Source organism: Cajanus cajan, chromosome 6 (genome assembly GCF_000230855.2).
Source record: "Cajanus cajan strain Asha chromosome 6, NIPB_CcT2T_4, whole genome shotgun sequence".
Classification (NCBI taxonomy): domain Eukaryota; kingdom Viridiplantae; phylum Streptophyta; class Magnoliopsida; order Fabales; family Fabaceae; genus Cajanus; species Cajanus cajan.
In genome coordinates, this window is record NC_138522.1 from 53829626 (window position 1) to 53901714 (window position 72089).

Here is a 72089-nt window from a genome sequence, read left to right on the forward strand (position 1 = left end):
TGTGTTGACTTCAAAATTTAGCACCATAACTCTTCCCCATACCGCCCAAAGATGAACGGGGTAGTTGAAGCAGCAAACAAGAACATCGAGAAGATCATTCAGAAAATGGTGGTGACATACAAAGATTGGGATGAGATGCTTCCATTTGCTTTACATGAGCAGCAAACAAGAATATCAAGAGGATCATCAACTGGGGCAACCCCATTTTCCTTAGTTTATGGAATGGAAGCAATCATTCCAATCGAGGTTGAAATTCCATCTTTAAGAGTATTGACGGAAGCCAAATTAGAAGAAGCAGAATGGGTCTAAACCCGTTTGGATCAACTAAATCTCATTGAGGAGAAAGGTTGAATGCAATTTTTCATGGCCATTTATACAAAAGAAAAAATGCTCGCTAGATTGAAAACCCGAAAGGGCAATCTAGGCAAAAGTTAGAGCGGCCCGCTATATTGAAAACTTGAAAGAGCAATCTAGGCAAAAATTAGGGTCAACAAAAAAAGGGGGAAGCTCGCTAGATTGAAAACCCGAAAGGGCGATCTAGGCAAAAATTAGGGTAAAAAAAAAACACAAAAAAAGAGCTGGTTAGATTGAAAACCTGAAAAGGCGATCTAAGCAAATTGAAAGCGATATGCTAGGTTGAAAACTCGAAAAAGCAATCTAGCAAATAAGCATCATGCCAAATTTCAAGGTATCAATTGGGGCCAGACACGGTAGAGCAAAACAAACTGGGGCAAATACGTTGAATTATCCTTTCAAGTTTATTAGCGAGCAATCAAGGTTATTGAAGTGTAGTACTAGCATTGTTCATCTGGAAAATGTCACACATAAAAGTTACCTCTTATTGCTACCATTGTACTTATTTTCCATTCTTGTCATACAATGACTTCCTTTATAAACACATTCTTACTCTCTTAAATAAGATTATCCTACTTCTTTGTTGTCAATTCTTTTTGCACTTTATGATAATATACTGAAAGGAAATGCATGTTACATCTAAAAAAAGGAAAATTCAAGGCATTACAAATTATTTTTATGAGTTTTAAAAGTCACAGTATGCTTGATAATTTCTTGATAAATGTTACAGAGCGCAACCAACAAAATAACTTTGTTTCAACCCATAAGTTCTTACAACAGCTTAAGGGTAACCCAAGGGAATAACCAACTGTCATTCAAGTCAAAGAACGTTCAAAGGCCTCACTCATCCATGATACTTGGCTGTGTGTCACGATGAGGAATTTCTGAAAAATAAAGCAAAAGCAAAAACAAAAAGGGAAATAAACAAAAGTTTAAGTCTTGAAAGTTGTGTCTCATAACATTTTGCATCATATCACATTTCATTTGCATCTCTTGCTTCCTAGAACTTATGACGTAGAGTATTTAGGCTAAGCACCTACTTCACATTTGACTTTCTTTTTAAGCCCAGTATCTGCCTGGCACCAGTTATATTTTTCTTTTAAAGCCCAGTATCTACCTGGCACCAATTACATTTTTCTTTTAAAGTCCAGTATGTGTCTGGCACCAAATTACATTTTTCTTTTAAAGCACAGTATCTACCTGGCACAAGTTGCATTTTTCTTTTGTATAAATCCAGTACTTAACTGACATAAGTTATATTTTTCTTTTTAAGCCCAGTATCTGTCTGGCACCAATTATATTTTTCTTTTTAAATATTTTTCTTTTTAAAGCCCAGTATCTGCTTGGCACCAGTTATATTTTTCTTTTAAAGCCTAGTATCTGCCTGGCACCAGTTACATTTTTCTTTTAAAGCCCAGTATCTGCCTGGTACCAGCTATGTTTTTCTTTTGTATAAGCCCAGTATTTACCTGGCACAAGTTTCATTTTTCTTTTGTATAAACCCAGTATTTACGTGGCGCGACCAATCGACTAATCCAGCACAAGCATTTGGTCGATCCAATATCAACATTCAATCAACCCAGCACCAACATTTGATTGAATTGGCACCAACAATCGGTCGATACAACACAAGCATTCGACCACTCCTGCACTAGCACTTGATGATTCCAACACAACATTCTAGCATTGGACTAACTTCAAGCAAAAGCATTGAATCTTTCAAGAACTTACTTCATCAACAATAGCTGGATAAAATTAATTCACATCTTTATTTCTTTCTTATCATAAATGATCTAAATTACCTTATTTAGATTATTTAATAAGAAATAAATAAAGAGGAGCAACTGTGAATACTCAATTTTATCTGGACTGGCAAACACAAAAAAAAAAAAGAGTGTTGTAACCTAGAACGGGCCGTTCCAAATTCGGAACGGGCCGTTACATGTTAGGAAAAAAACACAACAACCCTAATTTAGAACGGCCGTTCCAATATGGGAACGAGCCGTTCAAATATGGGAACGAGCCGTTCCAATATGGGAACGGGCCGTTCCAATATTGGAACGGGCCGTTCTAAGTGACAAAAAGGACCAAAAATCCTTGTCTAGAACGGGCCGTTCCAAATTTCAGAACGGGACGTTGCGCATTTAGAACGGGCCGTTCTGTTGTTAGAATGGGCCGTTCCAGAGTCACATTTTGCTTGTAACGGTATGATCCAGAACGGGACGTTCCGATTTCGGAACGGGCCGTTCTGGTCAGGTCTGACATCTATAAATTGACGCGTTGGGCACAGTTTTCAGCCCCGGGAAAAATTTCGTCCAGTACTCTTCAAAGCTCGAAATTTTTTTTCTCTTTCTTCCCCCTCTCTTTTGTATTTCTTAAAATCTGTGAGACACCTCTGTAGTGTGAAAGGTAGCCAAAAAGCACCTTCTTGATCATCATATTCAAAGATTCAACTCATTTGCTATCGTTTCTTCTCTTTGTTTATTTATTTATTATTTATTATTATTTTATTTTTGTTTGTTTGTTTATTTATTTTTGCTCATTGTTTGTACATAGTGAATACGATTTGTTGCTTTTAAGATTATTATTTAAAAAAATATTTAATATACGACCAATAATAATGTTAATTGAATAACATTTTTATCTTTAACATTATTAGGTCCTGGAGTTTAATGACTAGTCATTTGCTAGCTTAAACTCTCATGTATGAAATTTCTTTCTAAAGAGTAAAGATCTGTTGCAACCAATAACGTTAATTAAATAGCATTTCTATTTTTATCGTTATTGGAGGGATTTGTTGATTAGCCATTTGCTAACTTGGATCCTTGTGCAAAATCTATTTCTTTAAATAAAAATATAAACATAATTTTTCTTATATACATTTATTTTTATGGTTAATGATATTAATTGAGTAGCACTTCTACCTTTTAATATCATATAAATCATAAAAGTTAATATAATACTTATTCATTGTCCTACACTTTAAGCATATTTTAGTATCAACAAATAAAAGTCAATAACATGGATTGAATAGCAATCTATCTTTCATGTTATTGGAAGGGTTTATTGATTAGCCATTTGCTAATCCAAATCCCTATAATTTTCTAATAAAAAAATAAAAAAAAAGGGGGCATCTTAGATTAAAGAAAATATATCTCACATACGTTTTTTAGGGATAAATTAAATATTTATAAATTCATATAATTTTGCGCAATTAATTAAAGGTACTGTTTTTACGGGCGTTGTAGGGTGCTAATACCTTCCCTACACGTAATCGACTCCCGAACCCAACTTTAATTTTAAAGATTATCTTTTAAAGGGTTTTCCAATGTTTTTACCTTGAAATAAAATATTGGTGGCGGCTCAATTGAATATAAAAATGTTAGCGTCATCCCGTCGTGATCCCAGTTACGACACCAAGGTTCAACTAACAGCTTTCAAAGACCAATCAAAATTTCGGAGCATCATTTGTTCGATAACAACGGATAACTGAAACGTTGTTCTGAAGCAAAGTAACACAGAAACTTCTTTTTGTTTAAAATCAAGTTGCATCCGAAAATTATTTGTCTTGAAAAATTGCATTATTTTAAACACTCTTGTAGCTTGTACAATTGACTAAATAGTCATATTCTCATTTTTTTATATAAAAAATTTGCTTATGAAGAAACCCTATTATGTAGTTTGAACAAATCATCTAATGTAAAACCCTTGATCTAAATTTGGGGCAACTTGCCTAAGAATGGAATCAACGTATTAAAGGCACTATTCGGCAAAGCCTCCCCCATTTGAAAATGATAGCTATATAGCGCTGATGGCATTAACATTAAGACGTTGTCAACGTCATGGTCTATGAAAATTCATTGTACATTGCATTAAAAGATCTAGTTCTAGCACAATCTAATGCACCTCTTGTGCCAACTCTTGTATCAATGCTACACACATAGTTGAGACCTACAAGAAGATCAACTATTGCAGCCTCAGCTTTAGCTTGATTTGCAAAGTAAAGAGTTTGGACAAGTAACACCTTTGCGTTCAAAATTGAGTGCTCCTTCTCAAAATTTCTATCAGAATACCAACTTATCATGTTATGTGCCAGTGGAGCCAACCATTCCAATATCTGTGCAAGCACCGGACTCCATTCAGCAGCAAGGTTTGCATCATGACGAACAGAAGATTTACTTTTTGCATGGCACTTAAGCTTAGCCCTCAGAGCAGTTTTTATAGTAGTTGGAAGCATATTGTACAGATCATCTCTTGTTGCAAGATCAACCAGGTGAGGTGATGACACCATCCTTTCAATCAATACAATCATATTTGCATAATGCAGGGCTAGAGCCGCATCACCAAGGGTAAGTGTAGCTGGTTTTAGCTTGTTCTTGATGGATAATCTAGAATATATTCTAATTCTGTTGGAGAGAGAAAAGTTATCCACTGTTTTCATTTTATCAATGGACTTCAAATGACAATCAGTCAACCGCATGGAACCACCATTTGTCTGCATGCAGCTCTGTATGACAGGAGAATTGTTTGCAGAAGACATACAACCTTTGAAGGCCACAATATGTCCTAACTGCTTGCTTTCTGAATGTGGATTCTTTCTGCTTAAAGCTGGTTCATGAACGGTATGCTGCTGTTTCTTCTTTCTCTTGCCCTTGTCAACTAAAAAGCCCGAGTTGGACACTGGCCTCCCCCCAACAGGTCCTGAATTGAAGCCATAGAAATCATGCTCTGAAGGATGAACAGAAGAATGCATAACAGAAAAGGAATGACTTCGATTAAGATTGTTAGCATTCATATGCAGGGATTCATTCTGTTGTTGTACAGTTGGTGGGTGACAGTTTGCAAAGACAAGTATGATCCTCTCCAGTATTGTAAATAGTGATCTCGCCAACAACCGGACAACATAATCGTAACTTCTATTCCATGGAGACATGTCCTTGAGACTCCTCACTTCCTGGCGCTGTAACATGACCTTTTTCTGAAACTCAAGCAATTTCACCAGATGCAATTCTGGATTCGCCTGCATTCTCCTGAAAGTCTGTTCAACCTCTGCTAGCACCTCGAGCTCTTGGGAAAACTGTGTCATAGCGGCAACAAATTTTTCCATTTTCTTCACTTTCCTCTCCATCTTTTTCCATCTATACTCCCACCCAGACCATTGAAAGTGATTTTGAGCTGGGTTATGAACAAAATATTCAAAACGATGATAAACTGGGTCCACACACTTCTTACCCAACCTAGCCACAGACCGTGCCAGAGATTGAAAATTATCAAGTATCTCATTCAACGCAAGCTCCATCAAGTAATCATCATTGTCAGACACCAGCATTTTGACTCCAACTGAGTTCACTATCCCTTCCCTCAGACTCAACATCTCCCCATCACTCAAAGACTGCCATAAATTAACCACCTTCAACATCAGCCCCGCAACTTCTAATGCCAAAACTCCAACTACTACCTTGTTATCTGATGCACTCTTGCGAGAAACTGGCCACAAAGTACTGAACCATGACCCGTTCACCTTTTCACCCCCCATTGACACTTAATAACCCAATCCAATGGACTCACCTGTCCTAATCAACAATCCTAATGCTAATGAACACTCATTTTCCTGTATGCAATCAAATCCACTGACACAAATTAGAAAGTCAAAACCCAGAGGGTCATGAACACACCAGATATATCAAAGCATGGATTGACAGTAATAATTGCACACTTATGAGAATGAAATTAAAAAGTTAAAAAAACCCTAACCCCAAATTGTCGTCTTGGTCATGAATAAGCCAAAACAATGAGGTCAATATAGACTCATTCAAGCTCAGTTGAGAGAAGACATGTGGCTTCGGCTTGAAGGGCCCAAAACCCACTTTTCAAAATTCAAAAATTTTGTCTCTTTTGCTGTCATTCATTTCTAACCAACCAAAACCAAAGACAGCATCTACCAAAGGAAGTAAGACATGAAATAAAACATGAGAGAGAGAGGGAGAGAAGAGCGCAAAAACATACCGTGGAGTGGCATTGAGTTGAAGGAGAATAAAGTGATGGGTGTAGAGAAAGGAGAAGAATTGAGGGATTGAGAAGGCTGAAACAATAACGAAAGAGTGAGTTATGGGAACAGAAGAGAATAAAGAGGAGAAAGCGAAAGAAAAAGAGAATTCGGTCAAAACGAGGTCTGTGGGGTTTTTGGGGAACGTGGATATTACGTTGACAGTTAAAGGGTGATTGGGTTTGGTAATTGCTCCTTCATTGGAGTATGCGGAGATGTCACTGTTGTTCTTTGGCCCTTTTAGCTCACTTCCTCATCTTAGTATGAATTCATTAAGAAAAATTTACTTCCAACAAATTCATGTTCAATATAACTAATTTAATCTACCAACCTCTCTTTCAACATTTTTATTTTAATATCATTAGTATTTTAGACATTTTAAATTTCATTAATTATTCATTTTAATTTATATCTCTATTTAAAAATATATATATTTAATCTTTATGAACAACAGTGTATTTATAATTTATTTTTAAAAAAACTTCAACAAACAACAATATATTAATAAGTGTATTTTAAATTAAATATATTAATATTTATTAAATTTTCCTTAATATGTATATTAATTATAAAGTTAATAGTTTTGAAACGAAATATTTAACAGTAGTATAAGTTGAAATCAAAGGCATCTAAATGTCTATAAATTCATAGTGGTTAGGTGTGGAGAATCAAATGATCATAATGATTGGAAGTAATTTGAAGTGTCGTACAAGAGTAAAATATAAGGATGGAAGCATTGATTTTTGAAAGTTTGAAGTATTGTGTTGGAAATCAAACTTAAAGATAAATTTCTAATTATCTCCTATGTAAAACACTTACTATAGACTAAATTAAACTTTTTTTTAATCTTTTATCTTATCTTATAAATTTATTTTAGTCTTTAATTGGTTAACATTTTAGTTTTTATATTTAAATTAATTTGATCTTTTTTAAATAAAAATTAATTTAAATTTTCTAACAATTTTAAATCATTTTTTTATTAATTTAAGACGTGATACTTATAATATTAGATTTATTTATATAAAAATTATAAAATTTAATTTATGTCCCTATTCAAAATGATTATTAACACAGTAAAAATTATATGAAAATTATATTTCATAAATATGTAAAAAAATAGTATAAAATTATTTTTTTAATATTTATTTTTTAACTTATTTTTATGTGATTTTTACTATATTGATAATATTTTTTGGTTATTCAATAAATTTTTATACTAGTAAATATAATGAATTAGTTAAAAAAATTTAAAATTATGTCTCAAAATTAAAATAATCATTGTTTAAAAAATAATCAAATCCACCCAAATTTAATAATAAAATATCAAAATGGATATTTTAAAAATAAAAGATCAAAATGAATCTAAACAAAATTATCATTAAGTCTATACTAAAATAATAATATAATTTACCAACAAATTCTTGTACTAAGTAGAAATGAGTTTTATTCTTACTTTTTAAACAAAATTTTGAATTCAAGTATATTATGAATATAAAAAAAACATGATTGAGAAAATATATCCATTTTAGTATTCAATTTGGTTCTCCACAAAGATAAATTATTGATAAAATTGGTGATATTCCACATTAATAACATAATTATAAATAAAATAAAATAAATTTAAAAATTCTAACAAACAATGTTAGTTTAATGTAAAAATCTTTATTTTAGTTGAAAAGGTGATTATTTTGAGCGGTCAAAAACCTAACCGAACAAACCCCGTATTTGATTCCGCGTTTGAGAAGCGCGGTGGGACCAAATAGGTTGTGTTTTGTTGGGTTGGGTTGCTGGGGTAGTTGGCATGCGACCTGAGTGCGTTTTTTCTTTGTTTCTTTCTTTAACTTCTCCGTCGTCTCACTCTGTCGGACACATTTGGGGTATTTTAAGGAGTATATATATGCTTGTAATGTACACACTTGCTGAATGGATGAGAACAAAAAATCTTGTTCGCATTGGGAACACTGTTGGCTGGTTCATGGTAATGGTTTGTTTTTGCCTGTTGGTTGTTACAACCTCGCAAGGCATTGGACATTGGAGTATGCTTCATGGACAATTCATCCGTCAATACATTAAAAATGTAAAAGGGTTTAATACTTTGGACTTACTCTTGTTATAATAAGTTTGTACCGTTGTGTTAAGTTGTAAGAGAATTAGTGTTAGTTTAATTATTTTAAACATTACTTACAAAATTTTATATGAACCATGCAAAGGGACGCGAAAATGGTATTTACGTCTCCCTCACACCATAGAATCTTATTAAGAAAGTAGGAAAAATAACAAGAAGGTCAACTTGACAATAAGATCTCGAACAAAGGGACAGATTACAGAAGATGACATTGATACTTTCAAAGATGGTTCCAGCTCTACAGCCAAACCAATCAGGTAGATTAATGAAGGAATAAATTCAATGGACAAGTTTTCGAATTCGTGGCCTATACTAGAAAATATAACATGGTTGTTACGTTAAAAAATTTACTCGTTTATTCATATATTATACTAAGAATCAACAATTTAGAAAGCGAGATGGTCACTTTTTCTAACTCTTAATTACTTGGTGTAAAAAAAAACTCTTAATTAATTAGTGAAAAATTATTTCGGGCGTTATATGTATTTTGGTTTCTAAGTTTAAATTCAAAGATGAGACTTTTTACTTTTTGATTTTAACAAATATATTTTTATGTGAGACTTTTTAGAATCAAAGATCCAACTGTAGGTATTTTGTCAAATTAGAGGTGTATATGTTTAGCTTTCAACTTAAAGACAAAGTGAAGTTAAAAACCCAATAAAATATTTTTTATCAGAGACTTTAGTTAGCGAATGAGATTTAGTATTAGATTATATAAAATTGAATTTGACAATGATCTTAACTTGTGATTTTAGATATAGTATTTAATTTGAACTTAATTAAAATAAAGAATTTGATTCTTAATTAGATTAGGTATAAAAATACTAAGTGTAACTTGATTTAAGTTCTATGAAGAAAATTCAAATTAAATGGGATTGTAATGTTGGAACTAAACACTTATGAATTAATAGAAAAAAAAATGGCATTAGTTGAAGACTATAAATGTTTAGAAAAATGTAACTGTAATTCAGAAAAGAACTTGAATCTTAAAGAAAACAAGAAAATACTTTGAAATGTAAAAGAACAACCAAATGTAAATTTTCAAGAAACTTAAATAAACCATTGTAAATAAATAAAGATGCAAACCCCAAGCGTGTGGTTCAGCGGTAGGGGTTGATCCATCCTTAAGCAAGGTCAGGGGTTCGAATCCTGTCTTGTGTATGCAGCCGCGTTAGATCTTGGGGCCAGCTATCCCACCCTTTGAGGTGCATCCAACGTAGCGAGGAGATTAGTCACTGGTATCGGCCCTGGATACTCCAGGGACGAACCCATAGTTATAATTTTATTAAGTAAAAATTATAATAATGATAATAAAATTTAAATATAAAATTATTGCTTAGACATACACATATTATATCAATTTCAGTATTAAGCTGAATCTAATAGAACCCTAAATTAAAACATGATATACACATTAAATCTTAAACCAATAACAATTATTTGTATAATAAAAACATACACATTATTCATTAGACTTATGAATCAGAGAGAGAGAGATAAGTCTTGTTTGTTACTATTTCAAGAAACCAGTTTGCATCTTAGCATATATATTTTTTTTAATCAGAGTGTGATAAAATATGAAAATGGAAGTAACAACTTATAAGAGTAACTAATAACCAATTGATTTTTATCATTTTGGATTTAATTGATGAACGTCAAATGAAATCAACTAGGGTTTGAATCTCTAATTTTTATTTTTAAATAAGACAAGTATATAAAATATTTAATAATTACAAAATGAAAAGTATTACAAATAAAATAATAATAATAATAATAATAATTAATATTATTTTAAACTTTTAAATAGATAGATAAATATAATTATTTTTTAGAGTTATCATATTCATAAAAGAAAAAAGATAGACAACATAAAAAATTCGATAATTAAGATGACTATTATTTTATCTATAAAAATTGAACTCAGTAATCAATATTAAGAAATTTACAATAAGTTAGCGTATGATTCAATAATATACGTTAGACTCCTTTAACATTGAGATCACTCTTATGCAGTTCTTACAATTTTATTTATTTTTGACTCTGGCTTGGTTATTTATTATTCCATCATGAGTTAGATCCCTTTCATATTAAGATCACTCTTATGCGGGTAATCACAATTTTTCTTGATTATTATTTCTTGGGCCCTGGCTTGGTTGTTTATTATTTCATTAGTGCCAGATAATAAACACACCTCCACTCTCTTATAAACACACCCTATTTTTAAAAAAAATATATAAAATATCTAAATTACCCTTAAAAAAATAAAATTTCTAAATTTACACCCTCCTTCCTCGCACTCCCTTCCCCGCACTCCCTTCCCCGCACCCCCCTTCCCCTCACCCCACAGCCCCCTTCCCCGCAAGCAGAACGGGCCGTACTGCAAGCAGAACAGCCCGTATTGCAAGCAGAACGGCCCGTTCTGCTTGCAATGCGGCCCGGCCGTACTGCAAGCAGTACAGACCGTTCTGCTTGCAGCAAGGGTCGTTCTGTTGCAATACAAGCCACCGCGTCACTTTTAAAATGGCTACCTTATGACTGATTTTAAAACCCCAATTTTAAAAGTCATTTTTGTACTAGTGTTTCTTTCCATAGAACAAGTAAGAGTCTTTCTCTTACAAGACCACTTGCTGACATTGCGCACCTCTCTTCTTTCTCTTTTTGGCACTCCTCTTCTTCTTCTTTTTTCCCGCACCTTGCACACCCCTCTTCTTTTTCTTTCTGACACTCCTCTTCTTCTTCTTCTTACTGTTACGGAAAGTTCTTTCCGGAATTATATAAAAATTTTCCGGAAAATACTTTCTATACTATCTGTACTGCGAAGCCGAGCTCCGAGCTCGGCACCACAACACAAGCCGACCTCGGACGTGCACCGCGTGGCATCAGCTCGGCATTTAAGCGAATCATAACTGATTCCCGAGGATCTCGCCCCAGACGAGGTCCGTTATCTAATCATATTATATCTTATCTCAGGCCCAAGGCCCAAGACAACCCTAAATCACACCAAGGTACGTGCATTACATATACGAGACTAATACTCACACAAACACTAACTTTAGCATCAGAGTCTCTTTTGCAGGTACCACCCTCATCTTGGAGCATCAACGTACCCGTGAAGGAGAATCACCAATCTTACTTGGAGAATCATCCATACGGCAGATCTCTGGTAAGAACACTTTCCATAATATTAAATTCTTATTCCGGAAAGTATTTTCCGGAAATGTTTTGTTACATAATTCCGGAAAGTACTTTTCATAATATTAAAGTTACTATTACGGAAAGTTCTTTCCGGAATTATATGAACAATAATTTTACTATTCCGGAAAGTACTTTCCAGAATGCTAACGACTGTAAAAGTACTTTCCGGAATGCTAATGACTGTAAAAGAGCCTTTCTTATGCTGGTTATGGTGGGACTAATCCTTTTTTTCTATTCAGAATGACTGTAAAAATATATTGCTTAATAACATTGAACGGAAAGAGACTTTGGAAGAAGAGGGGTGTGGAGTATGGGGTGCGGGGAAGGGAGGTATAAATTTAAGAATTTCATTTTTTTTAAAAGGGTAATTTAGACATTTTATATATATATTTTTTAAAAGGGGGTGTATTTATACGAGAGTGGAAGTGTGTTTATCACCGACCTTCATTAGTTGAAGCTATTGGACCTTGTTAACAGATTATGAGCGACACACGGCCCATTCAACTGATCCACAAAACCTATTAGAATAATCATAAAATTATATACTAGAGACATCATTAATTTCCTAACACATGGAAGGATCCATTCACCGTGCGAGTTTGAAGCAACCATTGCCAGTACTTTCTAGTGTCTTCATTACAGAATAGCCAACACACCATGGGACAGAATCAATTGCATGTTTTAATCTAAGTATGAAATAACTTGCAAATTTTCATAAGAAAATAGAATCCTAATCCTAATCCTAAATAAGTCGGCGCAATGAAAGTCTAGAAGGCAGGTATAGATATAAATAAAGTGACAATTTTTATTATATTTTTTTTTTTTTTGCAGATATTAACCTCATATGAAGCTTAATAGTGACACGTGGCAACATGAAAGAGCAATGCGACACGTGGCAGATACCATAGCATAACCGCGAAAGGTCGAAGCCTAGAACATACCCTCGAGTTCCAGCACATTCTAGTGAGCGAAACTCTTATAAAAAGCACTCAACGTTGGCACCATGGATTGAAGAAAGCAACAACGATGAAGCCGATCGACGATAAACAAGAGACGGTGACGATAAGAGCGGTGAGCCACGACGAGGAAGGGAGAAAGAGGGTGGAGAAGACGGAGCTGAACACGCACAATATCGACACCGTCAAGTACGTCGAGAAGAAGCTGATCAACAAGGGCGTCCAGCGACAGGAGCGCCACCCCGCCGACGGCATCGGCATCGGGAGGCCGCCGCCGAAGTCCGGCCACGGCGGGAAGTTCACCTGGGAGGGCCACGCCAACGAGGCCGAGAGCCACCTGATGGCGGCGCCGGCGGCCATCGACGAGGGTGATCCCAACTACGTGGATGAGGAAGAAGAGAAGGCGTCGTCGGAGTTGGTTGTTGGAGAGGTTGAAGTGGCTAAGGCTGCTGAGGAACACGAAGGGGTTGCAAGAATTGACGTTGACCCTCGATTGCAAGTCAACTAACCAAGCATGCATGCTCTCGTCTATCACTTTCATTTCCTATGTTAATCTTCGGAGCTATGGGTTTTTTCTTCTACGAAATGTAAATTTCTATTTTGTCATACTAGATCAAACTACTGAGTCACTTGTAATACTTGTTTTCCTTTCAAAATAAATTAATCTTGTCTTCTATCTCATTTTTAATTCCATAAACAATCTCCAAAATATTACTAGTGTATTAAATATTAATTTATTTCAGATTTAAGAATTTTTCTTAGATTTTTTTAAGATTTCCATTTGGTTCCATAATTAATAGATACAATTTATGAAAATATAAAATTTTGGATCATGACTTAAGTATTATATACACTAGGTTTTTCTTGCTTTCTAATTATCGGATACAATTTATTGATATATATATATTTTTGTATAATCACTTAAATAAGAAAATATTCGATCACTATTTTTTTTTTTTACTTATTTAATCTCAATCGTTGCTTAAATTGGAATTGCAATAAATTCACTTGTGTTCTAATTATTAAATACTAATTTATGATTTACACAGTGTATGCAGCCTTTTAAACCTAAGGACTAATATATTTTGATGTTGATAAAATTATCTATATAGGACTAATATATACTTAAAATAGATAATTAAAAATTAATATTTGGTTAAAGATTAATGTGTTGATTGATGTAATTTTACCTGATTAAATACTACATTAATTAAGGTATTCAGAAATTGATAATCAATAAATAATCTATATTATTAATTAAAAATAAATATGTAATTAAATATTAATAATAATTATTAAAAATTAATATGTAATTAAATAATATTACGTATATTCATTGGGTGTAATTTTTGCCATTAGATATTTATTTATGAGATTAATATTTTGATAGGTTAACTTTAATCTAATCAGATTTCTAATATCTTGGTAACTTAATTTTGTTAACATAAAATTCAATAATAATTGAAAAAATTCGACGCCAATATAAAAATTTAAGTATTATATAATTTACATTAAAAATTAAACAAACATATGCTTACTTTAAAATAAATATATTTAAAATTATGTATCTTTACTATGCATAAGATAAATATTATCCAACATAAATATTAAATTACACATCAAATTAGCTATATATTCTAATACGAGAATAAACTTAACCCTCTATATAACATTAAATTAAGTTAAGGCGTTCGAACACATCTTCAAAATACAGATGAAATTTTTAAATTTTAACCCACATTATGCCGTTTTATTATACAGAATTAAACATCTTAAATACAAATCTATTGTTAGATTGGATCGAGAGTCGTGAACACCTACACATTTAACTAAAATGCTTTTACTATTTACAAAATGTTTTTCGTGGAAAAATATGATTTTAATCATAACAAATGATAATATAATACAAAGTAAACATTGATATTAAGAAATAAGTAAAAAAAAAAAAAAAAAAAACTTAATATATTAAAAAAAACATTAAATTTTTTTATTATATCGACTAAAATAAACGAAGTAAAACCAAAACAAGTGAATTTAACTTAAAATTGATGTAAATTGATTTTATTTTTCTTTACTATTTATTCATATTAAAAAATAGTTTTATTCTTTTTAATATTTTTAAAAAAAATAAAAATATACATTTACCAAAACAATATAAATAAAAGCTAATTATATAATATATAACAAAGAAATTAATCTTAAATAAAATCTTCCTAGAGAAATCTAAATATTATCCTAACAAGCAATAAACTCATGCGAAAGTATATTTAAAAGAAAGTTAACAAAATAATGTATTAATAACATTTATCAACATATTTCACCAACTAACCTAACCATCAACCATATAATAAAAGATCGTTAGAACTTCAAAATTTTAATATAAAAAAATACAAAATCTTTTTTTTTATTTTCGATATACAATTTCCTTTTATAAATAGAACATCCATGAAACGTAAAAAGTGTTCTATTAATCATATACTTTTATAAATACATTCTTTTCACAATATATAAAAAATATTTACAAACTTTATTTTTATAATATCCATTGAATGGAAATCAAAACCACGTAAGCGATTCAACAAGCTTACTTGCCTTTCACAGAGTTACAGACAACAGAAATTATAAAAAAAAATTACTTAAAACAATCGCGTCTCTATGTTTAAAAATAAAACTATTCAACATAATAAAGTACAAAGAACGCAAATCAGATAAAATCGTTAATACTGAAAATAATACTAAATACATATATAAAACCATTAAAAGGAAGATACTCATTTCATTCGCATAAACTAAATAAACGGTTTAAACTTTAAACCTTCAAAACAAAAAATTATAACAAACTGCAAAAAACATACATTAATATCTGAGAAATAAAGTAGGTAATACAAAAAAAAAAAAGAAAAAAAAAGTAGTCCAGTTCCAAATTATATATAATATAAATCATATCAATATCCACGCTTTTGGCAAAGAGACTGTTTCACTGTGGAGTAAAATTCCCAATCAGGATGACCAGATGTAATAGGAGCTTGACCAAAAGGATGATCCTTCAAATAGGACTGAACATCAGCCTCCTCAGCAACACGACTCAGAAACAAACATAGCTCCCCCTTTGGATCTACAAACACAATAACAAAATCTATCAAAAAAACATGAAGAAAATAAATTAAAAACTGAGAATCAAAAGAATGAATCATGTCACCTAATGCTCTGTCAGCATCATTATGGGGATCATATGACTCAGGAAAAATCCCTGTATTAGGCTGCCAGTTAGAGCAATTAAATTTGTTAAACATAAGTTCAAATCATAAAAACAAAATAAATGATAAATAACATGTACATACAGGATTTAAAAAAGCCTTGTAGGGATTGTCATCAATCAACAGAGTATTTGAAGCAGAAAATGGACCACCTTTCTTTACATCTTCAAATACTTTCCTTAACTCCTTGAAAAATATAGGCTTTCGAGCATTCCCCTTACATTTGAACCCAGAATTAGTACATTGATCTTGATCCTACACAAGTTTTTTATCAACCGATCAATTCAAAAATAAAGCAACACATATCATATAATCAATTATACAAAAATTGCTACTTGCTTACCCAAATAAATAACATCCTCTTTCTAGATGCACCAATGGCATAATTTAAGGCATCATCTATATTGTGTCTGTTTACATATAAAAATTGTATAATATTTAACACGGTTAAACAATGGAATTAAAGAAATAAATAAATTCCAAGAAGCATACTACTTACTCCATCGCCGAAGACCAAATACCCACTTCAAATCTCTCCAAGCAGAATTTCATGAATTCTTCACTAAATGGCCTCTTAAAAACTACGAATATCACAATAATTTTAAAAAGTATCACAAATTAATCAGTAAATATAAAACAAGTACATGCTCATCAAATGTATATACCTAGATAGCTTCTATATCTCCCATCAGCTTCACGAGACTCTGGAATTTCACTTTTTTTAGAAAGATGAACTCTGTGCAACAATAGCCCATTCAAGTTCATAACAAGCAATTTCTTTTTGGGCCCAAGATTCAGCTTTTCTAAATAAAGATCCAGTTCTGTTTCCGAGTCACTTGTTTCGTACTTAAACTCATCCTCAGAGTCACTAAACTTAACGCTATCGTAAATGGGTTTCTTGTTCTTTCCTGCCATACTCAGAAAAAATATTCAAGTGTTGATACTTGGTGAACCAAATATTAGTAGGTGATTTATATATAGCTAGCGGTGGAACTACTCTTCTATTCAATTGAATGGTGAATATTAAGCCCATTGAATTAATTAACATTGGAAATCTCAAACGTTACCCGTCTTATCAATATTATGAAGTGTTGTTTTTTGTGAAGAATTTGACTTAATTGTAAATTTGTAATATTAATTTAAGGAAATAGATCCCTTGACTTTGGAGGGGGAAAGTTAGGGTAATTTTACACATTTAAATCATTAGATTTGTAATAGTAGATCAGATTGTGACACGTGTACATTTAAGTTAAAATATATTTTGTACACGTGTCACAATCTGATCTATTATTATAAATCTAACGATTGAGATGTGTTAAGTTACTATAACTTTGATATCTCAAAGTCAAAGGATCCGGATCCTTAATTTAATATTAAGTGAACTAGTAAGGTCGATCTAATAGTTACGAATTGAGAAGGATATATATATATAACTTCTACAAAACTTATGTGAAATGTGAGTAACACTACTTAAGTAATTACTTAGTGACATTGATTTTCGTGTAAAAAACAACATTATTTTTTTTACTACATATATTTAAAAATTAAAAATTATAATATCTTAAAACAAAATTATTTTTAAATTTTATTATTATTATTTTCCTACACGGATAACTAATGGTGTAGATGTATCACTCATGGTCTATAACAACATTTTCTATTAATTATGAATGACATGAAAAATTAACTAACATTATTTAATTTAAAAAATTAGATAATTAAATTAGTACTAAAATTTTGAGAGATCAAAATAACGTTATAAAGATTAAAAGGGAATTTAAACAATAAAATACTACTAAATAAAACCGTCTTTCTTTCCAAAATAAATTGCAAATAAGTTGATATGTTTCTTTTCTTTATTTTTTTTTCGGTAAGAAATATTACAGTAAGACAATGATGATCTAACTTAAATATTAATGTACATGCTTTATGTTTACCAAAAAAAAGTGTAGGAGCTTTATATAGAGGTAGCGGTGGAAACAGGGCGTATCGTATTCCAATATTCTCCTATTAAATGATGAATATTTAACACATTCAATGTACCCCGTTGATATTGGAAATCTCAAATGTTACTCCTCTTAGCCTTATTATTACTCTTTAAAATACTATTCATGTATTAAAAGATGAGTTAAATTAAACCCGTCGTGTCTTCCAAAGAGTCCTTTAGTTGGAAATCTTAGAATACCAGGAGTTGCAACTACAAGCCTTTACCACTTCCTATTGAAAATTAGCCCTTCTCCTTTAATTTGAAATTCATATATATTAGAGTAACTTCAATGGGAGTTACTTGTCTCATGAAGTAACTCAAGTCCCGGTTTCTTGTCATTGAAGGATTCTGACGTGGTAACATGAGTTGCTTGAAGAAGAAAGAAAGTTTCTTCCTCAAATAACCGTTCCTTACCAGATTTTAAGCAGATCTTATTGAACATATTTGGGAACGTTTCAAAATAATAATGATGAAAAATTAAGGTTAAAAACTTATTTTGGTCCCTTATAATAATTATTTGTTTCAATTTAGTCCCACTTTTATTTTCGGTTTCAATTTGGTCCCAAACTAATTAATTGGTTTCAATTAAGTCCCTAATAAATTAATTGGTTTCAATGTGGGACTTTCGTCCAAATTTCTTTATAATTGTTGGCCACGTGGATGCCATATAGATGCATAGGTGGATGCCATGTGAATGACACGTGGATGCCAATTTTTTTGAAAATACCTGGAACCAGAATGGTCCGTTCTGAAACCAGAACGGGTCATAAGTTCTGAATGCACTATTGGTGTGTTAATTTTGCATCTGAAACGGGCCGTTCCAGATGCAAAATTAACACACCAAGAGTATATCAGAATGGGACGTTCTGAAACCAGAACGGCCTGTTCTAGATTCAGAACGGCCCGTTCCAAAATTGAGAATAGAATATTATTTATTAATTTTATTAAAAAATATAATAATTTTGAAAAAAAAAATTATGGTAAAAATTTTAAAATTACTTATTTTTATAAAATATAATTATCTTATAAATAGAGTAATAACTTTTTCTTTTTCTCTTTCTATTTGAATAAATATTTAAGTATCACTTTATAATTTTTTGTAACTTATTTAAAATTAGAGGAATAAAATGATAAAAATTAATAAGATAAATATAATAAAATTATTAATTTATTTTCTTTTAGGGTCCTCTAAATTTTTACATTCGTTTAAAACAAAAATATTTTGTATGTTAATTTGAATTAATTTAATGAAGTATCATATAATTTTTAATTTTTTAAAAACTTTTATAAATTTGATCTATACATGAATTTTTTTTAATTTAAAAATTAAATTCTTAAAAATTTGATATAGAACATTAATTATTAAATAGAATAAATTTATCAAAACTTATTCTTGAAGTAAGTAAATTTGTTCTTCATTAAAAATGAAGATAATTTTACCATAAAATAAAAAACAATTAAACAATAAAATAAAATATAAAAAAATATTAATATATTTATTATATTAGATATAAAAACATAATTAAAATATAATTAATAATATATATTTTATAAAATTATTAATATTTTATATATAAAAAAAAGAATGAAAAAAATTTTAGTGAGGGCAAGTGCCCTCACTATGATTAACTTAGATCTGTCCCCGCATATAGTTGTGTGGTGAAATGTTAGTCCTATGTATCTTCTTCTTTTACTTCAGGTTCTACCTCTTCAAGAACAGGTTGTTGTTGGGGTACATCGTTAATGATTTCAAGAAAAAATACCATGTCATTTCATCCTTTACTGGTTTCAATTAGGTCTCTAATAAATTAATTGGTTTCAATGTGGGACTTCCGTCCAAATTTCTTTAACGGTATTAACTGTTGGCCACGTGGATGCCAATTTTTTTGAAAATACCTGGAACCAGAACGGCCCGTTCTGAAACCAGAGCGGGCCGTTCTGGTTGCACTTTTAGTGTGTTAATTTTGCAACTCGAACGGGCCGTTCCGGATGCAAAATTAACACATCAAAAGTTCAACCAGAACGGCCCGTTCTGGTTCCAGTTGCTTTCAAAAAAATTTGTTATCCACGTGGCATCCACGTGGCGAACAGTTAACTCCATTTAAATAATTTGGACGAAAGTCCCACATTGAAACCAATTAATTTATTAGGGACCAAATTGAAACCAATTAATTAGTTTGGGACCAAATTGAAACGAAAAATAAAAGTGAGACTAAATTGAAACAAACAATTATTATAAGGGACCAAAATAGGTTTTGAGCCAAAAATTAATTTCGTATAATGTTTATGTATTTACTATTGTTTTATTTTATTTTTAATATCTACTTATTGTGTATTTTTTTCTTGTAAATGATTAGAAATAATATCCCTTTTAATAAAAATATAAATTTGGTTCATAAATGATTTGAAAAAAAATTTAAAAGTTGAATTTCTTAAAGTTTCTTACCATTGGTGTAAATTTGTGTTTGAGTTGCTTAATGCCGACATGGCATGCTAGAGACCACTTTTTTCATTTTTCAATGCATGAAGCAACTCAAATGAATTGTTTCCATTGGAGATACCTTTATGTCCCTTTATATCCACCCAATAATAAATTAAGCGTCAAATTATTTTGTTTATTTATTACTATTGTTTTTATTATATAAATACTTCCATTATTAAACATGATTTTATATGTATCAAATTAATAATTGAAGTACTAAATAAATTCTTTGGTAGTGACAAATGAAATGCAACAAAATCTTCACGCATGAAGGATAGTGTTTACGTTAAAAGATATTGAAACATTTTTTCTTGTTTATTTATTTGTTTTGTTTTGTTTCAATTATGATGGCTCTCATGCTCATTCAACAATTTACTTTATTTTATGTAGTTTTATTTTATATATGCACGTTTTATGAATGTTTTAGTTTAATTTCATTTTAGTACAAAATAGATTTTTTTTTTGTTAGTTAATAGTTGTTTTAGTCTTTAAATAACTTTAGATTTCATTTTCAGGATTAATTTAAAGAGAAAAATGACTATGAACTAACATTATAAAATAATTTTATACAATTATTTAATCACAAACTATTTTTTTTTATGAATTTATTCTTTTACAAAAGTTATCTAAAAGGTTATATGAATGGTGATTTTTTATTAGTTGATAGAATAAAAACTTTTATACAGACAACGTATATTAAACTTTAATTTAAATAGTCATAATTAATTTTATTTAACTAATTTTAGATAATTTTTGAATAAAACTACAATTTTAACCATTGGTTGATGTAGTGGCAACATAACAAGCATAACATCATGGATTGTAGCTGTCAAACTTACCTGTATAATTTATTGAACTAAACTTGAAAATCGATATAATTTATGAGTTAATTACCTATATACTGTTAGTGTAAATTTTTTTTACACTAACAACCAATTATATATTTTAATTATGACATGTCACTTTAAACACATTTACTTTTAATAGTGACATAACACAATTAAAAAATATAATTGATTGTCAATGTAAAAAAAATTTAATTAACTCATAATTTATTGAGTTAAGCTTGAAAAGAGAATAAAGTTTGGCTAACTTTTACACGGGCTATATATTTTTTGTTGGGCCAAATCATGTCACTTTATTTATTTTTAATATTTTATATGTAGCTAATTTAAAAAACAAAAAGTTAAATGGAACCAATATCTTTTGAGTCTATATTAAAATTTATTATAAATAAATACTTTTATCATATAAATTATAGACTTAAATATATTCGTAAATTTATTTTTAGTCCATCATATTTAAGACTTATTTTTTTGTCTTTATAATTTAAAAAAATATATTTTATTTCTTATACATAAATTTTGTTAAAAATTTGTTAAATACTATCGCATAAAATTCACCTACTAATATCTTTATTAATGAAAACATCACATTAAATATCATTAGTGGTGTATGATTGTCTAAATTTATCACTTTTAAATATATTATTGGCGAACTATGAACTAAAATAATAATTTTAAAAAATTACAATAGTTTTAAATTAGTGTAAATATAGTTATTAGTGTTTTAATATGTTTAATTCATAAGTAAAATATTTATTATATATAAATAAAATATATAATAAAATATTTATACAAATAAATATATTAATATTATATTTAAATATATAAATTATATTTAAAATTTGTATAAATAGATATTTTAAAATATATAAATTATATTTTTTACAACAATATTTTTTTTATACCTCCTTAACTGGTATTATTGATAATGTGGTGAAAAATACAAGGTGAAATATAACAAAAATCACTAAGGATTTACTTATATCGGAACAAAATTGACCATGCAGTTTGACAAATTGTATACAATATGTCTACATTTATAAATGATGGAACCAAACCTGAAAATAGCGGAACTATGGGGGTTAGCCTAGTAGTTGGGTGGGGAGGGCTTGGAGTAGTTAAAAACATGAGGACTTAGGTTCGATCCTCGTTACGACTATCTTTGTCATTTGAACTTCAATCTCACGTTGCAATATATAAATTATATTTTAAATTTATGATAAATAATTTAAATTATAGCATAATATTATTTTTATTTATTAATAATTTATTTTAAAATATTAAAATTTAATTTACAAATAATTATGATAAATAAAAATTAAATTAGATAAAAAAATTTAAAAAATTCTCTAAAAATTCTCTCATAAAAGAAAAGTCTCTAAAATCACTTTCAGATGAAATAAATATTTGTGTTTAATATATAAGAGTTAATTATTTATAATTTATTTTAAAATAATATTAATTTTAATTTTAAAAATTAAAAATTAAAAATTAAAAATTATAGGCTTAAATATGTTTAAACTACCTCAAATTAGCTCGATTTTCAGATTACTACTTTTAAATATTTTTTTTTAAATTACCTGAATAATATTTTTTTTTCAATTTAGTACCTAACATTAGTTTTCTCTATTAAATGATAACGTGACAAACGGATTGTCACGTCATTTTTCAACAATGTATGCCATGTCAGCACACATGGCCACCTCATTCTCCATGTAAATTGCCACGTCATATTTAAACTTTTTTTAAAAATTAGTTTGGAAATTTGTTTGTCACGTCATCATTTCAAAGAGAAGACTAACGTCATATACTAAATTGAAAAAAAAATATTAGTCAGGTAATTTAAACAAAAAAAAAATTAAAAGTAGTAATCTAAAAATCGAGCTAATTCGAGATAATTTAAACATATTTAAGCCAAAATTATATATATTTTTATTGATGAATTAAAAGGATATATTATTAAAAATAATAGGTAATGAAAAAGCCTCGACACTTTAATTCTAGATAGATATTCATATTTATATTGAGGGGGTTATAATAACACCGGTGTAACTTTTACTAAGTGTTATATCGCTCAATAACTTTATATTAAATGCGAATTTTGTAAATTCAACCGTTAGATTGAAAGTTCATATCTCTTAAATCATATATAAAAAATATTATATCAATCCAAGATGATTTGATACTTCATTTTTATAAAACAAAATTGACGTAATATATTCATTTCAAAATACACTAAAATATGAACACTTTGATCACCTTCAAATTGTTGTTCAATTTTAACAAAATTTGATATACACATATAAAGTAGTATGAACTTTTAATCTAGCGGTTGGATTTACAAAATTCACATTTAATATAAAGTTATTGAGTGGTGTAACACTTGGTAAAAGTTACACCGGTGTAATTATAACCCCCCTCATTTATATTAGAGATAAATTTTGATATATTTATTTTGCTTCAGAATTTGCCTTATGGTGTGTTTGGATGAGGGATTTTACAAATTCAAGGAATTTTAAATTCTTGGTATTTGAATTACTTTGATTTCAATTTTTATCATTCTTAAAATATTTTGTTCGGATAAGTCAATTCAAATTTCTTAAATTTTAAATTGTTAAGTTGGATATAATAATTTGATCCTACCATGATAAAATTGATTTTAAAAATATATTATATTTTGAAATTTTTGAATTAAATTTTATAAAAATAAATATTAGCTAATTTTTAAATATATAATAAATTTAAAAATTAATATTAGATAATATTTAATAATTTTGAAAATATTGTTTAATATTTAATAATTAAAAACTTGAAGAGGTAAGAGATAAGATAAAATATATAAGTGAAATAAGAGAAAAAAATGAGAAATTTCAAATTCTTACTTTTTTTTGGGAGAATTTCAAATTTTACTATTTTAAGGAATTTTACAAATGCTTGAATTTCAAATTCTTTATTAATTCTCCATCCAAACAAGGTATTTTACCTCAAAGAATTTGAAATTCTTCAAATAAATGAATTATCCCATTTAAATTCTTCATCAAAACACATTATTAGTTCTCTTTATTTTCTCACTTAAAATTGTTTCTTGATGACAGAGACGTGTTTATTTATTGCAACTAGTGCTAAGTAAACTTACCCTTTCCTACATTTCACTTGCTATCCAATTTTGAACCTTTATGACCTTTTCTTCTTTTTCTTGGTTTAACATTTTCATACACAAAATAACCATTATTAACCTTTGTTGTCAAGTGAAACTTTTGAGTTTCAGATTTTTAATTCGGGTTTGCTTGGAGATAAACGAAAGTTTTAAGTCTGGGTTGGGGTACAATAATGAATATGCAAAGAGATAATGAAGTGATAAAATAAGGTTAGTGAGAGAAAATGATAGATTCATTTTCTATAAATCTTAGTAAAATTTTATTTTACTTAATAATTTTTATTTTAATCAATTTTTAATGATTTAATTATTAAATTAATAAATTTTAATGTATAGATAAATTTATAAATTTATAATTTTTTTAAAAATACGATACTATGTTATATAAATTCAAATTAATATATAAAATGTTTTATGATTAATTATTTGTCATTTTAAATTGATGAAATAAAATATTAAATATTTTTATTTTTTTTAAATATAAATTTAATTTATATATTAAAAAATTTTAATAGCTAAATAATTGAAATTTGACATAAAATATGAGTTGTCAAGTCAAATAAATTTATCAAGATTTATTCTTAAAGTAAACATATTATTTTTCATACATGTCTACAAAAAAAAAAAAAATAAAATAAAATAAAATATATATATATATATATATATATATATATATATATATATATATATTGTATCCCTATGCCAAAAAAAAAATCCAAAGTAGATCCATGAGTTAAACCATTTTTATTACTTTTAATTATTGCTTAAATTTAAAAATAATTTGTACTCCTATTCCTATATACCAAAAAAATAATGTATTGAAAATTTGTTAGTTATTGTACATCCGTAAGAAGATGGGCCCACTCTAAGCTCGTATAAATTGTATTCCCATACCATTTTTATTACTTGTAATTCTTGCTTAAATTTAAAGATAAATTGTATTCCTATACCAAAAATATAATGTATTGAAAACTCGTTAGTTATTGACTTATTGTACAACTGTAAGAAGATGGGCCCGCTCTAAGCTCATATCAGGTTTGTAGTTTATCTGTAATTGTAAATGGGCCATTATCACTTTGCGATAGTCATCAGTTGGACTGGGCTCAGTCTTCGGCTTCAAAATAAATGCTGGACCAGTATCTTTTCAACAAGCTTATGCTACTGCTAACCATAGGTAAATCTAAACACAGACTTCATCACTTTAAATATTCACTTGTGTTATAATGAATAGAAAAATGAAATGAAAGATTAACATGTAGGGAAAGCAAAAAAAAAAAAAAAGTGAGATGAAAAGACAAGATTAGGAATGATAATGAAAGAATACGAATGTGTAATAGTCCTCCAACATCTATATGTATTTATATATGGGCTTTCGTTAAATGATTATTGAAGAATTTTATATGTATCTACAAGTATTCGTCAGTATATATATATGAATATTTGTTAAAATAAAATATAACAAATAAAAAATAAATATATTTAAACATACATTTATATTAAAAAAATCATTTTTAACATATTTTTATATTAAAAACAAATAATTTAAAAATATATTTTCATACTAAAAATTAGATTAGATCATTTTTTTATTAATTAAAAGTATTTAAATAATTCTAAGGTATAAATATATGCGGGTATGAATATTTTATAACCCGCTTCCATCTCGCTTATAAATAAATATTTATTTAATTATCTAATAAATAAATATTATTTAATTACTCACAAATATTTGTAAATACGAGTTTTAAATTTAATTAATAAATAAGTAATCAACTTATCAATGAAAAAAAATAATTAAATTGATAATATTGTAAAACTAAATTTTATTCCATAAATACCACCAATGAATTAAATAATTTAAGTGATGAATATGTCCAATTATTTTACTGTTCTTAATTTATGGAATAATATTTCTCATTAATAAATGCAACTAATTTTTAATATTAATAAACAAAAGTAGGGTTATATTATATATAATATAACGTTTCTTCCTCTTTAATTTAGTTTCCTTTGTTAATAGGTTTAGGTGCAGGCGTATTCAGGACATATACTTGTGGTGTAGAGTTTAAGAGCAGCAGATTACAAATTGAAAAACAAAAGTATCATCAATGTTAAAGGCGGTTAAATGGGTCAAGGATTTGTTGTTCTTAGAGTTTAAATAATGAGTTTCAGGTGAGCTTTCTATTATATTAATTAAGGGTCTTGTCTTAATCACAACATGAACTGATGAACTAAAAACTTGTGATTGAAGAAGTTTGAAGTTTGAACGGTTGAAGACTTTAATTGAAGTATGTGTTGGGGGTTATGGTCTTTGCATCGAGATGTTACGGAATTTTCAATGTGGTTGTAGTGTCATCTTGTGCTTCCCACCATGGAAAATTGTTAAACGGGGCAAAATGCTTCACACTTGATAATGATTGGATCGCAGAAACAGCTAGGATTAATCATTGAATTGCAGTTGGCACTTTAATTTACTAAGTTTTAAGTTTTAACCATTTGCATTGTTAACCATGGAAAAGGAATTCGCCGCTGTATTTATTTTTATTTTTAATATATGGTTGCTTGCGACACATCACATTTGAAATTAAGTGTCGAACCACATGTACGTCTTCCTATTAGTCAGCTTTGAAGACACAGAATTGTTGTCGTAAACTAAAGACCTACATGCACATGAAATGCTTCCATGGATTGCTTCTCCTCTGGCCAAAGAGTTTAAGTGTCAAAAGGCCCACATCTTCCAGAATAAATTACGTTAAGATGTAACAGGATAAACAAAAGTTAATTTATATCAAAATCAACTTTCTTCAGGGTTTTTTTTATAATAATTATTTGTAAAATACATCTAAAATATATTTTAATTAATTAATAATATTAAAATAACTATACTAAGAATATATATATATATATATTTCAGGTTTTAGAAAGAATTAAAGGATTAAAAGAAACTCATTTTAAGGGAAAGATTTATTTTATTTGAAATTTTTCGAATATCGAATACTAAATATAATCCTGGAGAAATAATACACACAATAATTTTACATAATATTTAATATGATATTTTGTTTAAAACAGTAATTTTAGGTACAATAATTAAGATTTTTATATATCTTTTTTAGATATAATTAACATCTTAATTTGATCTAGTTGAAAATAAAAATAGATATATTATCTTATTTCTAATTGAGTCAAAGTTTCATACACAAAATGATGATAAAAAATACTTAAATTAAGCATAATTTCTTTCATAATTGTTTCTACAAGAAATGAACTCTTTTTCTTTCCAAAGGTTCTGTGTATCATCTTTATATTCCCCTCCTTAGTCCTTACTATCATTTTTTATTTACTGATGTACGAAAATATTTACCATAGAATATAATCATGCATGCAGACAGTACAAAGAAATTAATAATCACAAAATATATAATATATTAGCTAACGAAGGTTGATTAATTTAATTATTCACAATTCCGAGAATGAGATTAATTTTTTACTTAAAAGAATAAAAATACATGTGAAAAATAAAAAAATGGTAAAAATGCAACTTATATCTACATAAAGGTTAGTTTAAAATTTTTGTTGTAGAGTCGAAGACTTTGTATTAAATAACCTATTAGTACTCCATATGTATTATTTAAATCTTAAAACATGTTTTAACGAAACTCCTAAAACTTAATTACCTGAACTTTTTAATAATAAAAAAAAACTCACCTTGCTTTTTTTATTTTAAGACATTATTATATTAATTACTGAAGTTAAAGAAGTTTATTAAATTAGTTCTTAAAGTAGTGCATATTAACAATTATATTAGTTTAAAATTCAAAAGAAATGTGTACCTTAATATATATATATATATATATATATATATATATATATATATATATATATATATATATATATATATATATATATATATAACTGAAGTGACAAAAAATATATTTATATTTTAAAGACTACTTTTATAATTTCTTAATCTTAAAGATTAATATAACAATTTCTTCCCAAATTTTTGTTTTATCCATCATGATTATAATAATGGTGTCAAAATTTTAACTCAAAATTTGTTCATACTACCTCAATTTTATCACTAGGCGTATATTAACTTCTTCCTAATTTAAAAACGAAAGAAGGTGTTTATCAAAAGGGAAAATAACGAAAATGCATCGATGTAAACACAATGATTCCAACCACAAAAATGGATCAAACTGTTACAGATAATTATTTGGCTAATTGTTCCTTCATGTTTTAGGTACCCTGGAGAGTCGAGGAAACTATATGTAGTAATCATTACAATTAGGTTGATGACTAATCATAATCAGATTGATTAATCATATTGTTGTGTCTGTTTACGTTAATCAATGGTGCTTATCTACTGTTATATAACATATTTTTTACTGAATGAACTGTTAACTTATATGTTTATTGTTTAAGCAATATTAATCGATTTATCCTTCTGAATGTTATTTACTGATAATTATTTATGTATTAAAAATGATTTAACTAGTAAGTATTTCAAATATTATATATATAAATATAGATATATGTAAAAATTTATGATAAAAAATGAAATATCTATAATTATTTAAAATTAACAAGAAAGAAAACATTGATCGAGTTTTGTGTTTTTTGTACAATACACATTTTTAATAAAAATAAATAAATTTATTTTTCTTATCAGGTCCTCATCATAGAAACTCATGGTGTAAGTCCTAAAGCCAATATTATCTCATCAAACTTTCTTAAATTTTGTACTATTTTTATTTAATAACACGAGACATTTTAATTAATGCTTCTTTTTGAACTTTGACAAAATTTTTAAAATAATAAATTCAATATCGTAAGACATCAAGTACATTTGGCCATGAAATTTCATTGGATAATAGAACGTTAGTCTTAAACACTTTTTAGTTAGATAATATTGTTAACAAAAAAATTAAACAATAATAGTATAGAGATTAGTATGTATATGTATCGATCTCATGTGTTAATGGACAAAAAAAAAATTTGATGGTCATGTCTTGTAGATTATGGATATGAGACATTAAGTCTTTCACATATGAATATATTGAAGTAATGGTGTACTAGATTGACTAGCCATTTGCTACATAATTTGTTCTGTGAGTTTCATAAAAATTCTCCAAATGATCATAGTGCATACATAATATTTTGACTTTAAGTTACCATGATTCTTATAAGACAAGTTGTATATTTCAATATTATTAAACATCACTTGCAATAATATATGGATATAAAATTTGCAATTAGGCATATAATGAGTTATGAACATACTTAAAAGTGATCATTTTAGGCCTTTTAGTAGAGTAATATAATGAAATGTATGATCATACTTAAATGAACCAACATGGGATGTTAAATTTATTTGTTATTAATGAATGTGATTGTTTTATTGAAGACGATTAAAACCTAAAAGGAATCAATGAAGATAAAAACATAAATATAAAAAAAATGAAAGAAAATGAAGTGTATCAATGAAGACAAAGATACAAAGCCTTATGCATTTATGTAAAGTTTATCATCTTTTAAATTAAATTTATCTCAGAGATAATTTGCTTTATAAGATAAGAAAAATAACTCATTCAAAACTACATGACTTAGGAATCAATTCACCCTACTTGAAATAGATTTTTAAAAAGAGAACCTAGATATTAAAAAAAACTATTTTTGAGAAAAATGTCTTGTAAAGAATTGATTATATTGTATGATAGATCAACCTATGATCTTATGTTGATATATACTTACAATGAAGTCTACATAAATAGACCCACATGCTTATTTGAGTTAATAAGATAGATGATTTTTTTACAAGATCTGTTATCAATCATGCACTTGAAAAAGCTTTTAGAGCAAGTTAGTTCTTTAAACATATTAAATGAAACATAAAACAGTAAATAAAAGAAGGCTTAAACAAATATACAAATTTAGGTTAAAGCCTTATAAAATCTATTTTTTTTAGTTATTTATATCTCGTAGTTAGGAAAACTCGTTAATTTATTTTCATCTAGTTAATAGCTCCACCTTTATCCTTAATAAAAAGAGAATAATGCATTTTCACATTAACAAGAAAAAAATGAAAAATAAACTTCAATAAATGAAAGATGCTTTAATAATTAGTTTATAAATTAACTTCAATATTATATGTTTGGATAATTATTATATTATTTTTTAATATGTATCTTATATTTTTATTTAATATTCACTTCAGTGCAAATTTTTTATATTAATTATTTTAAATATTTTATATCGATCTTAAATTCATCATAAATCTTGATAACATAAAACATTCACATATTCTATAACAAGTTATCATCTAATTTTGTTTTTTATGTTGTATAAAACTACATCAATTATAAATAATTTTCTTGAATTTATAACTTTGTCACCACGTAACATTTTATGTCGTGAGAATTACACTTGATATAAAATTTTTGTCATAAAAACTTAATTTTACACTAATAACTTATTTCTATATTTTAAAAAAATTAAAACTATTAATTTTTCAAAAAAAATATTGTATATTGAGAATTTCCTTCCCACATCTTAACTTTGGGAGTTTTTTACTCAAATAATACTATTTAATTTTTTTTTTACCTAAATAACAACTCTGTAAATTTATTTCCCAACTAGCACTATTTATTGTTCACGTTCAGAACGAGTCATTCTGATGTTCCAGTTTAAAAAATAACACATGAAAAATGAATCAAAACGGACCGTTCCGGATTCAAAATTAAATTTATGTTGTTCTCTAATGTTCATCTCTGTTTTTCAATTTTAATAAAACAAAGATGAACATTAGAGAACAACATAATCAGTTTTCGCCACCTTTGATCTTTATTGTTGTATTAAATTTTAATAAATTTATTTATTTATATTTATAATGTTAATATTCAATAAATTTAATTATTTGATGTTAGTTTCTGAGTTTTGGTATTTGATAAGTGAAAATCGAAAAAAAAATTATTTAATGTTAATTTTGAATCCAGAACGGCCCGTTCTGATCCATTCTTCATGTGTTATTTTTTAAACTAGAACGGTCTGTTCTAAAATCAGAATGACTTGTTCTGAACGTGAATAGTAAATGGTACTAGTTGGAAAAATAAATTTGCTTAGTTGCTATTTGGGTAATTTTTTTTAAATAGTATTATTTGAGTAAAAAATTCTAACTTTGGTCACATTTATTTTTTATATTAAAATTTTATTTATCTCTAATTTCACTCATATATTTTTCATCAAATATTAAATTTTGAATCAGTACATTTATTAAATTTTAAACATATTAAATAAAAAATTAATATTACAAATTATTGTATAATTTAATAAAAATTATAATTTAGTCCTTTATAATATTTGTTTGTTTCAATTTAGTCTTATTTTAATTTTTGATTTCAGTTTGATCTTCAATAATTTAAATTATTGCAATGTCGAACTTCCGTCCAAATAATTTGGACGGAGTTAACTGTTGGTCACACGTACCACGTGGGTGTCACTTGGATGCTTAAAAATTATATTCTTTTAACCTATAATTTATTGTACAAATATTTTTTATATATATAATTTTGATTATTATAGCTGGCAAAAGAATATTCCCGTCGCATCGATTTGATGACGATATCATAGAAATATCCGAATTAATTATTTGAAAAGTTAGTTATAGCACAAATAATTGGAGCCACTTATGGGGAAAATGTTTAATTTTTATTAAATAAATAATAAGTTGACCTTATTAAAAAATATTGAGATTAAAGCTTAACAGAACATTATGATTTGTGACAATTAAAAAAAAGATTAAACCAAACAAGACTTTACACTACACCATGGAAAGTTAACAGCCTCGTTGCAATATTTTAATATCTAGCGCATATGCGCGACAATTCTTTTATCATCTGTTTGGATTTTAGGGGAGAAACAGAGATTAGAAAAATACGTTAATGAAGTATATTTTTATTTAATTAAAATTCGAGAGAAAGGGAAAGAATGATTTGTAGAAATTGGATTTTAATTTATTTTTCTTTCATTTTAAATTTAAATTCAAAATTTGCGTTTTTTTATTTATTAGGGTTTAGGGTTTTACGAAATAAAAAAATCAAGATTCTCATTAATTTGGAGAATTTCTCATATCTAGTACCAAAAATATTTTAAACATTCAAAGGGAGGAGACATGTATAAAACAAAATAAAAATAAATGATTAGGCTCTGTTTTATACACTACTAAAAATTGAATAATAAAGAAGAGGATTAGGTTAACTCAGAAAAAAAAATGATTATGCTAACACTCTTGTTTTTCAGTTGATGGAATTAAAGCATCTTTCAGTTAATTATTTTATTTTATTATTTTTATTGAAATTCTTTTAGACTACTAATAAATTACATGTAATTATCGAAACAAATAAAATATTGGAATGTAAGGATATTTTCATAAAATTTATAATTTGTTAAAAAGAAATTATGTTAATGTAATAAGTGATAAATTGACAGGAGAGGAGTTGAGTGAAATTAAGGAAAGGAAATGTATGAATACTATATTATCACTAAGCGTCAAGGATGAAAGCGATATTCCTTAATTTTGAATTAGATATTATTCGCTATTGCTGCGGAAAGAAGCTAAGAGATTGGTTGAAGAAAATTACATATCCATTTGAAGTAGAATGGTTGGATGGATCCAAAGCATGTATATATATTAGAGATAAGTTTAAGTTTAATCTAACAAAAAGTAAGGGATACGTAGATGACAATAGTCTTTCATTATTATAGGTGTGCGTCTGTAATTGGCGTATTGTCTGTTATCAGGTATGGGTAATAGTAACAAGAACCATCACATGAATGATGGCCATTAAGGAAAACTATACTAAGAAAGTATCCTAAGAGTTTATCTCACCTTAGCTGTTTCCGACACTTTTTTCACTACTTCTCATGCTAACTTGTAGCACTACAGATATACCCACATGCCTCCTCTTGCCACTTTCTCAAATTCCAAATATATTTTCATCATGCTCTTTTAACTAAAATCAACACTACTAGAAAATAAGCATATTATCACCCCTTTTACGTCGGAAATATGAAAATCCGACGTAAAAAAAATACGGTGATATTTTTGTAACTTTTGCAAATTTTTTTACGTCGCACTTGGTAGGGTCTGACGTAAAAAGTTCAATTTACGTCGGAGGTATGTTTGTCCGACGTAGATTTGACATTTTACGTCGGACCCTACCAGGTCCGACGTAAAAAAGACGCAAATTTGAATAAGAGAGCGCGAGGCACACCGCGCAATCACTTTTCATCACTTTTCGTTTTTTTTCTCTGTAAACCCTCTCCCTCTCCTTTGTTACTGAATCGTTTTTTTGTTTTTTGCATAGGGATTTGTTACTCATTTGCACATTGTTGTTGTTCCTCAGGTATGAAACAAGATTTCGTTAGCACTTTTCTACTTCGCATTGCTACTCTGACTATCTGTTTTATTCGATTTTTTGGTTGTTCTATTTGTATAGGTAGTGGACGTTTTTTTTGTTGTTCTACGAAGCAGAATGGCTTGTTCTGCAAGCAGAATGGCCCGTTCTCCAAGCAGAACGGGCCGTTCTCCAAGCAGAACAGGCCGTTCTGATTGGAGAACGGGCCGTTCTGCCTACGTTCTTATGTTTTTTTTTTTTTTTTTTACTACTTTTTTACGTCGGATTTCGTAATGTTCGACGTAAATTTACGTCGAGTTTGCAGGTCCGACGTAAAATTTACGTCTCCCACTTCTACGTCGGTACGTTTTCTGACGTAAAAAGCCTAAAATATCCGATGTAGTACACCTTTTTTGTACTAGTGCAAATCAAATTCTATTCTCTTTTGCTCCCAAATATATTAGTTTAAACGCCAATTATACCAAATAAACTTAACATTTAAAAGTTGTTAGTATAAAAATTTGATATTTATATTCTTTAATTAACACCTAAAATGCATAATCACAACACAAAGTATCTATTTACTTCTAAATGTGTTGAGTTCGTGGGATGAGATTATACATCCTAGTTATATATAAAAAAATTGAAATAAGAAAATAAATCGGACGTTACTTAATTATCAAGACATTAGTTTAATTTAATAATTCAATTATGATCGAATTTGTTATGTAATAATAATAATAAAAAATAATATTAAAAAATCATAATATATCATAACTTTATAATACTAAAAATAAAATAAAATTTTATTAGTTCATAATATTTAAAGTGTTTATACAAAAAAATCAAATAAATGTATCATATTAATTAAGTTTGGGTTTCAACCATACATATTAGAAATAACAATTTTACATTTAAAATAGAAAAGAAAATTACCTTAAATTAACTTAAAAAATAATTATGTTAAATATATTAAAAAGTTTTTGTTGACCGCTGTTAATCATATCACTTGTTTTTGTGCTTAATAAATAGTAAAATTAAGAAAGTGCTTTTATTAATTTTACTATGATCCTACTCATAATTGTTGAACTACTAAAGTCAATTTAATAGTAAAAATTGAGATAGTATAAATAAGATTTTAAGTTCAAATTTTATTTTCGTTATTATAGTTTTTATAGATTAAAAAAATACTCAATTAAAAAAAAGAAATACAAAAATATATAATTAATAAGAAGTATACATTTAATATAATTTTGAATTATTGACAAGTAAAGTAAATGTATGAGAGTGAATGGTGTGAAGACGAAGACGTGTGGACAACCTTGGGATTAAAGTCTAAGAAGGATATGCTGCAGAATGGGCAGAAGGGTCACGAAGAAGGTGCAATGTCTAGTCTAAGAAAGGCACACCCACTCTATTCACATGCACACTTCAAGGATTGTCAAAGTTCTGCCCTGCCAACAATCTTTACCCAACACAACTAGGCTCTCTCTAGTGTACCATAATACTATATCAAACGTTTTCAAGACAAAATAGATGGACCATGAAACATCAATCACCCCCACGTATATATGCTGTATTATGGCCTCGTGGACATAACATTTCTAGGAGCCCACAGGACTGCATTTCCTCCAAACTTGTAATAAATTCAATAATTGACTGCATTTTATAGGCTTGGCCCTTCCATGCACTTGCTGTTTTTGATATTAGAAAGTCCATAACAAACTATATAAAAATATAGAATTGGCATGCTCATTAATTTTTATTAAGTATGCCTTTAGAGATGATTAAAGAAATGGGGAATCAATCTGCCTTTGAAAACGAAAGTTAAAGATACTACCTTCAACCATACAGTTGTTGTTTGTTCTTTGTTTGGCTTTTTCCAGGATTTAACCAAGAATTTAAAGGAATTAAAATACGAATGCATGTGTTCTTATTGTGCCCTAAACAAATGCCGACGCTTTGTTTAGCTGTTAAAGACAGAGACGTGAAACTATAATGATAATAATGTGTCAAGGATATTCACAATTTTAAATAGAGTTTATCCTAATGATTTGTATTTCCATAGATTGGAAAAAAAAATGTATTTTTAATTTAGTCAATGCATAAGTAGTAGGTGGGAGATTAGAAACTTTTGACTATGTATATATGTTGATTAGCCCGAGCGTATTATATACAAAAGGTTCATTTTATAGCTTACGATTTCCTCACAACCATTTAGACATTTAACAAAATATTAATAACGCCATATTAAATGACCACCAAATCCTTGTTATTGAAGAAATTTGAAGTTAATTCAAAACAAGGACCAATCAGAAAATTATTTGGGAAACTTTTACTTTTTGTCTCAATTTTTTCCCATGCAAGTTATTGTCTGCGATCTTGTGCCGAAAGGAAAATTTAATCTTAATGATTGATGTTAGTACCTATATAATTCTAGATAATGCTGTCTATATCTGCATGAGAAAGACTTAAAACTAAAAGATAATGCTATGGATTAGTCTAAGATGAATTATAGTTAATGATGTGTTTGTAGAGATTTTAAAGAACGGGAATTTAAGTTAATAAGAAAAATAATAATTAATTCTACACACGGTTAAAAGAAATTATATATTATTTGACTAAGGATAGTGTATTAGGTGAAGATTCAGAGAGATTTGTGACAATTTATTTCTTACAAAAGATACATTACAAATCTTATGTTTAGCTCTTCAAACTTTCATTATACTACTAAGATCGATCAATAGAAAGGCCAACAATATTGTAGTATGTTGACATAACAATTACATCACACAATGCGTTAAGATTTGTACTTGGATTAACAAGCATAAAGCAATTGTACCTGTATAGCGAAAATCACTTGCGGGATATATTTGTAATGACACTTTTCACTCTTTCTCATAACACCTTCATTCAATGGGTATATTCAGTTATTAACTCTTGCAATTTCTTCCATATATTTTTTTGTTCCATTTTTATTCGGGAAGAAAACTCAAAATTCTGGAAATATAAAATCCACACCAAAATTAAAGTCTGGTCTTTGTAAAGGCAAGTTAATGTGTATGCAATAGATTCAATTTTCATCGACCTGTTAGTATATTTGTCAAAATGGATACTTAGCCTATGTTTATAGACTTGATTATATTTTATGGCTCATTATTACCCACTTTTCGCTTTTTATAATTGGTAAAAGCATATTATTATTGACTTCGATCTTCTTTTCGAGTGGCATGACCATTAGCTTTAATTCAAACACTTTTTTATTTGCAATTCGAATATGAAAGCTAAAATATATATTCAATTTCACTTTATTTTTTAAGTTGGCAAATAAATATCGCATAATAATGTTTATTTTCCTTGAATAAAATGCCCATGAGCAAATCGTCTTTACGCGTCAGATTCAGTAGTTCCAAAATCCAAATTCATTTCACAAGTGGTGCCAAAGAAATTAAAAAAAGAAAAATCAACATAATGCTGGCCGTTTAATATTGCGTGATTTTGTTTTTTTGAAGACAGAAAAAAAGAAAAAAGAAAAAAAGAGCATTGGGTATTGTTAATAAATAAAGGAAGGAGTGGAGGAAGGGTAGGATGGCGCTGACTATAAAGAGATTCGTTGAGTTTGGTTGGTGAACATTTAAGGGCCCGAAAGAGACACCACCAAAATATAAACCTTCTTCATGCCATTGCACCGCCACAACAAAAAATATAAAGCTTCCAACTTTTTAACACTTTATTTCTCTCTCTCTCTCTCGATCGATTTACGGACTAAAAAGGTATAAATATGTTAGGTTTTATATATATATGTCAGTTGAAATATAAATAAATGTCAAAAAGAAATGCCTTCATTTCCACTTTTCCAAATTGTAAAAATATATAATAGGGTTTCAATATACTGTTTCGCCTGAACTTGGGAGGATAAAAACCATGCATGCATTCAAGTTCAAATCATTTTTTGCATAATTTCTAGATAATTATTATGTTTCACAAAAATAAATCTTTTAGATATGTTATATTTTTTTATTATATATATATATATTATATATATAACTATATACAAAGATAATAGCTTATTTTTATGTGTACAATTTTTTTTATTATTTTATTTAAATACTTTTATATTATTCTTTCTTATTATTGGATTTATCTCTTTTAAAGTGTGAGGTATACTTTAAAAATAATGCACATTCATAATTGTTGATTAATCAAAAATTGTGATAAAATCAAAATTAAACAAAATAAAATATAAAAATAATTATAATATCAATCATTTTTTAATTAATGATTATTATTGTACTTCATTCTTTAAAGTACAACTTACTAGATTTAGAGAAGTTAAATCTCTTGTTATCATTCTTCCTTACTATCTTTTTAAATTAATATCTTTTTTCTTATTTTTTTTTTAAATCTTCAACTAATCATCTATTTGATAATTTTAAAAAAAAATAATAAAATATTTTTTAAATAATAGAGGCACATAATACTTGTTCCTCATTGATATATGTGTAATGACCTACCATAACTCTTATACGTAATGGTTCCTATTCGCAATGTTATATAGTCCCTAAAATAAAAATTATTATTTTAGTAGTATTAAGAAAAATATTTCAAATATTATAATTTTATAAGTATTACATAATTTTAAGAAAACTAAATACATAAACAGAAACAATAAATTATATGATACAGTTATTTTTTTTAATTTTAAATTTTAAAATTAAATTAATACTATTTTAAAAAGAATTATATGTAATTTCAATAAAATAAAAATTTTATTAGTTAAATATAATTTATATAATATCTTATTAATATATATTAAATATATAAAAAAATATATGTAATAATATTAATTATATGATATATTATCATAATGTACACTAAACATTCGATAGAATTCAAATTTATTTTATACTTATTATATTTCGTATTCTTAAGTTTAGTCTTATCTTATTGTAAGATTAATTATATTCTATCATATTCTGACCGACAAACAAATCCTTAAAAATTAAATTATAAACCTATACTTTGTCGATCACCATCATGCATGGAAGATACAACGGATAAAAAATCTATTAAAAATTTAGTTAGAACTAGAAAAAAAAAATGCTATTCAACGAAAAATCAAAAATAAAATAAAGGTTGATTTAGTTTAAAATGTGCTTTTTTATCAAACTATCTTGATAACTTTCAGCAGGTATCCGAATACTTTATCCTGGAAAGTATTCTATTTAGTATTTAAATGACCAATGACTTACATCACTTTTTTCGAATACATTACTTATGTATATGAGTCTTTATATATTTATATATTTATTTTTAGGTTGATATAAAAATCCAATAAATCACTATGCATATTATAATTTAGTTATTACGTGATAAAATAAATAATTTATTTAGAATTATTATGTAACATTATATAAACAATCATATAAATTATATATGTATAAGATAGAAAATAAATTATTGAAAAAAAATAAATAAAAAAACTCTTAGAATTATATACATGTCTTATAGGGGGAGAAGGAAGTTTCCCACATCCTAAGGCTTGAGGTTCCTAACTTCATAGGATTGAATTAACCATCAATACATATGGTCAATTGTTGGAGAGTGGAAAACGAGTTAGACAAAAGAGAAAGGAAAAAGGATTTTTCCTAAGTTTTTTTTTTTTTTTCTCTAACTTTTTTCTAGAATTTTCCAAATTATAAACTTATGAGAATCACTTCTTAAGAAAACTTATACATTATTTCTGAAATTATCCTAATTTATCTTTGATTTAACTATTTTATAAAACAATTTAACCTTTAAAATCTCTTAATTTCAAGATTTTAAGACGATAATACTAATAATAATTAATGACAAAACAACATTAATTATGTAATTAAATTAAAAGATGTAAAACTCAGATTATTACGATTGAAACCAACTCATGATTTTTATGCTGCAATGGCTTACCGACAGAAACCAAACTTTATTAGTTTGCTTTTAAGCAACAAAATACATTACAAAGAATTGTTTAGCCGTTATCGCAAGATTAAGAAATCTTTTACACCTTCCTTTTATGCTCCACGTCTGTAGTTTGCGATTGTCATCATCTTATTATTATTTTTTTTTAACAAATAGTATGTTAAAGTTGACGATAAAAAATTAATATATTTTTGTTTAATAAGATTTAATCTATATAGATTATTAATATATTTTTTTATATAAACTTCTTATAAAAATTTATTTTATATCCATATCATATTTTTCGTTAATATATATGATTATATTATATGTTTGTGTAAAAAATTATACACTAACAATACATATAAATTAGAAGAAAAAAAAACTCTTCTTCTGAATGATGGATAATCAAAGTTACATCTAAAATAGTTTACTCTTTTCCATCATTTAATAAGAATTTACGATTATGTTATATTATCTCATTTTTTTTATTAATATGATTTTATTTCCTTTTTTTTAAGTTTTATATATATATATATATATATATATAAAATGTAAATTAAACTCCATTATTTTTTTATTTGTTTGTTGTGGATAATCAAATTTATTTTACATTTGCATTTAGGCTTAGTTTAGAAGAGTTTATGTACAATTTTTTTTTATTTATCTTATTTTTTAAGTGTTTATGAAATTGTTTGGATAAATTTTTAAAATATCTTATGAGTAATTTATAAGGTGTTTTAAATTTATTTTGATAAATTATTTAATATAACTTATTATTTAACTTATGTGGTCCAAAACCTAATAAAAAATATATTTAAATTTGAATATTGTCATTAATGTAAATAGTTTTTTCTTCATTTTTTCACTAAAAACTTGTTTCATAGTTTTTTTTTTCATTACTCATTCCAAATACTTTTGTTTTTTTCTCCAAAAGTTATTGCTCTTCTTTATTTTTTCTCTTCTTCTCCATTTCTTTTTCTATTTCTCGTCTCAAAATTCACATTCCCGTATTATAATAATTAATTTCACTTCATTTGCAATTTTACACATAAAACAATTTTAAGATGAAAAATGAGTAAAGGAGCATATAAATGGTTGCTAAATTATATTTTTATCATTTTATTTATTTTTAAGATTTAATTAAGTTTCATTATTTTTAAAAGGTTTAATTTAATATTTTAATTTTTAAAATATATTATATGTTATCTTTCTATCCAAATTGATATTAATGATATTGAAGAAATTGATTAGATGAAAGAATAATATTGAATATTTTTAAAAATAAAATTGAAGATGAAGTTGAACATTTTAAACATAGTGAAACTAAATTGGATATTTTTAAAAACATGTATAACAAAATTGAATAAAAATTTATGTAACATTTTTTGTTTAGATAAATTTAAATTTTCTTTTACTTATCTTGATAAGATCATGAATGACAAAAAATTTAGTACTTCAAATTTTTTAAAAAAGCTAATAAAATAAATTATTAAATAAATAAATGAATTTAAATTTATCTATATAAAAAATAGGAGAAATTTATAATAAGTCTATTTAAAAATACTCAACTTAATAACTCATGTTTTACATCAAATTTTAATGATCTAACCGTTAAATTAAAAGTTATCAATTCATATATTAAGTTTGCAAAATCCTAAAAAAATTTAAAAATTACTTGATACTTCATTATATAAATTTAAATCAATGTATCAAATACTTTTATGATTATCCATCAATTTAAATTAATGAAATGAAGTATCAAATAATTTTTATTTTTATTTTTAAATTACAAATCTTGATCTATGCATTAAGAACTTTTAATTTAACGATTAAATCATTAAAATTTGATGTAAAATATGAGTTATTGAGTGAAGTAAATCCATATAGACTTACTCTTTGTGTAAGTAGATCTCTCATCATAAAAAATGTTAAATAATTTTTTATTCAATTTAACCTTTGTATTTACGAAATGTTCAATTTGGTCATCTAATTTGTAAATGATGTTTAATATTACTTTTCCATTCAATTTCATTAACATTGTTAATTTTAATTTTAATTTAGATAAAATGATAACATTGAACATTTTTGTATGATTTTTTTATTATTTTTATTTTTATTTTCAAATGTCATATTACTAAATATACATCACTTAAACATGTATAAACATATAAACTTAACAAATAAATAGATGTCAATTTGATAGGAAGACCAAAATCTGGTATTTTGAAAATTATAGAGACTAAATATCTTGATTTTAAAATTTAAAAAATCAAAATTACTATTTGAAGAAAATTGAGAATTAAAAAGATCAATTTAACCTTCTTAATTTTGTTATTTTTTTTACGATGATCTCTTGCATATTTTTATCTTCGGTATTTTCTGACCTAATTGTTGACTTTATTGCAAGGGTTCGCCATCAACAAATAAAGTAATAATTTATTGATAAATTAATTTTCCCCCCCTAGTTTTCATTGTTTCTTTATTTCATTGTTTTTTTTATTAGATATTCACCTTCTCTTTTTTTTTTTGTTCTTTCAATCACATTGCATGCACCCATTATTTTACCTTTTTTATACTTATTTTTGTATTTTTTTTAGTAAAGATTAAACTCTGATAACAAATATGGAAATAAATTATGGGTAAATTATTTTTTTAAAACTTTTTTTTATTCTTAAAAAAGATGTTATACCAATTTCATTACTTCATAAGTGATTTTGTGTTTTTTTTCTCTCTTGATTTTTTCTTCATGGAGCGTTTTAATGTTTGTGGTTTATTTATTTATATTAATTTATTATGAATTTAATATTTTTAATTCAATAATTATTGACATACTTGTGCGACATTTTGACGAGACGTTATCATAATTGTTTCTTAATTATTATTTTTATGTTTTTTAATTATGATTTAAGTTATATAGTGATTATCAACTGTTTGATGTTTTCTGACGTGAATAATAATGTGATGGAAGATGAAGATGAACTTTTTATTTATATGTATGAGATAAAAGTAATATAATTAATAATCAAATTTAAAAAAATATTTCAATTTTTTTCTTATTATTTATAGAAAAAGAAATAATTGATTACATCCCTTAAAAAAAATAGTTGATTACATTGTTAAATGGAAGTGACGTTTTTGAAATAATTATTAAAGTCATTTTTTAATCATACGATGATGAATGATTAACTAACAACACAAAATTTTGACATGAAGAATATGTGAAGATGGAGTCCTTTATAGTTATAATTTTTAATTAGGTTAATGTGTAACCTTAATTTTTTTTTATTGAACAATAATAGTTGTGCATAAGCTTTGACTCACATAAGTCTCAACAAATAGGGTGGGCCAGGACGCGGGGTTAGGAAAGTAAAGGAGGAGAGAAGAAATAATAGTTAAAGAAAGAAAGAAGATAGGTGCAATTAACATGAGTGATTTAATACTCGTATTACGCAAATGTGACTCGTGTGTGCCGAGAAAATTAAGGCAAATGATTATAAACTCTTAAATTGTGTGATTTTCGTATTCTCATGGTTTGATATTCCCACCCCACCTTACCATGCTTTATATAAGGCTCATACTTGTGGTTGTGGCTGCAGAACTTGGTATTGGTACTAACACTTGATGGTTCCCACTTCCTCAGATCATCCACACTAAGCACATTATATAAAAAAGGGAATCAAGAGAGGCACCCACACTGAGAGAGAAGAGAACCTCTAAAAACAAAAGAAAAAACATTCTCTCCCATAGCTCTTCCTTCATTTCCTGTCCCTTTTTATTTTGTTGGTTTGTTCCTTCTGTTGCACGTTCTCCTTTGTTCTCTGCTTCCGCATTTTGTTCATGCGGTGTTGCAGAAGCAGAATAGTATTTGACACAAGTGTTGTGCTCTCCCATCTCAGGAGAACCACTCATTGGTAGACATAGCTTGTTAAAAGCACAAAAAGAAAAGTGTTTTGAGATCTGGCTGGCATGTTATCCTTTACTCACTAGCTTTCTTCGAGTAAGAGTGTCTGACATTCCAGCTCTGCTAGCTTCCTTTGTTTTGCGTGGTACAGAAGCAAAACAACAATCACCAAAAGAAAAATTATTCCACCCAAGTCACTCTTTTTAACCCTTTTCGATCCATCTCTCACAACTTGAGCCTGCTTCCCATTCCTCACTCTCTTTTGTTTTTCTGACACACAACTTCAAAACGTTCCAAATGGATCGCCTTTCTTCCACTACCATTCTCCCCGAAGCGTTTGAAGGGGCCAAAGATGACCTCACCATGCAGCTTGCATTGGTTTGGAACCAAATCAAAGCGCCACTCATTGTCCCGTTGCTGAGACTAGCAGTGTTTCTGTGCTTGATCATGTCGGTCATGATGTTCATTGAGAGGGTTTACATGGGCATTGTCATCACTCTGGTGAAGTTGTTTGGCAAAAAGCCAGAGAAACGTTACAAATGGGAGCCAATGAAGGATGACATTGAGCTGGGAAACTCTTCTTATCCAATGGTCCTCGTTCAAGTCCCTATGTACAATGAAAGAGAGGTGCTTATAAGCTTGTTGGCTATTGCTTAGTGCATAGCTTTTTCTCATCACTTTTAGTTAACACTTTTGAGCCTCGATCTTGAGTTTCCCTTGCTTCTCAATGCAGGTTTATCAGCTCTCAATTGGAGCTGCTTGTGGACTTTCTTGGCCTTCAGATAGGATCATCATACAAGTCCTTGATGACTCCACTGACCCAACAATCAAGGTAATTAATTAGCACCAAAAACACATCATAGTTACTTAGTTACCATTGTTTCATGTGAATAGTGTTATTATCCTCTGTAAGTACAAAGCCTGAAATGGACTTGTTCCATTCTGATACAAGTATTGAAGTGCTTCTGAAGGATTCTCTATTGAAAATAAAAAGTTTTTCATTCTTAAAAGCACTTATAGTTTGTATCCCAACAAGCTATAATGTGATATGAATTTGGAGGCATTGATTATGATTGGTTTGTGGTGACTCAACAAATGCAGGAGTTGGTGCAGCTTGAGTGCCAAAGATGGGCAAGCAAAGGGGTGAATATAAAGTATGAGGTTAGGGACAATAGGAATGGGTACAAAGCAGGGGCTCTCAAAGAAGGCATGAAGCGTAGCTACGTGAAACAGTGTGATTGCGTTGCTATCTTTGACGCTGATTTTCAACCAGAGCCTGATTTCTTGTGGCGCACCGTTCCATTCCTGGTGCACAATCCCGAGCTAGCCCTCATTCAAGCGCGGTGGAAATTTGGTAATCTATTTTTTTGTTTTTGTGTTGAGTCGTCTTAACTCTTAACATTCAACATCAACAATCACGACGACAACAACCTTTGCTTAATTTAGATTTTGGGGTTCTTGATGGCGGCTTTCGTTGGATTAATGTGGTGTCTTAGATTAGATACCAAGTCCTAACATCAGAACTCGTTTTAAAAACTGTCGGTGGTTCTCTTAGCTTTGAACTTGTTTTCAAGAACTAGTTTGGTTGGGGTGGGGTAGGTCCCACTTTGTGGTTGAACGACCGTGTATGTAAACATCACCTTCAAGTTCAACTTTCGTGGTTGCCTTTGATTTAAGCCACGTATTCTTTTCTTATCGTTATTTCACTTCTTTGTGTCTGCGGGACCTACTTTTTCTACTCCCTTCCAAAAACTATAATGCAGACTACAGAGAACAGGTGTTACTTCTCCTTTTCATTTTCCTTTTTCTTTTAGATGTATTTCCGTGGTTTGCTTTCATTTGTCCCGTGCTCTCGAAAAAAAGTGGGGATGGCAGATTAGTAAACCTCTTTACATTATTTTTTGGGGACAGTCTGTCATGAAAAGTCACCTATGAACTGTTAGATGATTAACCATGATATAATAATAATGGTTGTCACGTATGGTGTCCTATCTAATGAATTCATTTATAGCAGAATACGGTTTGGTTGTGTCATTGTGTGGCCGAAAAGCCAGATAAAAACACTGGACCACTGCTTAATTCAGAAACGGATAGTTAAATTTGAGGGTTATGGATGTGGTTATTTTGAAAACTGTTATATTAGTAAGTAAATAAGAAGGTCAATTTAGAATGCTTAAACAAACAAGGAAATTTCAGCCAGGAGCTCTTGTACAATCCCTGTTTCAAAAGTTGGTATTTGGCATATCTTTAACTATACTATTACTGTAATTCCATATATTTTACAACATGCTATGTATAATTTTCATGAAATAATAATGATTACAAAAAAAATGATGAAATCATAAGTTGCAAACCAAATCATACATTTGATTAAGCAAAAGTACATTTTTTTTTTCAAGAAAAATAAATAGCTATCCTTTTTTCTATGAAATCGTATTCCCGAGCATGTGATCTTATTATTGTAAAAGAAAAAAGAAATAAAATGAAGATGGTAATGTTTTAGAAAAATGTGTGTTCTATGGGTGACTTTCAAGAATGCTATAAATTCTAAAATGTGTAGCTCCACTGTCCTAAAAAGTAGTTCGGGGAATGAGAATTGAGAAGTACCAAATTTTTTCTGCAGTCACTATTTTGTTTTTTAGCTAGTAAATTGAATATTTGAGCGGGTCCAAATATTATTATTGCTGATTTCTGCTACCGCATAGGAGGGCAATACTTGAACCTGAAACCTGCATGTATGTAATGTGATGTATATTTCAAAGGGTATTTCTGTCTTGTGAGAAAACACCGTTGTTGATATTATTGTGGTTGTTGCTGTCATCATTGTTCTTATTGTGCTTCTTCATCTTCCTTTTTTCCCTTTACTTGTTTCTGCTGCCTCCGGCAGTTGCATGTGCAAATTTAATGGTGGACCTTATTTTGTAGTCACTATCTATCTCTACTAACCGACAACTGGATCTAGTTTTAACTCCTGCAAAATTACATAATGGCCTTCCTGTGTAAATTTCATGCCAGCTAAGTTGTTGACAAGGCAATTTATTTATTTATTTATTATTTATTTTGTGATTCCAGTGAATGCCGATGAATGTTTGATGACCAGAATGCAAGAGATGTCACTAGATTACCATTTTACTGTGGAACAAGAAGTGGGGTCTTCCACTTACGCCTTCTTTGGTTTCAACGGTAATATATATGACAAATATTTTTATCTTATGCTATAAAAAATGGAAATAGATTCTGTATGTTTTCTTTTTAAGGAAAAAAAAAGGTTACAAGGCAGGGATTTTTTTGCAATAATGGAAACTATTGTTTTCTTGTGGCATAAAGATTTAGCCCATTTTTTGTACCATTGTAAATAACATTAGGAACTGCTGGAGTATGGAGAATTTCGGCTTTGAATGAAGCTGGTGGATGGAAGGATAGGACCACAGTGGAAGATATGGACCTGGCTGTGCGAGCCAGTCTCAAAGGATGGAAATTCTTATACTTGTCTGACTTGAAGGTTCGCTTTCTTCATACTTAACTATTTATTATTCGGATTTCATGATTTGAATTAAAGTATTTTGGAAGCTTACTTACTTTATAAAGATAATATCTTTAACTTAGTGGTTAGAATAGCTAAATCCTCATTATTAAATCCTTGTTAAAGATGTCTATCCCTTTATAAGTACCAAAACTTTTATTAATCAGTTCTAGTTAATTATACTTCTTGTCTCTGTGTGATATCTTTTTTTTTTTTTTTTTTTTTTTCTGATATAAGCTATTCATTTGCTATAGGTTAAAAATGAATTGCCAAGTACATTCAAGGCATACCGCTACCAACAGCACCGTTGGTCATGCGGGCCAGCCAATCTCTTTAGGAAAATGGTCATGGAGATCATAAACAACAAGGTAAATTTGTTTTGTTTCCTTGAATCATAAGGAATATGCGGGAGCAGAACAAAATATGTTGACTACTTATGCTCCAAATTCATGTGTATATCCATTGCAGAAAGTGTCATTGTGGAAGAAGATACACGTGATTTACAGCTTCTTCTTTGTTCGGAAGGTGGTAGCACACATCAACACGTTTGTGTTTTATTGCATTGTATTACCTTCAACAGTTTTGGTGCCTGAGGTGGTGGTCCCAAAGTGGGGTGCTGTCTATATCCCTTCCATCATCACCTTTCTAAATGCAGTTGGAACTCCAAGGTCTTGATTTCTCAAGTTTTGCTCTTATCATCAAATCATGAACAAGTTTAAAGACAAGGAACTTGTTTTGCAAGTAAAGCTTTGTTGACTTTATTCATTGTGTGCTTTATGTTTCAGGTCACTTCATTTACTTGTCTTCTGGATTCTCTTTGAGAATGTCATGTCTCTGCATCGAACAAAGGCAACGATTATTGGTCTACTAGAGGCTAGTCGAGTGAACGAATGGGTTGTCACTGAAAAACTTGGTGATGCTCTCAAGGCTAAAGCAGGAGGAAAAGCACTTAAAAAGCCAAGATTCAGAATTGGAGACAGGTATGAATGAGTATTCTTGGCTCAGTTATTCGATAACATTCACTGATTTATAAATAGTAAATGTTATATGATATTGGGATGCTTACTTACATTTGTTGTTTTGGTGTTCAAATATTATTAGGATTCACTTGTTAGAACTTGGTGTGGCATTCTACCTCTTCTTTTGTGGCTGCTATGATGTTATGTTCGGGAAAAACCATTTCTTCATCTTCCTCTTTATCCAAGCATTTGCCTTCTTCATCATGGCATTTGGATATGTTGGCACCATTGTTCCCAACTCCTAGAAGGACTTGGTATTTCTTCATTCGGCTATTTCAGCTCTGTGCCTTCATATCAACGTGTATTATAGTGTTTTCAACATAGTTCTGGCAAGTTACAGCTTGTTAGTGTAAAAGAAAGGGTGGTCATTCTTTAAGGTCTTGCATAATCGGAGTTGGTGATAAAGAGATAGTTTTCTTGTGAATATTCTGCTCAAAGATATATAAGGAAATTACGGAAGTTCTTCTCATGAAAGGGAAGTATACAGAACAAGAACGCATCAATCAAGAGGCATGGATCCTCAGGAGCAAACATCTTTGATTGGATGGATTGTTTATAAGATTTTGTAGCTTTTTTTAACTTTTATTTTGCTTTTCTTTACATTGTATTTGTTTGAAGTAATAAACAGCTTCAAGAAATGGGATAATACACGAAGTTCCATTTTGTATTTCTTCAATGTCAGACAAATTTGACAGGAATGACTATATGGGAGCAGAGATGAGCCTTTTGAAGTGCAAGTTACAGATTTCTTAATAGAAAAATGTTATACCAAAGAAAGTTAATAATTAAATTGGCTTGATTTATATGATGAAATAATTAATGCTAAAATCAATGGCTGCCAAAGGGATACTAGTTATATCTAACCTCCAACCTTGGTTGGTGTGTATCACAAGGATACAGAGCAAAAGGACACCAAATAATGAGACAAATTTTGTAGTAGAAGCATCTTGCAATTTCCTTTTATGTATTCCCTAAAGCCTAGTACAGACGAGAGTTCACTCTCGGAATATAATCAGAAACTAATTAAGAATGATGTCATTCTATCACAATTTATCAGTAATACTTTGGACTCCGAATCAACATTCCGAACCATTTAAATCTGTACAATATTTGAAATAAATTATTTTTTTAATTTTATTATTTTCAAATTTTAAACAATCAGAGAATTTTTCGGTTAAAACCTTTCGCATTATTTCTGCACAATTTATACATCTACAACCCCCTCCCTTTCTTTACACCTCCCTCTCTTTAACAAAAAAAAAAAAAAAAAACAGATGAAAATGCCAAAGAGAATTTCTCTTTTTAAAAATAACAAAAATAAAGGCATTGTAATAAGTAAAATTATAAATAATAAATAAGGAAATGTAACCTTCAATTTTGCAAAAATATAATCTTAAATAAAAATTAAATAAAATAAATTTATATAAACTTATTTTTAAAATAAGTGAATCTTTTTCTTATATATATATATATATATATATGTATATATTTTGAATGCACACAAAGAAATGAAGCTTGATTCCCCTACTTTCATCCCCTGCCCCTTCCACATCTACCAACATATTCCCGTTTTTTATTCTTAGGGAGACTACGAATTGATGGAATCACCAATCAGGTGTGTTTCAAAACCCTCGCATTACGTTCCTCTTTTCTGTTCAATCTAGGGTTAAATTCTTTTTATCTGCTAACTGCTATTTATCTTTTAGTTCTCGTTTCATCTTCGAGGTATTTGTAGCAGAAACTGGCATGGCCACATATTCAAAAAATGTAAGTAGCTACTTTTTTTTTTTGTTCTTGCTAAACAGGGTCAAAAGGAAAAACCAAGGACTTCTTTATCCTTAAAAAAGTTATTTTTGTTTCATTTCTTATTTTTGCAAATAATTTTAAAAAATGTCATATTAACTTTGTTTGTGTAATTTTTTTTCTTCCAAACAAAGTCTTTACTATATATGTGATCATAGATCAAACCATAACTAATTATGTTTAAGAAACCAAATTATTTGTCTATCATATGGCTTAAGAGGTAAAAGTTGTTTTTCCATATACAATACAAAAAGGCATTTCACTTCAAACAATAATAATATTATAAGATTTAACTTTACTTGAGAATAGAATAAAAATATATATATATATATATATATATATATATATAATAATATTATAACATTTAAAACTTCAAGTTTTAAAAAATCTTTTGAGTTAATGCCTAACGTTGGATTTTTTATTTTCTTTTAAATCAGGTTTTTTTGTCTAAATAAAAATTGACCAACAGCTAAAAATTGAACATTTAAAAAACCCAACTATCTATCAATTAGACTATATTGATTAAATCAGTTTAGTAATAATATAAAGATATCAGTTTAAAATTTAAATAAAACGTTAATTTAATTCTTAAAATATCAGTTTCTCATTTAAATAGTTATTATATAAATAATTTCTAATACGTAGCCTTCAAAAAGAAATCATACAATGTAGTCTCTCAAAAATTGAAAAAATCTTCATGGACTAAATAGTATATTCTATTAGTTTAAATTTAGGCACTGAAAGATGCAAAGCGGGTAGGTAGAGAAAAGAATTGGGCCGAAAGCAGGGCCCATCAAGTGAAGATGGAAGCTAGTTACCCAACAAGGATTCCAGCAATGCGAATCAGAGAGAAGGGGTTTTTGCGCGCCATACAATGGGATTCAGAACTCGTTCTTCTCTTCGTCTTCGTCTTCGTCTTCGTCTTCGTCTTCGTCCCAATTCCCACTTCAACAATTTCGTTTCCTTCTTCTGCTCCGAACCACTCACGCTCTCTGAACCTCACCCCCAACACCAGCACCGCCTCAAAAAGGTTCAAAAACTCGAAAACTTACTAAGCCTTGGCCTCACCATCACCGCAAGAAGGTTCCTCAGATCCCTTCTCCTTTCCAAAACCGTATTCTCCTCTCTCTCCGAACTCCACGCACACGTCTCCAAGCCCCTCTTTTCGGACACCCTCTTATGGCTCTGCTCCGTTCCCAAAATGCTCGACGAAGCTACCGAATTGTACTCTTCCATGCGAAAAGACGGTTTTCTCCCTTCCACGCGCTCCGTCAACCGTTTGCTCCGAACCCTAGTCGCTTCGCGACAGTTCGAGAAAACCCTAGCTCTCTTCGCCGACTTTGTCGATTCCGGTGTTCGACCCGACGCTGTTGCTTATGGGAAGGCTCTTCAGGCCGCGGTGATGCTGAGGGACCTCGATAAGGGTTTTGAGTTGATGAGTTCCATGGAGAAGGAAGGAGTGGCTCCTAATGTGTTCGCTTATAACTTGATTTTGGGAGGGTTGTGTAAAATGAGAAGGGTCAAGGAAGCTCGGAAGTTGTTCGATGAAATGAATCAGAGAAACCTGGTTCCTAATACGGTTACTCATAACACGCTCATTGATGGGTACTGTAGGGTGGGTGATATAGAGGAGGCTTTTGGCTTTAAGAAGAGGATGAAGGAACATAATGTGGGGTGTAATGTTATCACTTATAATTGCTTGTTAAACGGTCTTTGTGGCTTGGGGAGGGTGGAGGATGCGAGGGAGGTGTTGTTAGAGATGGAGGGTAGTGGCTTTTTGCCTGGTGGGTTTTTGAGTGTTGTGTTTGATGATGATCATTCGATGGATAATGGAAAGGAAATACGGATTGATGAACAAACTTATTGTATTTTGTTGAATGGATTGTGCAGGGTTGGAAGGGTTGAAAAGGCCAAGGAAGTTCTGGCTAAACTAGTTGATAATGGAGTTGCTCCAAGCAAGGTTTCGTATAACATATTGGTGAATGCATATTGCCAAGAGGGTGACGTGAAGAAAGCTATACTCACAACTGAACAAATGGAGGAACGAGGGTTGGAGCCGAATCGTGTTACTTTTAATACCCTGATTAGCAAGTTCTGTGAAAATGGGGAGGTGGATCAGGCAGAGACATGGATTGAGAGGATGAGAGAGAAGGGTGTTTCCCCCACTGTGGAGACCTATAATTCATTGATTAATGGTTATGGTCAGAGGGGCCATTTTGTCAGGTGTTTCGAGATTTTTGAGGAAATGGAGAAGGCAGGGATAAAGCCTAATGTCATCAGCTATGGTTCTCTGATAAATTGTCTCTGCAAAGATCGTAAGCTTCTTGATGCAGAGATTGTGCTTGCGGATATGATAGGTCGTGGGGTTTCTCCGAATGCACAAGTATATAATATGCTCATTGAAGCTAGTTGCTCATTGAGTAAATTGAAAGATGCTTTCAGATTTTTTGATGAAATGATACAAAGTGGAATAGACGCAACACTTGTCACGTACAACACATTAATCTATGGACTTGGAAGAAGTGGAAGGGTAAAGGAAGCTGAGGCTTTGTTTCTCCAAATGACAGGCAAGGGATGTAATCCGGATGTTATAACATACAATTCTCTGATCTCAGGATATGCCAAGGCAGTAAACACCCATAAATGCTTTGAATTGTATGATAATATGAAGATGCTAGGCATAAAACCTACTGTTGGAACTTTTCATCCGTTGATCTATGCGTGCAGGAAGGAAGGTGTAGTGACAATGGAGAGAATGCTTCAAGAAATGTTACAAATGGATTTGGTTCCGGATCGGTTTATATATAATGAAATGATTTACTGTTATGCTGAAGATGGAAATGTTCAGAAGGCAATGTCTATGCACCAACAGATGGTTGATCAGGGAGTTGAATCTGACAAGGTGACTTACAATTGTTTGATTCTGGCATATCTGAGAGATAGAAGGATTTCAGAAATAAAGCATGTTGTTGATGATATGAATGCTAAAGGACTGGTTCCAAAAGTTGATACATATAACATTCTGGTTAAGGGACATTGTGACTTAAAAGATGTCAATGGTGCATATTGTTGGTATAGGGAAATGGTTGATAGGGGCTTGCTTTTAAATGACCGCATGTGCTACCAGCTAGTAGCCGGACTAAGAGAGAAGGGAATGCTGCGAGAGGCCCAAATTGTATCCTCTGAATTGAGTAGTAGAGGACTGAATAACTAGTAGATTGACAAGGTTCAATGCTTGCGCCATTGTTCAATGCATATGATTTGAAAGGGACAGGTGCTTAATATCAGCGCATATACTTATGTTCTACCAAAGGAAGAGGAAGTTAAATACGAGCTCAAAACGGTAATATTCGCAATTCTAATTGTTTATTCTCATTTCTCCATGGATTTTAGTTATTGATATTTGATAATTGAACGCTTGGAAAGGTGTGCGTGAAACTTATTAGAACTTGTGAAAATTAATTAATTTCAATAATTTTTTTTTTGTGAAATCTAGCGAAATAAGTCTTTTTTTATAATTTATTTAGATACCTTTCATATTAATTTTTTTTTACATATTAATCTATTGTGGGATAACAGTTTATTGAATAATGAATAATACTTCATTTACATGTTTACAAACACTCTCTAAAGACACATAAATTGTTGTCTTTTTATACGAGTTAGATTTATGCACCCTCTTATTAGTTGGGGATATTACTTTTTTATTTTAATAAAGAAAACTCCTATTCAAAAAGTAATTATACAAACACACATCAGAGGCTTGATTTTGTTTTTTTCTTTTTAAAAAAGAAATAGCGTTTGTTAATTACATGCCCAAAATTTTTTTCAAGTGTTTAGTAAAACATTTCATTGGTGATATGAAGATTAAAGGGATGGATCCAAAAGCTTATATGCATAATGCATGGACCGATGGATCCAAAAGCTTATATGCATGGACATGCATGCCAAGGTACATTTTAACTTCAAGATTTCAATGAAGCGTATTTTTTAGTGCAGGGACATGTTTGACGGTGGCTTTCATAAATATCAACTACAAAGAAATATCGTTGGTCTCCATCACTGGGTTAAGGATCCTGCATCTCCTAGCTGGATGTCACCGCTGATGATTGTTTGAGAGGCTGGAAATCTACCAGTCTTTGCCAAAAAGGAACAAATGCTCATAAATTTTCTGCGCACACACCAACGCATGGTGTCGCAATCTTCCCCGAATATTTCAAGCACCAAACAAAAATGCCAGAAAGGTTTCGGCATCAAAAAATAATCCAGACTTGTGTTTCACATATTCTACTTTTGCGTAGTGAAATGGCGTTTGATTTTGTTGCGCTGAATGTGATTACTATAATAACTTCTAAAGGGTAACATTCGAACTGCACAACAAATTTTGTATGAAGTTGGTAGACGTGACGGATTCGTTCAGAGAGATTGTCAAAGAGTTCAAATTTGAGTTTGCTTGTTGCTGGAGGTTGGGTTGTCTTGTAAACATTATTAGTAGCAGAGTACACGGGATGTTGCACGGGTTGATTTGTTGGTAAATAATCAGTTATTTATGTCAAACATGTGTATCCGACAATCAAAATAACGGGCAATCATATAAATCTGATTCTATAATTCTTTGGGAAACAATATATCTATTTTTGGTTATCTTTTACGCATTAGAACATGGGTTCTGTTTTTACATTAATGATATCAGTGGGACATAATTTTTATCAAATACACTCATATACACACAGCAGAAACAAGAGAAACGGAAGAGGAAATTTTTCACTCAACTTACATACACTAACAACGTACAACATATGGCCTTTTATAGGCAAATGTTACAACACACAAAATAATAAAATATTATATTTAAGAAACTTAACGTATGCAAATTTGAGATGATGCAGCCTTCGTGGAATTCAATTTGAACCATGCAGCAATTATAGAATTTCAAATTTCACTTTGAAACGGTGCAGCCAATTTTGACTTTCAAGTAACGTACTATTCATCAATTTAAGAGATTGTCGGTAGCCTACAATTTTGAATTCCAAGTTACTGTAGCTTGATTTAGTTTTCTGACATTGCCTCCCTTAAATCAAGCTTGTATCATTCCAAGCATTCTTTTTAACTTGCAGAATAACTCAACTTTTAACGGCTTCGTGAAAATATCTGCAACTTGTTCTTCAGTTGAACAATATTCAATTGTTACTTCTTTCTCAGCTACCAGTTCTCGGATTTTATGAAACCGAATATCTATGTGCTTGGATCTTCCATGAAATACTGGATTTTTGCATAATGCAATTGCTGACTTGTTATCACAAAATATCATTGTGGGAGTATTTTGCTTTTGATACATTACTTCAAGCATTCTTCTCAGCCACACAGCTTGGGTTGCACAACTTGCTGCTGCTATATATTCTGCTTCGGCAGTTGAGAGTGCCACCACTTGTTGCTTCTTTGATGACCATGATATTGTACCACTTCCAAGATTGAATGCATATCCTGACGTGCTCTTTCTTGTCTCTATATCTCCTGCCCAATCACTATCCGTATATCCAACAAGATTCACATCAATGTTTTTATCATAGAAAATTCCTTCTGTCAGAGTACCTTTGATGTATCTGAGAATTCTTTTAGCTGCCTGCCAATGAGAATCTCGAGGCTTTTCCATGAATCTACTGAGTAGTCCAACTCCATAGACAATATCTGGCCTGGTTGCAGTTAAATATCTAAGGCTTCCAATCAAACTTTTATAGAGAGTTGGATTGACTTTCTTGCCTCCAATGTCACTGGTCAGCTTCAACTTTTCTTCAACAGGTGTTGAGATTGGCTTTGAATTCTCCATCTTGAACTTCTTTAAAATATCACCTGCGAATTTCTTTTGAGAAATGAAAATTCCATCATCTCGCTGATCAACCTCGATGCCTAAAAAATAGGACATTAGGCCCAGATCCGTCATTTCAAAACATTTAGCCATAGCCTCCCTGAATTTTGCAAACATCTTTGGATTATTTCCAGTAAAAATTAGATCATCAACATAGAGGCACACAATAAAGATATTGTCAAGATCAACAGATTTGATATACAAAGTGTGTTCAAACGGGCATTTCTGAAAACCATTATTCACAAAGTAAGAATCAATCTTCTTATACCACGCCCTAGGTGCCTGTTTCAGACCATACAATGCCTTCTTCAATCTATAGACTTTATCTTCTTTTCCTTTAACTTCATATCCTGCAGGCTGCTCAACATATACTTCTTCTTCCAAAGTTCCATTCAGAAAAGCAGATTTAACATCCATTTGATGAATTTTCCAATTATTTTGAGCTGATAGAGAGATAAGCATACGAATTGTATCTAATCTCGCTACAGGAGCAAATACCTCAAAATAATCAATACCTGGCTTTTGTTTGTACCCTTTTACTACCAACCTTGCTTTAAGGCGATCAATTTCTCCACTGGACTTGTACTTAGTTTTGTACACCCACTTTACTCCAATTGGCTTTTTGTCTGCTGGTAAGTCTGTCAGCTCCCATGTTTGATTCTTCTCAATGGCATGAATTTCTTCATCCATTGCTTTTCTCCAATATTGATTATTTGAAGCTTCTTCAAAAGTTACAGGCTCACAATCTGCAAATAAGGCAAAATTGATAATTTCTTCATCAGATGGGTCATTATCATTACCCACAACATAATCCTCCAATCTGGCTGGTAATCTCCTTTGCCTTTGTGGTCTGCTTGATGTTTCTGGTTCATCAGGTGTTGGATTTACATGTCCATTCTCCTCTTCATAGTTTTCTGGATTTATTACAAGCTCCTTTTGTGCTTTGAAAGACCAATCCCACATTCCTTCTTCATCAAAGGTCACATCTCTGCTGATGATAACCTTCTTTGTCACTGGATTGTAAAGCTTATACGCCTTTGAGTTGGTGCTGTAACCAATAAAGATGCACTTCTCTCCTTTGTCATCTAGCTTCTTTCTGAGTTGATCTGGTACATGAGCATATGCTATACACCCAAAAATTTTGAGATGCCGGATTGAGGGCTTCCTTCCACTCCAAGCTTCTTCTGGTGTTTTATCACAAACACTCTTTGTTGGACACCTGTTCAAAATATACACAGCAGTAGAAACTGCTTCTGCCCAGAATTCTCTAGGCATTTGTTTTGCCTTTAGCATGCATCTCACCATATCCATGATTGTTCTGTTCTTCCTTTCTGCTACTCCATTTTGTTGAGGAGTGTATCTAGTTGTCATTTGATGCTGAATTCCATGGTGGTCAAAGAAATTTGCACAGGCAAGATATTCTTGGCCTCTATCTGTCCTTAATGCTTTAATCTTACAGCCACTTTGTTTCTCCACAAATGCCTTAAATGACTTAAAGGCATCACAAGCTTCTGATTTCTGTTTCAAAAAATACACCCAAGCTTTTCTGCTAAAGTCATCAATAAAAGTAATGAAATACCTGCTACCGCCATGTGTTGGTATTTCAACCATGCATAAATCTGAATGAACTATCTCTAATAGCTTCTTTGCCCTCCAAGATACTCCGGTTGGGAATGATTCTCTATGCTTCTTTCCAATCTCACACGTCTCACAAACTCCATTAGGAATATTCACAATAGGCAAGCCAGAAACATATTCTTTTTTTGACAAATAATTTAATCCAGAGAAGTGAAAGTGTCCAAAGCGCATATGCCACAACCAATCATCATTGGGAATAATAGAACTCAAACAAGAAAACTTTTCATGACAAATCTTCAAAGGAAATAAGCGATTCGGGGTCATTTTTACTTTAGCTATAAATCTTCCACTTTTGTCTATCAACGTGCAGTATCCATGATGAATCTGCATGTTGTAACCTTTCTCTGATAGTTGTCCCATACTCAACAGGTTATGATGAAGACCAGGAGCATAGAAAACATCAGAGATGAAATTTTGAGAACCATCCTTCAATTTAATTGCAACTCGACCTTTTCCCAAAATCGGAATGTTAGAATTATTTCCGAATTTCACAGTAGATTTTACCGTTTCATCTAGTGAGAAAAATAACTCCTTTTTCCCACACATGTGGTTGCTGCAGCCAGTATCTAGGTACCAAATATCTCCATCGCCTGAAAAATTATTTGCTACTAGAAGTAAGGTTTGTGGACTATCAGAACTCTCACCAGTATGCTTATATTGATTTTCTGCTATATTTGCTTGTTGTTTGAATCTACAATCTGCAGCTCTGTGCCCGAATTTTCCACAGTGGTAGCAATTGAAATTTGTCCTCTCCTGGTTAGTGAAGCTGCCTCTTCCTCTTCCACGGTTGGAAGATCTGAAATTGTGTCCACCTCTTCCTTGATTAAGTGGCCTGAAATTGTTGTCTCTCCATTGTTGATTAAAATTACAACGACCTCTTCCTCTGAAACTACCACGACCTCTACTTCTGAAATTTATATTTCCTCCTTCACGACCTCTACTGTCTTCACTTCGGCTGGGTTCTGCTATGTTGGTAAAATTCACCTGGCTTTTCAATGCTTCTTCATTTATTTTCTCAGTTTTCTCCAAGATTCTGCTCACATGGCTTTCAATGCTACCTTGCAATTCTGCAACTGTCATGATTTCTATGTCGTGGGACTCAATTATTGTAGTCACCACATGATCAAACTTCATCGGCATGGTGCGTAGAATTTTCTCCACCACCTTGCTTTCAGGAATATCTTCTCCATATACTCTCATTTTGTTGACGAGATCTGTAACTCGTGAAAAATATTGTTCCACGGATTCAGAATTCGACATTTCATATTTTTCATATTCCCGTCGCAAAGATTGCAACTTGGATTTTTGAGCTTTCTCTACTCCTTTGTATGATAGCTTCAAAATATCCCACGCTTCTTTGGCTGTTTTGGCATTTGCTATTTTGCCAAAAATTGAATAATCTACACCTTGGTGAATTTGTGATAGCGCCAACTGGTCCTTCCTTTTAGTTGCATCATCTGCTCCTTGTTGTAAGCCTGGTTCAATAAAGCTCCAAATATTATGAGCTTTCAAATGGGTGGACATCAATAATGCCCAATAATTGTAATCCAGTTTTCCATCTAATTTGGGACCGGACCAAACAATATTGTAGTTGGTGGCCATATCTCTTTCTCAAATAGACTCTGAAAATTTTGATAAAGTGAGAACTCTCTTGTTCCTCACACAAATATTTTTTTTTTCTCTCACACTATCACCGGACTCTCTGGCTCTGATACCAATTTGATATCAGTGGGACATAATTTTTATCAAATACACTCATATACACACAGCAGAAACAAGAGAAACGGAAGAGGAAATTTTTCACTCAACTTACATACACTAACAACGTACAACATATGGCCTTTTATAGGCAAATGTTACAACACACAAAATAATAAAATATTATATTTAAGAAACTTAACGTATGCAAATTTGAGATGATGCAGCCTTCGTGGAATTCAATTTGAACCATGCAGCAATTATAGAATTCCAAATTTCACTTTGAAACGGTGCAGCCAATTTTGACTTTCAAGTAACGTACTATTCATCAATTTAAGAGATTGTCGGTAGCCTACAATTTTGAATTCCAAGTTACTGTAGCTTACTGTAGCTTGATTTAGTTTTCTGACAATTAATACTCTCTATACCATTAAAAAAAATTATGTTTATGATTTTTCACACTTTAAATATTTAATACCAGTATATTATGTCTAAATATCTTTATTTAATATTTTTACCAATCGAGTAGGAATAACAATTGTTAAATAACATCAAAGGCTTAATGATCCAAAAGAAGTATTTTTTTTTTTAGTACATCAGACTAGCACTTCTTGAAATTCTATGAAATTGTGATAATACTCCACTTTTTTAATGTTTAAAAAAATTTCCTTTACATGAAGATACTAACATTTTAATTAAGTAATTAAGGAAGATTATTGTAGTGTATAAAGAGTGCTAATATAATATTTTTAAACAAAAAAAGGTAGAGATTACTGCATAGGTAAAAAGAAATAGGTGTTTACACAATTTCATGAAATCTTAGGGAGTATACTGTGTTTTTTTCCTCCATTCATGTACATAGTTTCATAGAAAGAGTAAGTGGTTGTTTTAGTAATGAATTCGAAAGGTTACATTATTTGAAAATTTTAAAACATATGCGACTAAAATAGTAATATTTATATAGAGAGAGATCAAAATTAAAATAAGTAATAAAGTTCAAAGACTTATTTGCAATTCTAGAAATATATAGTCATTTTCTTAATTTTTAATGTCCACTTTCCGGGACAAAATGTTCACCACTTCCAAATAAATATATATATTCCTTTAACTTGGTGACATATACATAATTATGAAACGTTAAATTGATAATTAAACATGTTGACTATTTACAAATACACAATTCAGAAGGTTTGTGAAGCGATTTACTTTAACCACAAAACTCCAGTATGATTTGCTTACCACACTGTATCTAGCTTGAATTTGAAAGAAACGTCTTTAATATAAGCAATCATTTGATGAGCCAGTTTTCCACATCCTGATTTGAACAGAAAAAGTGAAGCATATGTCCTAGTCTTACAACAGGTAGTAATACGATCTCCACCTTTCTAAATTCAAAAGGTCAGGACACATGACACATGACACAAGACACATGACACAAGACACAAGGCAAAGCTTAACAATCATGATCAACTTCATTGTATAGTAGTTATTAGTTACTGAATAAAACCATTTTGAAGAAACCAAGTCTCAAGGACATTGTTATATTATTATTATTGGCACAGGCACAAACACGAATTGAGTCGAAGGGATCCACATCACTGAGAAAAGCCTAAACCGATTAAAAAAAAGTGTTGAGAAAGAGGAAGAAGAATTACAAGGATTGAACTCAAAGGACATCGATGATATCCTGAGCGCCACTGAAGGTGAAAGCGCCACCTTCCTCCAAATTGAAGAGCTTGACGACGCCATCTTCAGCCAATAGCGCGTAGCGCCTAGACCTAACCCCCAAGCCCACTGGCTTGTCGCTGAGATCGAGTTCGCACCCAATGGCCTTGGTGAACGTTCCGTTACCATCGGACAAGAGCAAAACCTCGTCCTTTACCTTGAGATCCTCCTTCCACGCCCTCATCACGAAGGCGTCGTTCACCGAAATGCAGGCGATGGTGTCCACCCCCTTCGCCCTCAGCTCCGCCGACTTCTCCACGAACCCCGGCACGTGCTTCTGCGAGCACGTGGGGGTGAAGGCGCCGGGGACCGCGAAGAGGACCGCTTTCTTCCCCTTTGTGAGGTCGGACACGGTGGTGGTCTGGACCTCTCCTTCGGCGTCCAGGTAGGAGAAGGTGGCCTCCGGGAGCTTGTCGCCGACGGAGAGGGCGGCGGAGATGGTGGATGTGGATGAGAGGCGGAGGGGCCTCGGGGCGCGGAGGGAGAGGCGGGAAGGGAGGGTTTTGGGGGCGAAGAGGGAGGCGGTGGTGGAGAAGATGAGCCTGGAGAATGTGAGAGATGATGCGGCCATGGTGGATTGGAGTTTGGAGATTGTGGATGGGTAGGTATTAGGTAAGGAAGGAAGGGTAAGGTTGGTTGTTGGGTTGTGTTGGACTAAGGAGAGCTCTTGCGTCAGCCCAAAACTATATTCCCTACCCGCCTCCTTCTTTTTGTGCCCTCACTTTCTCACTTTTACTATACATCGTCAATTCCTCACTCACTCCTTTTTTTTCTTTTTTTTCTTTAACAACTTTATCGATTAGATTATAGGATTTTGCGTTTAACATAACATTTATTTTAAGTTGTAGTCTTCTCTTCTTCTAATTCTCTTACATATAGTATTATATTTGATTTTTTTTAAAATACTAACTGTATATTTTTATGCGATCAAATTATAATGATCATACTTAATATGAAAATAGAGTAAGAATATATTATTATTGGAATTCTTTTAAAGGTCATACAAGGTGATAATATCACAATTTTTTTTAGTTACCCTAATGTAATTGGATGATAATAGTATTAATTGACCGAAAACTAAAATTTTGTTTTCATTATTGAGTATATTATTACTATATATATATATATACTTGTTATATGGTTTAGTTAGTTGATATACTTTATTTGTTAGTATGGGAAAAAAATTTCATATCCAAAAATTACGATTCCTAGTAATTAGTTACTCTTAAATGTTCCTAGGAATATTCATACAAAATGATTGAGAGTTAAAAAAATTTATGTTTAATTACAATAGTGTATTATTGGAAATATAAATATTTTTTTACAAAAATATTTTTTATTAAAATAAACTCATTAGGTTTTTTTTAGTCAAATTATGACATTAAACTATTTTTAAAAGTTAAAAATTTATTAAAATTATTTAAATACAAAATTCAACAAGAAAAATAAGAAAGAAAAATGTTATATTATAATTAAAAATATATTATTCCATTATATTTAAATAAAAAATTTAAAAAAAATATGTTAACAAAGACAATTAAAATGTATAAACAAAAATATATTTTAATAGTATTATTGAAGTTGACAAAGTCGAAAAATAATACAAGAAAGATACATATATATATATATATATATATAGAGAGAGAGAGAGATAGAGATGAGAGGAAGAAACCAAAGGATGGAGAAAGGAGTGGAGGGGGTTAAGATTAGAGGCGAAACGAAAAGGAGAAAGAGAAATAAAACGAAATGAAAAGAAAGAGAAACACAAATAGAGAGGAAAAAAGGAAAAGAGATGGGAAGTGAGAACGAGAGAAAGAGAGAGTGACAAAGAAAGAGAAATAGGAGAGAAAGAAAAAGAAAAAGATATATTTTATATTTTAGAAAATGATACTATGAAATTTTTATATAAAAAAAATATTAACTCGAAAAAAGTATATTTTCACCCTATAAAAATATTTTTATTAAAAAGTATGATAAAAATAATTATCAATAAATTGTATTTTTTGAAATTTTTTTCTTTTTAAATAGTCACTAAATATGAGAAAACCAAATTTTTTAATTTAAGATTATCATAAAAGTAAAAATATTTTGCTTACTAAGCGTTTCCTAAATATATTTAATAAATTGATTATGTTCATTTTAAATTAAACATCCACATAGGTTTTACATTCCTTCATTTATCGTTTCCTATTAGTTGTTTCATTTGTGTGGATTTTAGTTTGAACTTCTAATCTTTTTTTAATTACCAAAAGAAAAAGGACCGAAACAATCTAGAAATAAAAGATAAGTGAAAAAATGAATAATTTAATTGATAAATGTCTAAAATAAATTTTAAAAATTAAGATAAAGGATTAAAAATATAATTTAGTATAATATTCAATACACTCAATTATTCAAATTATAGAAAAAAATATAACACAATGAATTTATTGTTTTCTTTTAATTTTTGTGTTAAATATATATTAACTGTTATTTTATTATGTACAATACATGTAAAAACAAGTATTTATTCCATATAATTAAAATATATAATAAATATTTTTAAATATACAAATTATATTATAATTTAAATCTGTAATAAATAAGTATTTTTTAACATGCAAATTTTAAAAAACTTTAAATATATATTTAAAGAAATATAAAAAAATGATCAATGCTGGAATTTATTTAGCAAGTCACTTTGGAAATTTATTGTTGGGTTTGGACATGTGGCTTAGTGAAAATAGAAGTAACTATTAAAATTATTCAATAACACTTAATAACACTCTTACCGTGTAAATAAATAAATAAAACTCTCTGTTAAAAAATGACTCTTATAAATACTCTAAATTTTGATTTATAATTTAAAAATTGGTAACTTACCAACCTATCTTAAATTATAATTTATATATTAGGATTTATCTATTTTATTTTTTAAATAATTAATGTGAAAGGAAATAAACTAATCATATACACAGTGGTCTATAATTAATAATTAAATCACATAACAACATCATAATTTTTTAATTTATAACACATAATAAAGGAGATTGTCTTATTATTTATTTTTTTTGTTCGTTACTGGAGTATCCACTGTCGATAGATAGCAGTGACTAATCAAGGAGATTGTCTTATTTAATATATATATATATATATATATATATATATATATTATATATATATATATTAAATAAATTTATTTTTAAATTATAAAAAATAATATTAATAATTAATATTTTTTTACAAAGATAAAACTTAAATTCAAAATTTTTAAATTTAAAAACTAAATACAATAATATTTTTATCAATTAATATTTTTAAACATTAATATTTTTATTAAATAAAATATAGAAATATGAAATAACTTTATTTAATAATATTATATAATATCAATTAAAATAAATATATTACTAGAACATGGTTTATATTAGTAAATATATATATTTTAATTTATTTTCTCCTTGCTAAACATACCTTTCATAAATTGTCCGAAGGGTTAGGTGGAAATAGATGAGCCGGAGAGTATAGCTGTTGACAATTCGTTTCATCATCGCTTTACTCGTCGTGGAGGATCCGAGGATACAGCAATGGACCATCCGTCTGCTTTTGTTTTTTCTCCATTTTTTTTATATATATTATGGTATTAGTGAGAATATTCTTTACTTTTTTTTTTTAAATTAATCTCCTTCAGAATTTTAATTATATTAACATTATTTCTTTCAATAATATTTTTTTATCAAATTTAATACTCGAACTTAAAATTTTAGAGTTTTAAAAATCAACTGTAATAACAATTGAACATAAGAAAAGAATGATATATACGATACGTTATAAGAAAAGAAAAATGAATATTCATATTTGTAGAGGCAATATGCAGTTTTTCTTCCGAATTTCTCATCTTGGGAGTTGCTACGGTACCCTCAAAGATCAGGAAGTTTCAATACATTCTTTTATGTAAACTCATAAAAAAATCTTAAAAAAAATTAATTTAATTATAAAATAAATAATCTAAATTATATTTATAAAATAAAAAGTAAAATAAAATTATAAAGATTAAAATTATAAAATTTTAATAATGTTATAAAACATTAAAAAAGAAAAGAATTAATAAATAATAGAAATAAAAAATTATTAAAATTACAATATAAAAATTCAAAAATTTAAGATAAAAAGACAAAAATATACTTAAAAAATAATTCAAATTAAAATATATAAATTCAAATAATTTAAGTGAAAAGACAAAAATATACTTAAAAATTTATTAAAATTAAACTATTTAAATATATAATAATATTCTTACAAATAAAATTAGAATATATAAAATAAAAATACAATAAATAAATAATTTAAAATTTTAAAAAAATAAAATATTATAAATATTATATAAATAAATTATTAAAAATATAAAATATAAAATAAAATTATAATTACAACTGTACCGATATCCTCTCAAATAATATGGGTACCATATAATTTCTCTATTAATTTTAAACATTCTTTATTTTTTTCATCGTCTTGTTTTTTTCGGTCGGCACTTTCTGTATTTTAACTTCAGGATACCATAAACATTAACTGTTTGTGGTCCACGAACCGATGGGCCATGGCCCATGGGCTATATAGCCCTAAAAGTCTCGGCTTTACCTTACATGTAAAACATTAATCTGGACCATTCGAGATGTCTCAATTCAATCTTTTTCCCCCGTGAACTGAACAAAATATTTTTAAATCTTTTAATTTTTATTAACAAATATGAAAATATTGTATATAATTTTTATTTAATTCTCATATGACATTTATATCTATACATATTATAAAGATATATTTTGATAACCACCATTTGTCTCTATTTTATAATAAACTATTATACTCTTGAATGTAAAAAATAAAAATAAACTTATATCACTTTTAAATAATTATCTATAACTTCTAATATTTATCTGTGTATAATTATTAGAGGCACAAGGTGTTTCAATCCTTGATTTCTCTAGTTATTAATAAAAGTTATATCATTTTTTATAAGGGTTTTTTGTGTCCATTTTATGAGGATAAGTTTGTCATTATTTTTTTTTAATTTTAAAATTGTTCAGAATTGCTTACACTTTTTAATTATTAACCATTTATTTATATTTAATTTTTTAACTTTTAATTTTTAAGTAAAATGTATAGAAGTGTGAACATCTTCTTTTGTGCTAATTAAAAATAATGGAAAAACTTTAAAAAAAATCTAATATTACTTAAAGAAATATAAGTGTTTTGCAATGTTTTAATTTAATTATGTGATTAAATTGTTGGTTTAGAATGCTAAGAGTCAAGGTATCCTTAAGAGTTAAGTTGTCTTTGAGTAAATTTGAATTAAAGTTAGTTGAATTAACTAAAATGAAGATATATAAGACTAATGAGAAGATCTTTGAAACTCAAGAAAACCCCTTTAAATCCTCATTCCCTGACTCATCCACTATTCCTACAGTTAATCCAAGGTGACTGATTGGTCATTCAAAATTCATGGAGCTAATAACACCAAGTAAAAGTCATACAGTTGTTTTTCTTCCATTTTCCTCTTGTTGGTTGATTGATTTGAGATAAGTGAAGTTTTGTGTTTTGAATTATTGATGAACTTTGATGCTTATTGGTTGTTTACATTCATCATTTGTTGGTTGCTGAGTGGATTCTTGCTAAAAGATTGAGTTGAGTTTATGGTGTTTTGAAGCATAGTATGGTGACTTCGATCTTTAATGAATGCACGTTGTTTTCTGATGATGGAATTATGTTTTACATGTTTTCTATATGTTGTATGTTGCAATGCATGTTGGTCAATTTACGAGTTTCATGTGAATTGGGTGAAAATGAGCTTCTGCCAAGTATAAAACTCGTCATCATGCTGAGGGTGCCTTCAAAGCGTTAAATGTGGCTCAGGTCATAAGTGTTATATCTTGCTTGTGTAAGGTGCAAGATTGGTAGCGCCAGACATGCAAAGATATTATCATCTCTACCTGAATTGATGTTGGATGTGAGTTTCAATTGCCACATGCCTTATTGGGGTCAGGTGTGGGATTTTGCCACATTAGGCATGAGAGAATGTGAAGCTATTTGTCTTGGTTGGGCTCGATGTAGGTAGTTTGGCATCGTACGTGGGTGAGATAGGAAGTCCCTTACCTTAATGGCGTTGAGCATCCAGGGGATGGCGTTAGGCATGAGTTCTTGATAAAAACATGATGTTTCAAGTGATTTATAGTTGAAGAATGATGTTTAAGTTGTATGATGAAAGTTGCAAAGTGAATGTTAGGCAACAATAAGGGGTGTTGAATTGTTGTCTTTCTTAAAAATCAATTATTCATGAAATTTTGTTACTCAAAAGATGGTGCTTTTGAGAGTTTTAAAAACTTAGTTACTTTAAAGTTTGTTTCTAAGAAGTTAAGAGTAAAATTGTTCTTCAAAAATTAATGTTTTTGGGTGAGTAAAACTTAGTCTTTCTTTTGAACCTTCTTTAATCAAATGTTTAGACAATAATAAAACATGCAGTTCAGATATATGTTGCAATAAACAAATGCAACAAATAAAGGAGATAAAGTAAGAGAGATTGCAAAGAAGGATTTATATTGGTTCACCCAAACTTGTGAGATTTTTCCACCATATCAATAATAATTGTTATAAATTTCTGATTACACTACAAGCAACATGTTGAGTTTAGTTCCACACAACACAACCACCCGGTGTTTGTGCTTCAAACTTATTGACATGCTAACACTTCTTCCTTAACCATCTGTTGAGGCACCTACACTCACAACTACTTGCTATGAGTCCACTCAACTAACTAGTTGAATCTCTTTACCCTTTTCTACACCTTTAGACTAAGAGTTTTCACTGAGGAAGTTTCACACTTTTTTTTCTATTAAAAGATTTTACAAAATGTAGAAGTGAATATCTCTTAACACTAAGTATAAAACAAGAATTACAACTATGAAAGTTTGAATTTTGATGGTTCTCGTTGATATTGCTTGATGAAATAGTACCCTTGGTCTTTTTTTAATAAACTTCAAAATAGGTTTGTTGGAGCTAGCTTAACTTTGAGGCAATGATGACATTAACTTGTACTTTTATTTTAGTGTAGTCAACATATTCTTCAGAAGCAGTTTGCTTCTGAACTTTCTTGTAAGTATATGTTTATGAATAACCTTTTGAACAGGATTTTTAGTATCAGTCTTTTGAGAAGCTAGGTTTGAATTGAGACTTCCTAGAGCAAATGGTTCCATCATAGGGACTTTTGTACAAGGTCTTCAAGACATCTTCCTTGAGGGAAAATGTACATCCTGAACTTCCTTAAATTAGCAAATTTGTATACTAAAAAATTAGCTTTGACCAAGATGCTTCATATCAACCGGATTACTTGGCTATCTTATGAGGGTGATTATGACTTGAAACACTTGTAGAATTTTTGAGTATTCAATACATTTGAAACACTTAAACAACTATGTCTATAATCTTTGTGACATCTCTCTATGATTAAAACTTGGAACTAAAGGTTTGTCATTATTAAAACATCCATTTATGATAGGATTCTACATGTTGTATGAGGACAGTTCATTATGCATTGGTTTGAGATAATAATGTATATTGATGTTCATGATGCTAAGTTATAAGTTGATTGATGATTAAGTTGTATAGTTTTATGATGCTATAGTTGATCAAGTTGTTAAGTCATTGAGCATGTAGTGTAGATACATATTTTTATTGAGATACATAAAAAAGTATAAGTTATTTTAGAAATTAAAATATATCATTGTATGGATATAAGTTGTGGTGCTTCGAGTGCCTGAGTTAAGAACCCTTAAATAAGTAAATTGGCTTGTGAATTGATAATTGTTTTAAGTTGTCTCCTCTAGGTTTTATGTGAATTTTGTACGTGGGCAACATCGAGATATATTTGTGTAAAATGATCAATCGAGTAAGGTGCGAGGTCGGGGACTTAACCCCTAACTGAGTGTTAGAATGACATAGTATTTGGAAGGTAATCGGTAAACTAATCTCTTAGGAGGCTTAGTGTTGCAAATTAATGTCATGGTAGACTCGTACTCAAGTTGTTATATCATAACAATAGTACTATTCTTTCTAGTTTCATTGGCGAAAGCTAGGAAATCAAATTCAAGTTGTATACCTGACACTCTTTGAGACCTAATGTTGTTTATATTTGACCTAATTGTAATAGGTCAAACACAATGATTCGATAAGCTCTAACTACTTAAACCACTCTCATCATTATCTTGAACATCAACGTCTTAATTTTAGCTTAACTAGTTAAAAAGTTGTTAGGGCTTGACATGATTTCATTCCTAATTCTTTATTGTGTTGTTTGTCTTTTGGAACCTAGTGCTATAAAAACATTGTTTGGGAAGCAAGAAACTTAAGGATCATCATCACCGCACATTTATCTCAGAGGAATACATTTTTCCACATAAGGAACAGTAAGTTATCTAGCTTAATGTGTGAAATAATCTTGAGGAGCGAAATCGGTCCTCAACTTCATAGGTTTTATTGCTTTCTTTTATGACAAGTCTTTTGGATGGGTTAAGAACACTCCAAGAGTTTTGTGTTTGAGATTATTGTCATGGTGTATGTGAATTAGAATCCTTTGTATGAACTTGTTATTACTGTCATTACATTGTAATAAAATGTTGGTAAAGATATAACAATAAAACTTAATAATTCAGAATAATTTAAATTACATCGTGTCAATATCGGTTGATTTTTTTAAGAAAATAATTCAAACCAAATTGAATTACATATTATTTTAATATTTTTATTGCACTTTTTTTTTACTCATGACATTAATTAGTATAAATGATAGTAATTTATGTATATTAATCAAGTTGTTAAATATTTAAATTCTAATATTAAATATGAAATAAACTTTAGGAAAAGAATACCTGTCTTATGTGTGTTCATAGTCTTCAAAGATTAGTCATAAGTATGAAATAAGTTACATTAAAAAGGAAATATTTATTATTAGTACTCATAATTTTCAAATGATTAGTCATTATATTTTACACCATATATCAATTATTGATTACCAAAAACAAAAATGAAAATAATTCTGACCCAAATGGACAAAACTTATGTATAGTTTTTTTTCTCTTACAAATAGTTAATTTTTAATAAAAATTTAATTTTTATCTCAATAATATGTGTAAATATATATTTTTAATATCTATATTAAATGTAAATACATATTACTAAGACAAAATCTAATTGTGTTAGAAAAGAGTGTCAACTATATCTATATATTACATTCATTTCTTATAAGACTCAACTTAGAACAATTATTTGTTCTTATATATTAGATCCAACTCATATTATCTCATGTTAATTATTTATAGATAAAAATAATTTTAATTAAAATGTATTCTTTTAATTTGGTGAAATGCACTAATTATAAAATCTCTAAAGAGTATGCACTAATTGTTTGAAAGAGAGATGAATATTAATTGAGAAAAATAAATATTTAGAACATGCAATCTAATTAGTTAGAATATATAAAAAATATTAATTAAGAAAGAAAGACAGTATAAGGATAATTTTTTAAAAAATATAAATGAGATAATTTTGTTTTTTATTCATGGATATGATCCAAACTGTGTCTCAAAACAGACAATTATAATTTACATTTACAATATGTAATTTTTATTGATTAAATATCATTGCTTTTAATAATATTAAATATATATATATATATATATATATATATATATATTATAATTTTGATGAATTAGATATTGAATGTCGTAAAAAAAAAGTAATAACTGTGATTAAGTTTTGTTTCAGATCGAAAATCAATTTAAATGGATCTATCAATGTATGCTTACTAGTATTTAACGGAGCGGTAAAAAATTGTTGAATTATTATTTACGGAGTATAATCGTTTCTGAAAACCAACGCAAACCTATTTTCCATGCTAACATCATTAATCAGTTAAACAACTAGTAATGACGATAACAAAAAGGCATGCGTAATGACGGACAAACGCACGCTAACCTACTCTTATTATTTTATGATCAGAGGATTCAGACACTTTCTGTATGTAACAATGACAAAAATAAGATACTATTCCATAATTATAAATGATTAGTAATTATTTTTACAAAAATGATTTTTTTTTTACAAATATTAATATTTCTCTTATAATAAATATAGATTATAAAAAGTACTACTAGTATCAATAGACTCTTGTTTTATTTTTCAAATACCGCTGACTTATTTGGTTCATTGATAAAAAAAAAAAATTTGGTTCATAGCTATAGTTTAAATATCAACATTTTTTAATAAAATAATATATCTATGACAGTAATATAATGTAATCTCTATAACAGTAAAGTAATGTAATATCCGTTAAAGTATAAAAAATTTCAATTAAATGCTAAGGTAATTTAAAAATTAAAATAGCTCCCTTCGTTAAAATAGTTTTCTTGAAGTGTCATTGTCCTTTCACATGCACCATACGGTCATATCATTAATATTGAATGCATTGTTACGTTTGTTTCGATTCAATTTTTGTTTTTTGTTGTATAAAGGAGGTTTTTACCCTTCCCTCCGTTTTAAAAAATGCTAATGAAGATGAAGATTCCGAGAGTGCAAATACTATACAACCTCTTATTCCCATAGTGATTTATGTTTAAATAGATATCAAACTCTGAACTTTAATTATAAATTATAAACAAATCATTTAAATTAATAATTTTAATAGTATCAACATATATTATTCTTATCAATGTAAAATTAAGATCAATTTTTTAAGTAAAAATTTAAATTTAAATTTTTGAAAAGAAAATAATGTTTCGAAAGAAATATTTCATTAAAGTTGTCAACCACATCAGCAAGTTTAATAGATACCTTGTATGTATAATATGATAACAAAAGACAGTAATAATATAAATGATTCCATGTAAATATAATTTGAGAGATAATTAAATATTTAATTAATAGATATGCATTATTCATTTTTACACTATTTTTAGGAGCTAAGGACCTATCGAATTATTGGATTGATTTGAATGATTTTTTTATACTATTAACAACGGTAATTAAAAGTTAATTTTAATATAACTTTCTAGATAATTATTAAAGAATGAATAAATTTATTATTTATCATATTTTTTAATTAAATATTAGTATGAAAATTATAGTATAAATTCACATATTAT

General features: G+C 29.2%; 6 protein-coding genes across 7 annotated transcripts; 3 read left to right on the forward strand and 3 right to left on the reverse strand.

The window, feature by feature from the left end:
* Nucleotides 1-4138: 4138 nt before the first annotated feature.
* On the reverse strand, nt 4139-6559 carry LOC109796885 (uncharacterized). Its single transcript, XM_020356729.3, has 2 exons — nt 6361-6559; nt 4139-5965 (listed from the first exon to the last, which is right to left on the reverse strand). Exon 2 carries the CDS (start codon nt 5888-5890, stop codon nt 4202-4204), a length of 1689 nt encoding a protein of 562 aa, XP_020212318.1. The 5' UTR covers nt 5891-5965; nt 6361-6559; the 3' UTR covers nt 4139-4201.
* A 6143-nt stretch (nt 6560-12702) lies between these two features.
* LOC109797876 (plant/protein) lies at nt 12703-13357 on the forward strand. Its single transcript, XM_083077642.1, has one exon. The coding sequence runs from the start codon at nt 12747-12749 to the stop codon at nt 13182-13184; it is 438 nt and encodes a 145-aa protein (XP_082933768.1). The 5' UTR covers nt 12703-12746; the 3' UTR covers nt 13185-13357.
* A 2075-nt stretch (nt 13358-15432) lies between these two features.
* On the reverse strand, nt 15433-17039 carry LOC109796394 (putative FCP1 homology domain-containing protein C1271.03c). Its single transcript, XM_020356070.3, has 6 exons — nt 16599-17039; nt 16433-16514; nt 16277-16343; nt 16018-16188; nt 15876-15936; nt 15433-15791 (listed from the first exon to the last, which is right to left on the reverse strand). Exons 1-6 carry the CDS (start codon nt 16846-16848, stop codon nt 15622-15624), a joined length of 801 nt encoding a protein of 266 aa, XP_020211659.1. The 5' UTR covers nt 16849-17039; the 3' UTR covers nt 15433-15621.
* A 26248-nt stretch (nt 17040-43287) lies between these two features.
* Nucleotides 43288-48925, forward strand: LOC109796612 (glucomannan 4-beta-mannosyltransferase 9). The gene is made up of 9 exons (XM_020356313.3): nt 43288-44273; nt 44380-44478; nt 44748-45000; nt 46719-46829; nt 47012-47148; nt 47424-47537; nt 47638-47837; nt 47955-48149; nt 48271-48925. The coding sequence occupies exons 1-9, from the start codon at nt 43944-43946 to the stop codon at nt 48431-48433; spliced, it is 1602 nt and encodes a 533-aa protein (XP_020211902.1). The 5' UTR covers nt 43288-43943; the 3' UTR covers nt 48434-48925.
* A 1785-nt stretch (nt 48926-50710) lies between these two features.
* Nucleotides 50711-54617, forward strand: LOC109795902 (pentatricopeptide (PPR) repeat-containing protein). 2 transcript variants are annotated; one of them, XM_020355465.3, is made up of 2 exons: nt 50711-53334; nt 53986-54617. In XM_020355465.3, the coding sequence occupies exon 1, from the start codon at nt 50866-50868 to the stop codon at nt 53203-53205; it is 2340 nt and encodes a 779-aa protein (XP_020211054.2). In that variant the 5' UTR covers nt 50711-50865; the 3' UTR covers nt 53206-53334; nt 53986-54617. The 2 variants fall into 2 exon arrangements, with proteins under 2 accessions (XP_020211054.2, XP_020211052.2); XM_020355463.3 differs by having other exon boundaries at nt 53991-54617.
* Nucleotides 54618-60702: 6085 nt separating this feature from the next.
* LOC109797350 (Thioredoxin superfamily protein) lies at nt 60703-61623 on the reverse strand. Its single transcript, XM_020357362.3, has one exon. It carries the CDS (start codon nt 61487-61489, stop codon nt 60860-60862), a length of 630 nt encoding a protein of 209 aa, XP_020212951.1. The 5' UTR covers nt 61490-61623; the 3' UTR covers nt 60703-60859.
* Nucleotides 61624-72089: the final 10466 nt, after the last annotated feature.

Bases quoted from the DNA above. Each gene is read 5' to 3' on its own strand.
- LOC109796885 (XM_020356729.3), bottom strand. From the start codon at position 5,890: ATGGGGGGTGAAAAGGTGAACGGGTCATGGTTCAGTACTTTGTGGCCA.
- LOC109797876 (XM_083077642.1), top strand. From the start codon at position 12,747: ATGAAGCCGATCGACGATAAACAAGAGACGGTGACGATAAGAGCGGTG.
- LOC109796394 (XM_020356070.3), bottom strand. From the start codon at position 16,848: ATGGCAGGAAAGAACAAGAAACCCATTTACGATAGCGTTAAGTTTAGT. The intron at 16,344-16,432 runs GTAAGTAGTATG...ATATGTAAACAG, and splicing joins ATTTGGTCTTCGGCGATGGA to ACACAATATAGATGATGCCT. The intron at 15,937-16,017 runs GTATGTACATGT...TCTAACTGGCAG, and splicing joins ACAAGGCTTTTTTAAATCCT to CCTAATACAGGGATTTTTCC.
- LOC109796612 (XM_020356313.3), top strand. From the start codon at position 43,944: ATGGATCGCCTTTCTTCCACTACCATTCTCCCCGAAGCGTTTGAAGGG. The intron at 45,001-46,718 runs GTAATCTATTTT...TTGTGATTCCAG, and splicing joins TCAAGCGCGGTGGAAATTTG to TGAATGCCGATGAATGTTTG. The intron at 47,538-47,637 runs GTAAATTTGTTT...TATCCATTGCAG, and splicing joins TGGAGATCATAAACAACAAG to AAAGTGTCATTGTGGAAGAA.
- LOC109795902 (XM_020355465.3), top strand. From the start codon at position 50,866: ATGGGATTCAGAACTCGTTCTTCTCTTCGTCTTCGTCTTCGTCTTCGT.
- LOC109797350 (XM_020357362.3), bottom strand. From the start codon at position 61,489: ATGGCCGCATCATCTCTCACATTCTCCAGGCTCATCTTCTCCACCACC.